This window comes from Hoplias malabaricus, chromosome X2 (genome assembly GCF_029633855.1).
Source record: "Hoplias malabaricus isolate fHopMal1 chromosome X2, fHopMal1.hap1, whole genome shotgun sequence".
Lineage (NCBI taxonomy): Eukaryota > Metazoa > Chordata > Actinopteri > Characiformes > Erythrinidae > Hoplias > Hoplias malabaricus.
Genome location: NC_089819.1, coordinates 54,175,083 through 54,238,839, shown reverse-complemented (window position 1 = coordinate 54,238,839; position 63,757 = coordinate 54,175,083). Strand labels below are relative to the sequence as shown.

General features: G+C 43.7%; 3 protein-coding genes across 3 annotated transcripts; 1 reads left to right on the top strand and 2 right to left on the bottom strand.

Annotated features, from left to right (window-relative positions):
- The first annotated feature begins 3,131 nt into the window (after positions 1–3,131).
- On the top strand, positions 3,132–17,484 carry LOC136676919 (neuropilin and tolloid-like protein 2). The gene is made up of 5 exons (XM_066654217.1): positions 3,132–3,312; positions 4,207–4,334; positions 6,134–6,362; positions 14,792–14,905; positions 16,708–17,484. Exons 1-5 carry the CDS (start codon positions 3,237–3,239, stop codon positions 17,418–17,420), a joined length of 1,260 nt encoding a protein of 419 aa, XP_066510314.1. The 5' UTR covers positions 3,132–3,236; the 3' UTR covers positions 17,421–17,484.
- Positions 17,485–24,505: 7,021 nt separating this feature from the next.
- LOC136677266 (uncharacterized) lies at positions 24,506–34,286 on the bottom strand. Its single transcript, XM_066654755.1, has 4 exons — positions 34,213–34,286; positions 29,985–30,176; positions 29,502–29,788; positions 24,506–26,647 (listed from the first exon to the last, which is right to left on the bottom strand). Exons 1-4 carry the CDS (start codon positions 34,220–34,222, stop codon positions 26,534–26,536), a joined length of 603 nt encoding a protein of 200 aa, XP_066510852.1. The 5' UTR covers positions 34,223–34,286; the 3' UTR covers positions 24,506–26,533.
- A 6,741-nt stretch (positions 34,287–41,027) lies between these two features.
- LOC136677299 (uncharacterized) lies at positions 41,028–45,910 on the bottom strand. The gene is made up of 5 exons (XM_066654803.1): positions 45,778–45,910; positions 44,851–45,030; positions 44,541–44,761; positions 43,135–43,185; positions 41,028–41,729 (listed from the first exon to the last, which is right to left on the bottom strand). Exons 1-5 carry the CDS (start codon positions 45,788–45,790, stop codon positions 41,538–41,540), a joined length of 657 nt encoding a protein of 218 aa, XP_066510900.1. The 5' UTR covers positions 45,791–45,910; the 3' UTR covers positions 41,028–41,537.
- Positions 45,911–63,757: the final 17,847 nt, after the last annotated feature.

Genomic DNA, 63,757 nt, shown 5'->3' with positions numbered 1-63,757 from the left:
ACGAACACTCTATCAGATTCTCTCTCTCTTTCTCTCTCTCTCTATCTTTCTGTCTCCTTTTCTCTCTCTCTGTCTCTCTCATTCTCTCTGTCTCTCTCTCTCTCTCTCTCTCTCTCTCTCTTTCTCTCTCTCTCTCTCTCTCTTTCTCTTTCTCTCTCTCTCTCTCTCTCTCTCTCATTCTCTTTCTCTCTCTCCCTCTTTATCTCTCTCTCTCTCTCTCACTCTCTTTCTCTCTCTCTCTGTCTCTCCCCTTCTCTCTATCTCTCTCTCTCCCTCTTTGTCTCTCTCTCTCTCTCTCTCTCTCTCTCTCTCTTCTCTCTCTCTCTCTTTCTCTCTCTCTCTATCTTTCTGTCTCCCTTTCTCTCTCTCTCTGTCTCTCTCATTCTCTCTGTCTCTCTCTCTCTCTTTCTCTCTCTCTCATTCTCTTTCTCTCTCTCCCTCTTTATCTCTCTCTCTCTCTGCTCTCTCTCTCTCTCTCTCTCTCTCTCTTTCTGTCTCCCTTTCTTTCTTTCTCTCTCCTCTCTCTCTCTCTCTCTCTCTCTTCTCTCTCTCTCTCTCTCTCTCTCTCTTTCTTTCTCTCTCTCTCTCTCTCTCTCTCTCTCTCTCTTCTCTCTCTCTCTCTCTCTCTCTCTCTCTCTCTCTCTCTCTCTCTCTCTCTCTCTCTCTCTCCCCCCACCCCCTGTGTTCTCCCCATCATTCAGTATAATGCTATCAAACACAGGCATCTGTGAGTAATGTAGTAACTGAATAGATACTTAATGTTCTCCTGCAAGCGTGTTGAGCTCCAGTGGCATTGTATTAGACGTACCGTCTCAGAAAAGCTGTGTCACTGTGGTGCTAGCCTCAGGGAACCCTGGAGCTGTGTGACTGAGACACTACCTGCTGCACCACCGTGTCGCCCCAATATTAATCATAATTATTATTACAGGACGATGATTAATCTTTCACTCTCTTCCCTTATTTCCACAGCACTCCCTCGCCAGAGAATCCAGCTGGTGTTCGACAAGAACTACTACATCGAGCCTCGTTCGAGTGCCGATTCGATCACCTGGAGATAAGAGATGGTCCCTTCGGCTTCTCGCCGCTTATTGATCGCTACTGTGGGCCCAAAAGCCCCGGCGTGGTCACCTCCACAGGACGCTTCATGTGGATCAAGTCATCACCGACGAGGAGCTTGAAGGCCTGGGGTTTCGTGTCAAATACACCTACATCGCAGGTAAACTGAGAAATCCTCTCAGCTCTCAGATGGTCTCAGGCAGTTTGAGAAAACCTGAGGAGGACTTTTTACATTTTGGACTTCTCCTGAGGTCCTAGCAACTGGTTCAAAATGTTTCAGGAAATGGAGCTCTCTGTGTGCTACCGTGTGTCCTATCCCTGTATAAAAGAAGCTCAGTGCTGCCTTTGTTGTTGGATGCTCTGCAATAGTTTCAGATTTCTGTGAAAGCTTATTATGGAGCTACAATACTGTGCAAAGTCTTAAGCACCTAAGATTGTTATTATTATTGATATTATTGTTATTATTCATTCATACATTCATTATCTCTAGCCCATATCCAGTTCAGGGTCACGGTGGGTCCGGATCCTACCCGGAATCATTGGGCACAAGGCAGGAACACACCCTGGAGGGGACGCCAGTCCTTCACTATTATTATTATTATTATTATTATTCATTATAATTAATTTTCTCAAAAAGTGTGGTGTTTGTATAAAATTATATTCAATTGCAGTAAATATGAAAAAAATTAAATGACACTAAAAGTAATATTATTTAATTCTCTAAGAAGTAGTGTCTGTGTTGTGAGTGAGTGAAGGACACAGTGTGTTTTCTGATGTTCTCCTGATCGTATGGTTTTGTTAAATCTACAGAACACTTGATAAATACGACACAATGAAGTATTTATTAAACACTAAAACTAGGGACTGGACGATAACCTCAAACAACACTGGACTGTCAGGAGGAGAGATGTGGAAAGGGTTAAACCAACACATTCTCACACAATTTCACATAACAACTGGTTAAATTGTCTTGGTTTTTATCCTAATATTAAGGGCTTTGTTGTTGTTGTGGGTGTTGTTTTGCGTAAATAAAGTCTGCTCAGATAAATAGGTTTTCTCAGGCGCCTAAAACATTTGCACAGTGCTGAACTTCAACAGGAAAGGGATGTTGAAATGTGAAGTCAGATAATACTGTGTTTATTGCTGTAAACACTGCAATAGAGTTCACACTATGAACGCAATTCACATCATATTAGAAATGCTTCACATTCAGTTCCTATTCTGTGTATTTCTGCTGGTCATGGTGAAATATAAAAGAGTAGATTAATATTAAATTAAAATGTAGAAAAGTTTTGGTTTGTAGTTTGCTGTGTTTAGCTATGCTATGCTAACTCACATATTACAAGTTACCGAGAACAGCCTACTGCTGTGTTTAGCTATGCTATGCTAACCCACATATTACAAGTTACCGAGAACAGCCTACTGCTGTGTTTAGCTATGCTATGCTAACACACATTCTACAAGTTGCAGAGAGCAGCCTACTGCTGTGTTTAGCTATGCTATGCTAACACACATATTTCAAGTTGCAGAGAGCAGCCTACTGCTTTGTTTAGCTATGTTATGCTAACGCACATTCTACAAGTTACAGAGAGCAGCCTACTGCTGTGTTTAGCTATGCTATGCTAACACACATATTACAAGTTACAGAGAGGTAATATTATTTATATAATATAAAATGTTTAAGAAATTAATGAAGAAGGCCTATTAGAGACCACCGAACAGCGCTCCATATGGTTTGAGGCGAGGAAGCGATGATTTAGTCTTTGTAATCCTCTGGTAGTTGTTAGCTACATTAGCCTTATAGCTCCAATGCTAACCCTAAGATGCAGTCTGTGGTAAGGGGAGAGTGTGTAAACACACTGTAAATCTGTGGTATTTAATGCTCTCACCTCTTTAGCTTTAAATTTAAAGCAGGGGTGTTACATTCAGGCCCTAAATTGTCTCAGCACGTCAGGCCTCAGTGCGTAACATTTTAATTAGCTGAGGAATTTGCATCAGGTGTGTTAAATCAGAGAGAACTCTGCAGCTCTAAATATAGCCGGGTTTATGCTATGCTGCAGTCACAGGCAATTTTAGCAGGTCAAATAAGACAAGCGCTAAACACAGGCTATTAGATGAAGCACGCAGATCTTCCTCAGGCAGTTTCAGGTTTTAACTGTGGTCTCTGTGAGGTGTAAGTAATGCAGTTTGTGTGTGTGATCGTTTCAGACCCGGATTTCAAGCTACACGTGGGCGGACTGCTAAACCCAATTCCAGGTACAATCCTCCATCCTTTCAGTGCAGTGTTCAATTCTATTTGAAGAGCCTTTTGTTCTGAGACTGACCACCCGCTATCTTTCCCCAACACTCTTCCACTCCTCCCTCTATCTCCCTCCAGCCTCTTACCTATCGCCTTGTATCTACGATTCGGTCAATACGTCCGTCTTATTTTCTCACTACCCTTGACGTCTGCGCCATTTCTCTTCATCTCTTCCAGTCGGCCACCTCCATTTACACTCCATTCTCTCTCTCCGCTCTTCTCCCGTTGCTGCGATTCTGTCCTTGTGCACCTTTGTCTCTTTGTGTTATGGATCTGTGGGGGTGTGTGGGTCGGTTAAACTCAACACACAGCACTCAAACGCACCAACCAACCATAATATAACATTAAAATGACCTGCATGTTTCTCTACTTCATCAGCTCCACTGATCACACAGGAGCACTTTGTAGTTTTTACAATTCGTGTAGTACATCCATTGCTCTGCAAACTTTGATAGCCCCCTTTTCCCCCCGTTCTTCAGCGCTCAGGAGCCCCACAGAGCAGGTGTGATGTGGTGGTGGATCATTCTCAGAGCTGCAGTGACACTGACGTGGTGGTGGTGTGTTAGTGTGTGTTGTGCTGGTGTAGAGTGGATCAGACACAGCAGTGCTGCTGGAGTTTTTAAACCCTGTGTCCACTCTCTGTCCACTCTGTGAGACACTCCTCCCTCGTTGGTCCACCTTGTAGATGTAGAGTCAGAGACAGTAGCTCATCTGTCGCTGCACAGTGTGTGTCGCCCGTCCTCTAGTCCTTCATCGGTGACACAGGACGCTGTCGGCTCAGAAACTGCTGTGTCTGATCCACTCGCACCAGTGTTCTGATTCATTGAAGGTGTTTGTTTGTGTGTTTTCAGACTGCCAGTTCGAGGTCGGGGGCTCGGACGGATTTGTACGCTCCAGTCAAGTGGACGAGGAGGAGAAGGTGAAGGTTGGAGAAGCTCTGGACTGTATCTGGACAATCCGAGCACCTCCCCAGTCTAAGGTGACCTTCCTCGTGTCCTGACTTGCTGTTTTGGCTCTTTTTTTGTGCTTAGACATGTCCTAAGCTGCACAAAATTTGGAGTTTATTGGCCCCTTGGGGCCGTAAGACACCCCCCCCCCCTCCTTCTGACCTCGTCTGAAGAAAATGTTGAAGGGGAGCTGAAATTAGCTGTGCAGCCGTAGCAGGTATTAGGCCAATGATGCAGAAATAGCTGAAGAGCAGCATCAGCACTAGCAGGAATAAGACTGGGGGGTGGGGGGGGGTTATGTAAGAAGGCCTGGGGATAGCATACACACACACACACACCAAGGAGATGTTCCAAAAACATGTCAGAATAATATACTCCTAGAGACAACACCACGAAGCATAGAGAAACATTTTTATGGTCCTCCACTACATTTTTTCTTTGAGAGAATCCACCACCTCCGCTCCATGTGATAAAATATGCTGCCTGTGTTCTCCCGAGGGTTCGTCCAGGCTTTTCTCCTCTCAAATCATCACTGATTATGCGTTTCTTAGAGTTCACTGCCGCCTGCGTCAGAGATGACCTCCAAGCTGCTCATGTTTCACAGGAAATAAATCACACAACCAAAGTTTCAGAGCTCGTGCTGCTTGAAATGCAAAGTGTCAAACCATACGGAGTAACAGAGTAAAGACCACACGGTGTAAGGGTAGACGTATACTTATACGTTTGCGTAGACAAGCGCCTGCGTCGTGAACGTAACAGTTCACATACTCGCCTATGTGCTACGCTTGTAACTGGAGGCTTCCACTAGAGGGCAGACCAGAGAAAGACGTGAGTAATTGCAGACCTTCTTCTTCAAAACTCTCGTCCACTGGGATGCAGCGGATCGCCTGCACTGCCCCCTACCTTTTACGCATGTACTGCAGCAGTGTTTATTTTCAGAGGACATCCAAAATGGATGCACCAAGTGGACACAGGATACACGAGGCATGATGATTTCAGATGTATGCAGAGCCATGAAAGGCTGAGATGCAGGAATCCCCTGTAGTTCAAGTTCAGAAACCTTGAATAGACATCAACTGTTGTTTTCTTTTATTTCAGTCATTGCTAACTCCCCCCTCCACCCCCTGCCCTTTGTCTAGGGAGGGTGAGAGCTGGGACAATCGTCCTCTCAGACAGTGGTTCCCAAATGTTTTGGTAAATGATACAAAACTGTCATTTTTTTATTGCGTCTTTTTTATATCTGCCTCCAAAACAACGTCATTGGAGTTGAACAGAGTTGAAGGAGAAGCTCCTGTTAGACCGACACTCACATTGACGCTCATTTTACAAAATCACTTCTCAAGGTTCTGAAGGCAGCACAGCCATGGGGGAAGGACAAATGTAACTGGCTACCAGCCAACAGCCAGAGCTGAATGTGATTGGTTAGCACACTTTGGGCGGAGACTTTCAGATATAGCGCCGTAAACTGATGCTGGTTTCCTCGGGGAGTTTTACTAAATACAAACCTAATTAAAATATGACCTTTCGTGCAGTGCATCACAAAAGCGCAGAGGAAGATAAGCTCTGTCTGTTGTATATTTTAATTGGTTATTCTCTGAAACAATTAAGTTTGTTCTGCATTGAAGGCAGCACCGAGGCCAATGGCATCTCTGGGTCTCCTGATTACGGATGACTATGGCATCACTACGTATCAAACTCACCATCTCCAGATGATAGAGCAACCTCTCTCTCTCTCTCTCTCTCTCTCTCTGATTGTGTATTATGTTGTGTTTATATTGAACAGCGTCTCGCCGCCCATTTTAAGGTGGTGTGTTTTGTTGTGTGTGTGCAGATCTACCTTCGGTTCCTGGAGTATCAGATGGAGAACTCAAACGAGTGCAAGAGGAACTTTGTTGCAGTTTACGACGGCAGCAGCGCTATCGAGAACCTGAAGGCGAAGTTCTGCAGCACCGTGGCCAACGATGTAATGCTAGAGAGCGGGGTGGGGGTGGTCCGGATGTGGGCCGACGAGAGCAGCCGTCTCAGCCGCTTCCGCATGCTCTTCACCTCCTTCGTGGATCGTGAGTTCCGCTGACTGCTTTTTATAATCAACAATCAACCGGAACTGGGACCCGTTTTGATTGAGATGAGCAAAGCCTCGGTTCTTCTCAGTGGTTCTTTTGCAGTTTGGTGTCTCAGTGTTAAGTCAGTCTCAGTTTCTCAGTGTTTCTTTTGAGTCTCGGGTCCTGTCAACGAGACTTTTGAGTCTTGGTTCTCTGTTCCTCTGGTTGTTTCTGAGTCTTGTTTCCTATCAGTGATTTTGTTTTTAGTCTTGGTTCCTCTCATTGGTTCTCCCACTTGTTCTCTTGAGACTGGGACTCAAATTTCTCTTTAAATGTTTTCGGAGGGTTTCCTCCGGGTGACTGTCTGTGAGGAGTGTGGTGTGTTCTCCCTGTGTCTGCGTGGGTTTCCTCCGGGTGACTGTCTGTGAGGAGTGTGGTGTGTTCTCTCTGTGTCTGTGTGGGTTTCCTCCGGGTGACTGTCTGTGAGGAGTGTGGTGTGTTCTCCCTGTGTCTGCGTGGGTTTCCTCCGGGTGACTTTCTGTGAGGAGTGTGATGTGTTCTCTCTGTGTCCGCGTGGGTTTCCTCCGGGTGACTGTCTGTGAGGAGTGTGGTGTGTTCTCCCTGTGTCCGTGTGGGTTTCCTCCGGGTGACTGTCTGTGAGGAGTGTGGTGTGTTCTCCCTGTGTCTGCGTGGGTTTCCTCCGGGTGACTTTCTGTGAGGAGTGTGATGTGTTCTCTCTGTGTCCGCGTGGGTTTCCTCCGGGTGACTGTCTGTGAGGAGTGTGGTGTGTTCTCTCTGTGTCCGTGTGGGTTTCCTCCGGGTGACTGTCTGTGAGGAGTGTGGTGTGTTCTCCCTGTGTCTGCGTGGGTTTCCTCCGGGTGACTTTCTGTGAGGAGTGTGATGTGTTCTCTCTGTGTCCGTGTGGGTTTCCTCCGGGTGACTGTCTGTGAGGAGTGTGGTGTGTTCTCTCTGTGTCCGCGTGGGTTTCCTCCGGGTGACTTTCTGTGAGGAGTGTGATGTGTTCTCTCTGTGTCCGCGTGGGTTTCCTCCGGGTGCTCCGGTTTCCTCCCAAAAACACACGTTGGTAGGTGGATTGGGGACTCCAGTGTCCGTAGGTGTGAGTGTGTGAGTGAATGTGTGAGTGTGTGAGTGAATGTGTGAGTGTGTGTTGCCCTGTGAAGGACTAGCGCCCCCACCAGGGTGTGTTCCTGCCTTGCGCCCAGTGATTCCGGGTAGGCTCCGGACCCACCGCGACCCTCAACTGGATAAGGGTTACAGATAATGAATGAATGAATGAATGAATAAATTGGGAAGGAGCCTGGAGAAGATGTTTAGTTATTTTTTTAAGCAGAAAATCAACATGCAAGTTTACATGCGGCTGTATGTGTGTTATTACTAGACTCCTACTGGGAATAACGTTAACCACAGGCTGCAGAAATCCCATGGAGAAATGCAGGACACTGCGGGGTAATCCGGAGCTGAACTCTGACCTGGCCCATGGTCAGTCAGCCTTAAAAAGCGCCGGGTCCAGCAGGCCGTTCTGAAACCTCATCCATATTTCATCTTTTAATGCGCTGCAGGCAGGTGGAGTGCAAATATAAAGGCATTAAATAAAGATACGCCGCTGCCTGCAGTGCTACTGCGCTGTAATTTCAGCTCTGCTTTGGACACAGAGCTCGCTGAAGGCACAGTAATAAAGCAGGGTTTTATAACGGCTCAGATGCTGTCTAACACAACTCCGAACCCGGACTCTGTACGAGGCGCTGTTGACACAAGTCAACATTCGTGTCTGAGGACTGTCGCTTATGTTTAACCAAATCTTACCTGACATTTTGTGAGCTGCGGAGGTTGTCAGCATAATTTCTGCATAATTCACAAGTTTGAAATGTCAACAAAGTCATGCAGCGTGGTTTGTTAGCAGAGGAACTCCCTCGGATTTCTGTACGGTGGTGGGGATGGTAACCCGATGTCTCCATGTCCTCGCAATAACACAACCACCGTTTATAGATTCATTAATAGAGTTTTTATGGTATGGTAATTATGCCGCTAAATCTGAAACAGTCACATCATTCAGCTCAGTCAGTGAGTCAGTAAGAGACATTAAAATTCCAAGGCTGCAAAAATAACTCGCCTATTTTACTGTAATTGCCTTAAGCCTATGCCTTAATCTAAAAATGTTCTTAAACAGTCAGTTTTGGATGATGTCTGGTTCTATTCATTATCACTGTGAGAACAACACCTTTGATATCAATTTATTCTTCTTAGGCTTCGTTTCAATAAGAAAAATCACTTGTTCAGTGCATGTTCACATTAATGTAGAGATCTGGAGTCCACCAACACACACACTGTGAAACAAGACCACCCAGTCAGTTCTCTGTGAGCTGCCCAAGTCAAGAAACACGGGATAAAACGAGTCGTTCTGATTCTAATCCGCTTCTGACGTCAAGTGACTTTAGAATTGCCCCGCCCCCTCTTCTGAGTCTGTCCAATCACAGCGCTGGACCTGATTTATGTGACAGCACGGGGTAAAAATGGAGAAAACAAGAACAGAGAAGAAAGAGAACAGGGTGAAAAACGGCTAAAAACCAGAGCTTCTGCTCCTCGCTCCTCACTGCTGTGCGCTCGGGGTCGGGGTGAACAGCGAGCGGCTCATTATCATTTAAAGGAACAGGTGCTGAAAGCGGGCGTTCTGAACAGGGGCTGTTTACACAGGGGGAGAACACTGCTGTGGGGCTCGTGGGGTTTGGACCAAAGCAGGACACAGACGCTTCATTAAGAAACAGAACTGTGTTCCACTGTGGAGATGAGAAAAAGTCGTCTCCTCCTTAAAAATTCCTGAAAGGTCCTAATTACTCAAAGCAGCAAAAAAAACAACATGAAAATGAGTGGTTTATTTCTGTTCACTTTTATTAAGCGGGGCTTGTAAAACTGATGTATACAAGCAATATTACACCGGAGTTCATGCTGTTACTTAGTAACAGCCTCGTCCCCACCGCTGAATCACAGCATCCCAGCTGTGATTATATTCAGTAACAGCGCTCTCTCTTGTGTGTACTGTTTAAATATCCACCACAGGATTAAAAAATAATGTAAAAATACACACAAAGTGCTCTGTATGAAAACACTTAACTCTTTCTAGTTATTCTTTAATCAGTGAAGGTCGGCTGTGGTTACATTTACATTCACAGCACACATGCGTTTGGCAGACCATCGTCTCCAGAGCGACTTACAACTCTAATCAGGTTACAGAGGTACGCCGAAGTCAAGGGGGTTCCACGAAATTAAATCATCTACATCCACACTCTTAAAAATCAAGGCGCTACAAAGGTTTCTTTGAAGAATGCTGTACAAAACCATGTGTTAAATGTGAAGAACCTGAAGGTTTAAAAGTCATCACTCAATCTGAAGGTTCTTTACCTGTTTTAAAGTCACTACCGATAATGGTTCTTTATGGATCCAAAGAGGTTCTTCTATGGCATCGTTCAAAGAACCTTTTATGGCACCTGCATGAGAGCATCTTACTCAGATTATACACCTGGAGGTAGATTATTCAGTTTCATGTGACCCTTTACTTAAATGTGATTGAGTAAGTTCAAAGTTTATTTTACAGTGTCGGCAGTTGCAGGTTTGAGAGTCTTGCCCAAGGACCGTTATTGGTGCACACTCTTAAAAATAAAGGTGCTACAAAAAAAATGCCACTTTGGATCCATAAAGAACTGTTTTTACTGAAATGTTTAAATGGGTAAAGATCGAGTGATGGATTTTTAAATCTTTAAAGGATAAGCACCACTTAATGGACCTCCATGAATATTCCACATTATTGTAGTTACTGACAGATATAAGTATGAATTAAAATGAAAATAGCAGCTTAATTTGCTTTAAAACTGACAATTTTATTAAACTGACGGAAAAACCCGAGCTCGCTACGGAAATTCTCGAACGCGACCGTGACGTCACTGGTGGACAACAGCTGAACAACGCCGCGGTAAAACACCGTTATGACTGACTGTTATGACAGTATCTAGCTAAATAACCAACATTATTCATGACAGTAGCCTAGCAATAAGCTAAACTCAAATGTAGAGGTACCGTTATTCTTGTAAATGTGATCGAAGTCGAACTCGAATTCATCCGACACTATAAACCTCCGTAATGCAGCTACGTAGCCGAGTATAATCTGAGACACCGAGTTTAGCGAGTCAAGCTAACGCTAACTAACACCAACTAAAACAGGCGAAGTGAGTGTCCTTACCCTGTTTACCTCCATGTTACAGAGGCTCTTGAACACCTTTCGTTGGGGTCCTTACATGCCCATATTGTTGGAAAAGCGCCAGTGAAATGAGCTACAGATAACGGAGTGAGCGGAGGGTCCTTTCCAAAGTGCCGTTTAAAGTGGACAAATTTAGTCCATTTTCTGGATATTTTGGGATCTTTGGGTCATTTGTTCACAGATGTCCCACTGTACATTGAATGATTGCAGCCAAAAACAACACAGCTTTTCCTCATTTTGCATTAAATTAAGTGCAGCTTCTAGAGTTGTTGTCCACCATCTACGTCACAGGCAAGACGCCTATTAGAGTTTCCCAACACCGTTGGGGGGGGGGACCAACGGTCTTTTAAACCTTATTCCTTCAATTAGTAAGAAATAACATGTTTTCTGACGATCAATAAACACAAGTTAGGAACTCAACCACTGTATTTATTTGTTTGACACTTTCATAGAGCTGGTGATTAGTCTTTAAAGGTTCTTCACACAAGCATTTCTTAAACAAAAATGGTTCTTTATGGAACCAAATGTGGTTTGATTATGGCATCACTCAAAGAACCTTTTGTAGCACCTGTATTTTTAAGAGTGTAGGCTGATGTTGAAGTCAGAAGGGTTAGCAACTGTGCTACACTAGGAACCTAATGGCTTCATAGGGCTTCATAGGACAAGTGTGTTATAACACATCAGCCCATGAACTGAAAAAGCAAACAGGAATTACTCAGACTTCTTCTTTGAGTTTGATTCTAATGGACATTGGCTTTTCCGTTTCTAAAGCACTGGGAACGTCTCGCCTTGATCTCCCTTCTGTACTGAAGAGTACAGTCTACCTCAGAGTTGGTGAATTGTTGACTAAGGGCACTGTAAGAGCGGATCAGAGCAGCTCTGGCGTTCAGCTTCCATTTGGAAATAAGTGTAAAGTTAATTAAAGCGAGTGGCATCCAACAGCAGTGATATGGGAGAGGCCATTACTCGGCCTCAGCTTTGATTGGAATGAGCTCGGCGCGTTCTCCAGGCTAATGGGTCACGCCTAATGGAAAAGGGGAATTATTTATCTGCCGTTGATGAATGAGAAATGCTAAATGAGGTTTTCCCTCCTGAGTTCCGCAGTCTGATTTCCCCTCCGCCTTTCTGCTTCCTGGGAGCGTGGATGGCGGGGAGGTTGCGTGTGGTGGTAGATAATTACTTTTGAGCAAACCGTAGCATTGTGCTCTTTAATATTTGTATTAAATGCTCAGGGAGTCAAAGGAGAGAGAGGAGCTCTGAGCAAAAGTATAAAACATCACCGTCACAGACACAGTGCTCTGAGACAGAACGACATACAGAGCCTCAATCACAGTCTCCATCCACCACAGAGAGACAGCTCAGTCAGACACAGCTGCTCTGTCTCTGTATCTCTCTCTCACTCTCTCTCTCTTTCTTTCTTTCTCTCTCTCTCTCTCTCTCTGTGACTTCCTTTTCCTTGTCCTTTTATCTGTGTTCTTCCTTTTCTCTTTCCAACTTTTTCCATCTCCTCTGTATTTCTTTATTTTTTCCTTTACTTCCTTTTCTTTTATCCTAATCCCCCCCTTCCTTTTTTTGTCCTCCCTCTCATCCTGTCTGTCCTCTGTATCTCTGTCCTCTCTTTCTCTCTCTCTCTCTCTCTCTCTCTCTCTGAATCTGTTGTGAGACTGAGGAACAAAAGCGTGATCTAAAGGCTGTCAGAGAGAGTGGGATTAATCTTTATTAAGAGCTGAAGCAGTGACCTGCGAGGAGAGAGAGAGAGGGAGAGAACACTGCAAGTAATCAAATGTTCATTCATTATCTGTAACCCTTATCCAGTTATAATAATAATAATAATAATAATAATAATTATAATACATTTTTATTTGAAAGCGCCTTTCAAGTGACCCAAGGACACTGTACAATAGATAATAAAAATAAAAAGGTCAATAAAAGGTAAATGCACATATAAACATAAAGTGACCATAGAGACATATACATAGTATCATCCATGTGCTAGTTTAAAAAGATGAGTTTTGAGTCTGGTTTTAAAAACATCTACAGATGAACAAGCTCGCAGTTCGTCAGGAAGAGTGTTCCACAGCTTTGGACCCGCAACACAAAATGCTCTATTTCCAATGGTGCTTAGCTTAAAATGTGGGACCTCAAGCAAATGGAGGCTTGAGGACCGAAGAGTGCGCACTGGAGAGTATGGTTGCAGTAGACTACTTAGGTAAGAAGGGGCAAGGTCATGCAAGGAGTTAAACACCAACACAAGCAGTTCAGGGTCACGGTGGGTCCAGAGCCTACCTGGAATCAGGAATACACCCTGGAGGGGGCACCAGTCCTTCACAGGGGAACACACACACACTGTAATCATATATCATTAAATAAAATTTAATTAAACATCGTCAGTAGCCTGTTTCCTCTGATTGTGATATGGTTATTAGAATATTACTTTTTTAATCTCGTTACTAGACTGACGTAAGAGCTCTGATCCAGTGTCATATTCCTCTGAAAGATGATCTGATTTGTTGGAAGCATAATGAACAAAATGAATAAAAATATGAATGAAATCACATTAAATAATAAAGATATCCATTAAAATATTACATTCTTAGAACAATCTCATAGCGAGAAATATTGGATTTACCGAGTAGATTTGAGCTGATTTCACTTATCTATAACTGAGAAGAGGAGCGAGAGAGAGAGAGAGAGGAAGGGATGGAGGGAATGAGAGAAAGAGAGAAAGAGAAAGAGATAGAGGAAAATGGAGATGAAGGGATGGATAGAGAGAGAGAGAGAATGAAGGAGGGAGAGAGAGGGATGGAGGGAATGAGAGAGAGAGAGAAAGAGATAGAGGAGAATGGAGAGGAAGGGATGGAGAGAGAGAGAGAGAGAACGAGGGAGGGAGAGGGAGGGATGGAGGGAATGAGAAAGAGAGAGAGAGAGAGAGAGAGAGAGGGATGGAGGAAGAGAAAGAGGAGAATGGAGAGGAAGGGATGGAGAGAGAGGGGGAGGGAGAGGAAGGGATGGAGGAAGAGAGAGAGGGAGAGAGGAATGGATGGAGGCAATGAAAAAGAGAAAGAGGGAAGGAGAGATGGGGATGAGGAAGCGAGGGGGATGGAGAGGATGGGGTGGAGGGAGAGAAAGAGAGAACAAGGGATGGAGGGAGAGAGAGAAAGAGAGAGAGATAGTGAGAGAAGGGGGGAAAGGGAGAGGGAGGGGAAGGGAGAGAGGGAGTGGAAGGGATGAAGGAAGAGAGAGAGAGAAAGAGAGAGAGAGAGAGAGAGGTGTGGGAGAGGCGCTCGTTTGAAGGCGAGCAGTGGATAATGAGTTTGGAAGTGAGATCCTGCCGAGAGACGAGGGGAACATTACAGCCCTCTTCATCCTGCTGTCAGAAACACTTACACACACATTCTCCCTCTGAACGTGAAGAGCATGCCTTATCTCCCTCTCCATCTCTCTCTCTCTCTCTCTCTCTCTCTCTCTCTCTCTCTCTCTCTTCTTCCCCTTTCACACCTTCACCACACAACGTACATTATACGACTAAACGTATGTGAATCCCCTCAAAAAAAGGAAGGGTGTTAGACGAGAGCTTGTCCTTCTTCCCCTGCGGTAACACTCCTGCTGCTCTGTGAAGGCCGCCCACTAGATGTTGGAGGTTTCTGTGAGGATTTGTTGGTGTCCACCCACATAAACATCAGTTAGTTCAGACGCAGACGGTGGATGATTAGTTCTGGCACTGCAGAGAATACAGTGACCCACAGCCCAGGGCTGGGGGGCTTTATACTCCCCTTGCCAGCGCTGGGCATTGGTCACGTTGGTCTTGAGCTCATGTGCAGCTGCTCTAGAGAATCTCATTTTGTTCCCTACTAACTGTGGAGGTTACACAAGCTGTGTGTGTGTGTGTGTGTTTGAAAGATAATAACATTAGGAACATTAATAAAGTGTGGAACGTGGTATAAAAGCTTACACAGAAATGCAGTGTTTACATTTGTAGTGAATTAAACGCCACAAGGACATCCAGCGGTGGTGTAGCTCTATTTATTTACATGGGAAATAAGCAGTGTCCCCTCAGAACTGAACCATTTGTCTTGTTTATATTTGATTTTCCTCTGAACGAAGCTCTATCGAGTTCATTAAGACATTAATAAGCGCAGATATAAACACCACGAATGTCTCTGTGTGTGCTTTTCAGCTCCTTGCTCTGGAAACACTTTCTTCTGCCACAGTAACATGTGCATCAACAACTCACTGGTGTGCAACGGTGTGCAGAACTGTGTCTACCCCTGGGACGAGAACCACTGCAAGGGTGAGTGTGTGTGTGTGTGTGTGTGTGCCCATCAGGAATATATCATGTGGTGTAGACCAACTCCTGCATCACAACACACATTGTGGGGACTTCTCGACTTTTTCTGTAGACCAGAGACGAGTCCACCTTAAATTGTAAGGTGGATGTACTTTAAGGTGTGTGTATGGTCTAGATATTCATCATGTTGTGGGGACTAAACTATATTTACACACTCATTGTGGGGACAATAATCATGTCATACCTTTCAATGTGAAGATGTTAAAATGGCAGTAGCAGTAGTTATGATTAAGGTTGTGGTAAACCTCCACAAAATGAGAGGAACACTTTGTAATGTCCCCTGAAAGCATGGAGACCTGTGTGTGTGTGTGTGTGTGTGTGTGTGTGTGTGTGTGTGTGTGTGTGTGTGTGTGTGTGTGTGTGTGTGTTTACTGAACTGACATTTACAGAACTTTGCCTGCAGCCATTTTGAACTGTTACATAATTTTCTCATGAGGAGAGTTTAGGTGAAATGCGCCACCTTAAAAACACAGCACTTGCTTTATTTGAGCTCATGGACAGAGAGGTTTTATTTATAACTAATGAATCTATTATCTGTAGGATAACTGAGCTGATTACTAATTGATTATTTTTTAGAAAAGGGCCGAGGTGACAATGAATTAGACACAAGTCTTCATCCACATTTATTTAAAGCAACAAAAGGTAGTATGTTTTTTTAATCATAAAATTACAGCTTAAAAATAATTGTGATGTTCCACTGAGCTGTAATAGAGAGAATTAATCTTGTGGTTTTGCTACTGCAGGCTCAGCACAGCAGAAACCGCACTATGTAACTATGTAGTGTTACTTTCAGTAATTTCCTTATTTACATGTTTTACGGGGGCGGCACGGTGGTGCATCAGGTAGTGTCTATGTCACAGCTCCAGGGTGACTGTCTGTGAGGAGTGTGGTGTGTTCTCCCTGTGTCTGCGTGGGTTTCCTCTGGGTGACTGTCTGTGAGGAGTGTGGTGTGTTCTCCCTGTGTCTGCGTGGGTTTCCTCTGGGTGACTGTCTGTGAGGAGTGTGGTGTGTTCTCCCTGTGTCTGCGTGGGTTTCCTCCAGGTGACTGTCTGTGAGGAGTGTGGTGTGTTCTCCCTGTGTCTGCGTGGGTTTCCTCTGGGTGACTGTCTGTGAGGAGTGTGGTGTGTTCTCCCTGTGTCTGCGTGGGTTTCCTCCAGGTGACTGTCTGTGAGGAGTGTGGTGTGTTCTCCCTGTGTCTGCGTGGGTTTCCTCTGGGTGACTGTCTGTGAGGAGTGTGGTGTGTTCTCCCTGTGTCTGCGTGGGTTTCCTCTGGGTGACTGTCTGTGAGGAGTGTGGTGTGTTCTCCCTGTGTCTGCGTGGGTTTCCTCCAGGTGACTGTCTGTGAGGAGTGTGGTGTGTTCTCCATGTGTCTGCGTGGGTTTCCTCCCACGCTCCAAAAACACACGTTGGTAGGTGGATTGGAGACTCAAAAATGTCCGTGTGAGTGTGTGAGTGTGTGTCACCCTGTGAAGGACTGGCGCCCCTTCCAGGGACTGTTCCCGCATTGCGCCCAGTAATTCCGGGCATACTCCGGACCCACCGCCACCCTGAACTGGATAAGGGTTACAGACAATGAATGAATTGAATGATATTGTTAAAGGAAGTAAGTAACAGGATTTACTCGATGATAAGTTTACACTACTTTAGACGGGGTTTAAAACTAATGTGACGAGTGGCGGTGCATCTCCATCTCGGTGCAGAGTATTAGTTTGACTCTTGTAAATGCCTGTGTGTGCCTCTCACAGAGAAGAAGTCTAAGGGCCTGTTCCACCAGATCACCAAAACCCACGGCACGGTGATCGGCATCTCCTCTGGGGTGGTCCTGGTCCTGCTCATCATCTCCGTGCTGGTGCAGATGAAGCAGCCACGCAAGAAGGTGGTGGCCAGGCGCCCGGCGGTCTTCAACAAAGCCGGCTTCCAGGAGGTTTTCGACCCTCCGCACTACGAGCTCTTCTCCCTGAGAGACAAGGAGCTGTCCTCTGACCTGGCCGAGCTGTCCGAGGAGCTGGAGAGCTTCCACAAGCTCCGGCGCTCCTCCACGGTGTCGCGCTGCATCCACGAGCACCACTGCGGCGCCCAGCCGGCGTCCAGCATCAAGCAGAGCCGCTCCACGCTCAGCTCCATGGAGCTGTCCTACCACAACGACTTCTCCAAGCCTCCGCCGCCCATGAAGACCTTCAACAGCAGCGGCAGCAGCGGCGCCACCGGCTCGGCCGGGTACAAGAAGAGCTGCTACGGCTACAAACAGACTCACGAGTGCGGCGAGCAGGTGATCGAGGACCGGGTGATGGAGGAGATGCCCTGTGAGATCTACGTGAGGGGCGGGGCCACGGGCAGCATCGGCAGCGGCTGCGGCAGCATCAGCATCCGTAACCACGGCAACGTCGTCGCCAGGAACAACAGCGCCACGGTCACCGTTTCCGACCAGGGCCAGCGCTCCATTTCCATGGACTTCTAAGGGAACGAGGGAGGGGATACGGAGGAGAGGGGAAACGGAAGTGGATGGAGCCCATCATAGACACTTCTTCTGAACATTATTATTAATATTACTATTATCATTGTTATTGATTTGATGTTATTTATCATGTCAAACGTGCAAATCCTGCCTTTCTGGGAGCAGTTCACAGACCTGAATGAAGGGGTAAAACAGAGGAGAGGAATCTGTATAGACACTTATTATTATTATTATTGTTATTATTATTATTGCTATTAATTTGTTCAGTGCTCCTTCATAGATTCTCAAGAGTGTGAACCCTGTCTTTCTTCCATGAGCACTTCCTGGACTCTGAAAGAACGAGGGATGAGAAACAGGAGATGAATCAGAAGTGGAAGCAACATGACCTCCATAAACTGTTATTAATTACTGGTATTAATTAGTTTTTCTTTTATTTTTATCATTTGTGCTTCTGCCTTTTGTTCGAGAGCCACAGCTGATCCACAGCGAAGGAGGAAAAGAAGGGAAGAAACAGAAAGAAGACCACACAGAGTGCTTTTATTAGTTATTTGTCCGGCAAATAAAATGATATCCTGAAGAGTGAGATCATCTTAAGTGTAACTACAAACACGGCCAAAAGTTTACGGACACAGGTTTATTCAGTTTCACTTCTGAAATAAAGAGGATTAACTGGGTGTTGATCCTTGTTTTCCCTCAGTACCAGTCTCTACTCTTCAGGAAGGGCTTTGCAATAGATGCTGGAACATTGCTGTGTGGATTTGATGGCAGCAAAACTGGGCGAATGGTTCTGGATCACAAACACCTCTCCAACTCATCCCAATGGTATCAGATGGAGCTCCATCACCAGGCAATGCAGTTCCACTGCTCCACAGCGGAGGAGCTTATACCCCTCTAGACAGCATTTAATAATGGGCAAAGTGACGTGCGCTCATGTGCAGCTGCTCCAGAGCATCCGATTCTCTTGGTCCATGGTTTTTTAAAGGATAGTGTAGAAGGCCTGTGTAATAAGGTCTCATCGTTAATATTTTAAGACAAATTCTCTGTATTTGAGATGATTTCACTCCCAGATATCATTCTTGGGCTGGGTTTGTTTCTCGTTTATTTCTCGAAACACTGCGGACAGAAGGAGGAGGATCAAGTGAAATCGGGGGAAATCCATTTTTATCTGTGTATATTATTAAAAACAGAAGACGACGTAGGCCTCATGCTGTTGCTTGGCATTAACTCATGGGTTCTGTTGCTTGTTTGTTTTTTGAATCGTTTAATTCTGTGGATAACTTGAATTCTGCTAAAACGAAGCTGATAATTATGAAATATAGTCATGCTGCTGTTCTGCACACCACCGCAAAAAAAAAGAAAAAGAAATGATATGTTGCCAAGTGAAACCTAAATTTAATTCTTGTTGCTCTATCATTTATTCCTTATTCTGAGATCCCTCGATATATTTGGTGTACAAATTAATTTTAAAGTCTGTTTGTGTGATGTACACTCAGAACAAAAAAGGGTACTACAAAGGTACACTGTTGTCACTAAAAGTACCGCTAGCGTCCAAACCCCCGACTGTAACTCGTCCAAACCACAACTCACACGTACCTTTGGACACAGTGTTGTCCCCGAGAACAGAACAAACCCATCACAGTCTTCTGTAGCTTTTTCCTGATGGAGCTCAGAACCAACGCAGCGCCCAATAAACTCTTCACTCTCCACACGGCTTCAGTCTTAGGTTATTTTTTTCTTTTTTAATAAAATGAAAATGATCATTTTTTAATATGAAGTGACAGTTACCATAAAAAGACAAAAGGGCCACTGAATGTGTAAAAAATTCAATTACAATTATATATTACAGGGCGGCACAGCTCCAGGGACCTGGGTGACTGTCTGTGAGGAGTGTGGTGTGTTCTCCCTGTGTCTGCGTGGGTTTCCTCTGGGTGACTGTATGTGAGGAGTGTGGTGTGTTCTCCCTGTGTCTGTGTGGGTTTCCTCCGGGTGACCGTCTGTGAGGAGTGTGGTGTGTTCTCCCTGTGTCTGTGTGGGTTTCCTCCAGGTGACTGTCTGTGAGGAGTGTGGTGTGTTCTCCCTGTGTCTGCGTGGGTTTCCTCTGGGTGACTGTCTGTGAGGAGTGTGGTGTGTTCTCCCTGTGTCTGCGTGGGTTTCCTCTGGGTGACTGTATGTGAGGAGTGTGGTGTGTTCTCCCTGTGTCTGTGTGGGTTTCCTCCAGGTGACCGTCTGTGAGGAGTGTGGTGTGTTCTCCCTGTGTCTGTGTGGGTTTCCTCCAGGTGACTGTCTGTGAGGAGTGTGGTGTGTTCTCTCTGTGTCTGCGTGGGTTTCCTCCGGGTGACTGTCTGTGAGGAGTGTGGTGTGTTCTCCCTGTGTCTGCGTGGGTTTCCTCTGGGTGACTGTATGTGAGGAGTGTGGTGTGTTCTCCCTGTGTCTGTGTGGGTTTCCTCCAGGTGACCGTCTGTGAGGAGTGTGGTGTGTTCTCCCTGTGTCTGTGTGGGTTTCCTCCAGGTGACTGTCTGTGAGGAGTGTGGTGTGTTCTCCCTGTGTCTGTGTGGGTTTCCTCCAGGTGACTGTCTGTGAGGAGTGTGGTGTGTTCTCCCTGTGTCTGTGTGTGTTTCCTCTGGGTGACTGTCTGTGAAGAGTGTAGTGTGTTCTCCCTGTGTCTGTGTGTGTTTCCTCCGTGTGACTGTCTGTGAGGAGTGTGGTGTGTTCTCCCTGTGTCTGTGTGTGTTTCCTCCAGGTGACTGTCTGTGAGGAGTGTGGTGTGTTCTCCCTGTGTCTGTGTGGGTTTCCTCCAGGTGACTGTCTGTGAGGAGTGTGGTGTGTTCTCCCTGTGTCTGCGTGGGTTTCCTCCGGGTGACTGTCTGTGAGGAGTGTGGTGTGTTCTCCCTGTGTCTGTGTGGGTTTCCTCCAGGTGACTGTCTGTGAGGAGTGTGGTGCGTTCTCTCTGTGTCTGCGTGGGTTTCCTCCGGGTGACTGTCTGTGAGGAGTGTGGTGTGTTCTCCCTGTGTCTGCGTGGGTTTCCTCTGGGTGACTGTATGTGAGGAGTGTGGTGTGTTCTCCCTGTGTCTGTGTGGGTTTCCTCCAGGTGACCGTCTGTGAGGAGTGTGGTGTGTTCTCCCTGTGTCTGTGTGGGTTTCCTCCAGGTGACTGTCTGTGAGGAGTGTGGTGTGTTCTCCCTGTGTCTGTGTGGGTTTCCTCCAGGTGACTGTCTGTGAGGAGTGTGGTGTGTTCTCCCTGTGTCTGTGTGTGTTTCCTCTGGGTGACTGTCTGTGAAGAGTGTAGTGTGTTCTCCCTGTGTCTGTGTGTGTTTCCTCCGTGTGACTGTCTGTGAGGAGTGTGGTGTGTTCTCCCTGTGTCTGTGTGTGTTTCCTCCAGGTGACTGTCTGTGAGGAGTGTGGTGTGTTCTCCCTGTGTCTGCGTGGGTTTCCTCCTGGTGACTGTCTGTGAGGAGTGTGGTGTGTTCTCCCTGTGTCTGCGTGGGTTTTCTCCGGTTGCTCCGGTTTTCTCCCACAGTCCAAAAACACATGTTGCAGGTGGATTGGCGACTCAGAAGTATCCGTAAGTGTGAGTGTGTGAGTGTGTGTGTTGCCCTGTTAAGGAATGGCGCCCCCTCCATGGTGTGTTCCCACATTGCCCCCAGTGATTCACATTTCCTCCGGGTGAGAGTCTGTGAGGAGTGTGGTGTGTTCTCCCTGTGTCGGCGTGGGTTTCCTCCAGGTGACTGTCTGTGAGGAGTGTGGTGTGTTCTCCCTGTGTCTACGTGGGTTTCCCCGGGTCACTGTCTGTGAGGAGTGTGGTGTGTTCTCTCTGTGTCTGTGTGGGTTTCCTTCGGGTGACTGTCTTTGAGGAGTGTGGTGGGTTCTCTCTGTGTCTGCATGGGTTTCCTCCAGGTGCTCTGGTTTCCTCCCATGTTCCAAAATCACACGTTGGTTGGTGGATTGGCGAAAAGTGTCCATAAGTGTGAGTGTGTGAGTGAATGTGTGTCACCCTGTTAAGGAATGGCACCCCCCCCCAGGGTGTGTTCCCACATTGCCCCCAGTGATTACGGGTAGGCTCCAGACCCACCACCGCCCTGAACTGGATAAGCGCTCACGGTAATGAATGAATGAATTATATGTTACACCAAATATGCTTTAAAATGTATTTGTACACCTAATAATGAATACTATAAGATTATTTAGTTTGTTCTAGATATATTTGTCTTGTTTTAAATAAATGTATTTCCCTGATTGTGTCTGAAACGTCCTAAATGCTCTTTACCGAGACAGTGCTCTGTGGGAGGAGTCTAAATCGAGTGTCTTTATAAACCTGCCGAGGGTCCTCCATTTTTTAGTTGTATCCTTCACCACCTGACAATACCCATAATCCTGTGTGGCAGCACTCTCCCAAAGAAAGTGGCAGTAGTAGCAGTGACATGGTGAGAGTAAAGCTGTTTTTACATTTGAGCTCCGGAAAATGTCCAGAGAATCAGGTACGGACAATTTCCCGAGTTGCTCTTTCACTCATGTCGTGTTCAGCTGGAGATTTTCGGTGTTAGACGTGTTCTCACAGCTGGAAATGTTTAACGCGTTTCAGGCAGCGGGCAGCGCTTGTGCAAGGCATTAGTTCTCTGAGATTCTCCTGAAGATTTCCAGCTCTATTCACACATGCATTCGCTTGGACTTTACCCGGACTGTGTGTTAGCGGGGTGACAGTCTGTGTAACGTCCAGTGTAAACGTTGTGGCCATTAGCATTCACTCATACACACCCTCTGTGTTTGGGTTCAGAGTTACTGTGCATGTGTGAACTGGGCTTAAGAGAGATTTATTTTTATAAACTATTTCTGACCAGAATCACAACCCTCTCAGTCCGTTATCTCCAAAAGATGTAGTCATTCAGGACACTGATCGTTAGCATATCGCTAGCGTTGCTGTGACGTATAGCTGCCTTTGAAGCATGTCTCCAACGTGAGTTGGTTACAGGGCCCTTCATCCAGCAGATTTTTTGAAACGAAAAACATAAATACTCGTCTAATTATTAAACATTGACCCTCAGAATGAGACGTTTTAGACGTATGACGTAGATATAAGTTGGTTTCACTGGTAAAACTTCACAATAAACCGACATTATTTAATGAGAGCAAAGAGAGTATTCACCAATGTCTCAGTTCTTCGTAAAGTAACGATAACATTATTTTAGAGGAATGAATTAATGTGACTCAGGGTGCATTAATGACAGATTATTTAAGAGAGTATTAAGTATTAAATGTAGTCCTAATACCAGCACTAACACCGAAGCAGCGTTACTTATCATTACCTCTATTCCTTCATGATCTTCTGAGACGTGACCTGACTATTCCCCAGTGCTGCTGTCATTAATGAACGAAGGCTTGTAGCGACGGTGTTGGTTTGCGGAGTATCTGCCCGTTCTGAGGAGCACATATTTGGAGTAGATTCGTCCTGTCGCCTCACTCTCGCCTTCTTGGTTTTATTATTTATCACCTGTGTGTGTTTGTTTAGTTAAAACCCCCATTAGTTCTGACCCCTGTGTTTGTACCTTTCATTTTATTAGTGTCTTGTAAACAGTGCGGCATTGGGGGAAGCCCACTGAACTCTCTCTCTCTCACACACACACACACACACACGGTGTCTGAGAGTGTAGTATTCAGAAGAACACCCAGCAGAATTATAAACGAGGCTGAGGCCTTTTGTACAGAAGTGACTCCTCGTGCAGGTGAAGAGTTCAGAGTTGAAGAGGAGTATATTTTCTAACTCATCAACGTTGTAAATCTAAACTATTCTGCGCTTCCATTCTAGCCGTGACATTAATAACTGTAAAGACATCAGTGTAAGAAATGTCCAGCTCTATGTTTTAATAAAATTACATCACGTCACGCCGGTGCAGATCCAGTGATTTATTCTTGTGTGCAGCAAATATCCATCTCCATGAACACACCGAGTGAAATGAGTTTGAAGGTGCACTGTATGAGATTTCATACATTTATATGCCATCAAACGACGTCAGTTAAAGCGTCATGTGCAGAGAAACAACCCAAACTCTGCTCTATTTTGTTGTTCTCTAGGCCTTGTTTTCACCCTCGGGACGACAGATAGCGCCGCCCTCTGGACACTTGAGCCCTCCCCATGAGAAAGAGGGCGAAGTTGAAGGGGAGGGAGTCACAGAATTACTGTTATATTTGGCTCTGAGACGCTAGTGCGACATCTGCTGGCAAAATCTTGGATAGTGCACCTTTAACCCATAAGTGTCACAAACCGTTTATAAGGTCTGGAAGGTTCCCTGCACCCTTTTATTTTTCACTTTAAATCATGACATCCCTAAGTGACATTTACTGAACAGGATGCAGTAGTGGATTTATATCCAGTGAATGTGTGTGAGGACATAGAGACCACAGAAATACTCATTTTAAAAGCTTATTTTGTTTCTTAAATGATGTGTTCCGAACTATTCAACCATTCAAATGCCTTAGAAATCTGTCCTGTGGTACGCACAAAACACTCTGTTCTCCCTGTGTCTGCGTGGGTTTCCTCCGGGTGACTGTCTGTGAGGAGTGTGGTGTGTTCTCCCTGTGTCTGCGTGGGTTTCCTCCGGGTGACTGTCTGTGAGGAGTGTGGTGTGTTCTCTCTGTGTCTGCGTGGGTTTCCTCCGGGTGACTGTCTGTGAGGAGTTGGTGTGTTCTCTCTGTGTCTGTGTGGGTTTCCTCCGGGTGACTGTCTGTGAGGAGTGTGGTGTGTTCTCCCTGTGTCTGCGTGGGTTTCCTCCGGGTGAATGTGTGAATGCCTCCAGGGCGTGTCCCTGCCTTGCGCCCAGTGATTGCAGGTAGGCTCCGGACCCACCACCGCCTGAACTGAATAAGTCTTACAGACAATGAATGAATAAATGATGTTTATGAGCCTTGGCTCTAATGGGTTATATCTGAATATAAATTAATGGAACAGGATTATAACATTAAAACCCAGTGTAAACTGCAGCTTGTGCTTTCTCATTATCCGATGATGAAAAGGGAGATACAAGCTTTGTTTCCGAAGCCTGTGATTAACAAGTCTAGGTTTGGAAAGTAATACAGAAGTAAAGAATGCCAGCAGAGGTAGCAAACACACTTTAATGCAGTTCAAATAGAAACACAGCTTACACATGATGCGTATTTACATGTCCATAGTAAAAGCTTATTCATCTGACCATAAGAATGAGGGAAGTGCTTTTTAACATAAAGCTTTGTGATTCTAGATCTGCAGCAAATTGCACAATAAAGGAATTATCATCATCATCTTCATCATCATCAGAGAAGAACGAGGGGCATTCAATTATCTCTGGGTAAAGGTATGAAGTAAAACACTCAAGTTTCCTCAACACACTTGTGTTACTCAGAACTGTTTCGTTGTCATGGCGACGGAAACAAAAGTAATGATGGAAACTCACTGTTGTTTCCTTTACATCCCTCAGAAAGTGTCAATTCATAGAGCCATTACCAAATTACCTGCAGGATTATTAAATTATGACTGAATCAATACCCAGAGCGTATTAAACGCCCCTCGTTTCACATATTACACTTTAATTAAATCACTGCTTCTTTCAGAACAGCAGCAGGCGCAGCTACATTCCTTCATGGGGCTATCTGGAGTAGTAATGTACAGTGTGTATTAATAAACACGGTAAGCTTTGATAGTAATCTCTTCAACATCTTCATACACTTTTCATTGCTCTGATACTGCGAAAACACAAGTCTACATGAGTCACCCAGTGTTCAGATTCCCATTAAACTCCCCACAGTGACTCGAGAGACGTGTATCAGAGCAGTGTTCTTAGCATTGAGGGCCTTTACTGAACTCCTAAAGAGCTTCACTTCATCAAATGAAGTCATCCTTCATCAGTTCACAGTTTCAGTTTCTGATTTTTACTGTTTCCCAAGGAACTTTTCTTTATTCGGCTCTGTTTCTGTTTCTGCACACGCTCAGAGGCGGAAAACTCAGAGTAAGGGTGAACATGCTCTGAAGAACCGAAATACTGACCTCAGGGTTTAATTTTATAGAGTTTTAATTTCTCGAAGTCTGTTAACTTTAATTTGATCGAAGAGATGAAATAATGGCGTCTACACGAACATTAGAGTAATCAGAGACATCTGTGTGCAGGTCAATATACACAATATATAAAATATACTCTCTCTCTCTCTCTCTCTGTCTCTCTCTCTGTCTCTCTCTGTCTCTCTCTCTGTCTCTCTCTGTCTCTCTCTCTCTCTCTCTCTCTCTCTCTCTGAAGTGTCATGTTGAATTAGACGGAGCAGAGTGTAGGGCTTTGAGTGTCTTGAAAAGACACAGGAGAGACACAGCTAAGGTCCTGAGGTTCCATTCATCCATTCGTCTGAGTTCACTGAAGTGACTGTGTCTAACAATTTGCTGAAAACGTTCTGTGTGCCGACGTTTAAAGGGTTAATCAGGAAATACAACAACAATGATCTTAATATTTAACTGTGTATATATCTGTATATCAAGATATATTCACACAGACAGACAGACAGACAGACAGGCAGATAGACAGATTAAAAGGCAGATAGAAAGGCAGACACACAGATAGACAGACATATAGACAGACGGATAAACAGGCAGATAGACAGACAGACAGACAGACAGACAGACATATAGACAGACAGACAGACACGCTCTGACCTTCAATGACCTCTTCATTGTTCACTCTCTCAGCTCCACTGACCTCACAGGAGCACTTTGTTGTTCATCAATTACAGAGTGTAGTTAGCCTGTTGCTCTGCATACTTGGCTTTAACGTTACGGCAGATCAGTGTGTTCTCTGATGAGGAGGTCCCAAAAAGTTATGCAGAGCAACAGCTGTACTAGAGAAATACAGAGTGCTCCTGAAAGTTCAGTGAAGCTGAGAAAAAGAGAAACAAAGAGGTCATTTTCGTCTGAGTGTAATATTTTAACCTTTTCATGGCGTAATGTTTTAAAGCTGAAGATTTAATTATAAAATGCCTTCAGTCAAAATAACGGTCCTAGAGTAAATGAGACGTGTAGAAAATTAAAGAAATAACAGCAAGGGAAGACGTGTTCTGAAAAACCTGATTCTAAACTGAAACTCATTACTTTATCAGATTTCTGGGGAATTAATGTGATCTCTGGGTCAGAGTTGCCGGCAGAATGATTATCAGAAGAACCACCAGCAGCAGAATAGGGACCCACACCGGCGCCCACTTGTATCTTTCACAGAAATCCTTCACCTGCAAAAAGATAAACAGCACTTTTACAACCCAGTTTTCTGCCTCATATAAAACACCCCCATATTATAAAACATTACCCAGAAACCTTTTAAAAAGCTCAGTCCACCATCGTCTCCCATGAGGACGCTGACTGAGCTGAAGGCACAGCCTGACGGGGTGGGGTCTGGCTATTGTAGCTGTGCTGGAGCCTTAGGAACTGTGTCGTCTGTGACGTGTTTCTACAGTACACACTTTAAAATGGTTCTACAAGGGTTCTTTATTAAATAAAACGGTTCTATATAGAACCCTGGACACGTGAAGAACATTTACATGATTAAAGGGTTCTTCATATTAATGGAGAATGTTCTTTAGATGGTTCTTTAGTTCTATACAGCACCAAATACAGTTAATCTATTTTTACAAACTGGCAGATAGACAGACTGATAGACTGACAGACAGATGGATACATAGACAGGCAGAAAGACAGATAGACAGACAGACAGATAGACAGACAGACAGATAGACAGACAGATAGATAGGCAGACAGACAGACCGACAGATAGACAGACAGATACATAGACAGACAGACAGACAGACAGATAGATACATAGACAGACAGATAAACAGATAGACAGACAGATAGATAGATAGACAGACAGATAGAAACATAGACAGACAGATAAACAGATAGACAGACAGATAGACAGACAGACAGATAGAAACATAGACAGACAGATAAACAGGCAGTCAGACAGACAGACAGAGAGACAGATAGAAACATAGATAGACAGACAGACAGATAAACAGACAGATAGGCAGACAGACAGACCGACAGATAGACAGACAGATACATAGATAGATAGAGATAGATAGATAGATAGATAGATAGATAGATAGATAGATAGATAGATAGATAGATAGATAGATAGATAGACAGACAGAGATAGATACATAGACAGACAGATAAACAGATAGACAGACAGATAGATAGACAGACAGAGATAGAAACATAGACAGACAGACAGACAGATAGACAGACAGATAGATAGACAGACAGAGATAGAAACATAGACAGACAGATAAACAGATAGACAGACAGATAGATAGACAGACAGAGATAGAAACATAGACAGACAGACAGACAGACAGATAGACAGACAGACAGATAGAAACATAGACAGACAGATAAACAGGCAGTCAGACAGACAGACAGAGAGACAGATAGAAACATAGACAGACAGATAGAAACATAGATAGACAGACAGACAGATAAACAGATAGATAGACAGACAGACAGATAAAAACATAGAGAGACAGACAGATAGAAACATAGACAGACAGACAGACAGATAGAAACATAGACAGACAGACAGATAGAAACATAGACAGACAGACAGACAGACAGACGGACAGACAGATAGAAACAAAGACAGACAGACAGATAAACAGGCAGTCAGACAGATAGACAGAGAGACAGATAGAAACATAGATAGACAGACAGACAGATAAACAGATAGATAGACAGACAGATAGATACATAAACAGACAGATAGGCAGACAGACAGACAGACCGACAGATAGACAGACAGACAGACAGACAGACAGACAGACAGATAGATAGATAGATAGATAGATAGATAGATAGACAGAGAAAGAAACATAGACAGACAGACAGATAGACAGACAGACAGATATAAACATAGACAGACAGATAAACAGGCAGTCAGACAGACAGACAGAGAGACAGACAGAAACATAGACAGACAGATAGAAACATAGATAGACAGACAGACAGATAAACAGATAGATAGACAGACAGACAGATAGAAACATAGACAGACAGACAGATAGAAACATAGAGAGACAGACAGATAGAAACATAGACAGACAGACAGACAGATAGAAACATAGACAGACAGACAGACAGATAGAAATATAGACAGACAGACAGATAGAAACATAGACAGACAGACAGACAGATAGAAACATAGACAGACAGACAGACAGACAGACAGATAGAAATATAGACAGACAGACAGACAGATAGAAACATAAACAGACAGACAGATAGACAGACAGATAGAAACATAGAGAGACAGACATATAGAAACAGACAGACAGACAGACAGAGACAGACAGATAGAAATATAGACAGACAGACAGACAGATAGAAACATAAACAGACAGACAGATAGAAACATAGAGAGACAGACATATAGAAACAGACAGACAGACAGACAGATTAACAACAGGGGAACCGTTTTTGGTGCCGCATAGAACCTTTTTTCTAAAAGGTGTTTATAGAACCATCTACAGCACATTAATCAGTCTGAAGAACCCTTTAGTAATGCACAGGATTCTTCATGTGTTCAGGGTTCCATACGGAACCATTTACTTTAATAAAGAACCCTTGTAGAACCACCATTTTTCAGGGTATTTCTTTAACCTTGAGGAGGCACAGTGGTGGATGTAAATCAGGTTGGTACCAGCAGGTGGCGCTGGGTGTGCAGATGTGTAACAGATGGTAACAAACAAAAAAGGTTTAAGGCTCATAACAGGGAAGATCACATAAATAGACCTTTTCTTCTTTTGTTTTTGTTTATTTTTCCTATAAATTCACAGTTATGGATTATTTATTAATTATGGGATTATTAAATTATGGGATTTATTAAAGCACATGTTTATCCAGTGTGTTTCCATTGCTGACTATTCTGCTGTCCATGTGAATGTGTATTTGTAAATATACATATGTCCTTCTGCCTGTCAGAACAGAAGTAGACAGAAGGACGTTTCGCTTTTCCGTGACTGAATGTCCACTGTGTGCTTGATAATAAAACTGAACTAAATGACTGTGCCTTGCTCTCTCTAGACCCACCTTTAAATTCCTATTGGGATACTCCGGATTGGACTCAATAATAACAGGATTTTCTCTGTAACTGGGAAGATCTGGGAATTCCTCCTGTGCTCCCACGCGTTCTTTTACTTTCTGCAGAGCCTCAGAGTTGCGAATACATTTCAGCATTCCTTGGTCTTCATGGTGCAGACAGTCCACAGTGAACACATTACTGTTGTGTACAGAGCGACTGCTGTCCGGAGCAACAAAGTCTGGGTCAAACGTGTGGTGGAGCACCACTAAAACAACAGGCCTGGCCCGTGGGAGCTCTGGGAGTCAGAGAACGAAGAAAAACACATTACAGATAAACCACAAATAAATCTATGACGTTAAACCCAGAAAATATACAAACTGCATTAAATCTGCACAAATGTATCACATTAAACATTGTTCACTGGGGAAAAAAGTGGCCATGCACAAGGTGGGTGCAGGTAATGAAGTGGCTGTCAGTGCACGTGTGTTTACCAGGGATCTTGTGAAGAGCAGCTTCGATGTCTGTTCCAGCTCGAGACACGATGGGGACAAAGCAGATGATGTAGTCGCAATCATCCACAAACTTCACTACACGGAGATTGGTCGAACGCAAGAGATCTTTCATGAACTCTTTGTGGGAACCCAAGGTATTCCCACTGACCATGACGTAGACGTTGATTGTATCTGGAATGAAGAATGAACATTCAAAGACATGAGCCAACAACAAATGCAGTGAAAGTACTGGAGATATCAGATAAAGAAGAAGACCCACACTAGCAGTAAACAAAGGTGCAGCAGCTGTCCTTCAAAAAAAGCCCAAGTAACAGAAAGGCCATCGCCTCCGGTTTATAGCTACTTTTGTCTCCAGATTCTGGTTTGTTAATTAAGATGTTATTAACCAGGGTGGCACGGTGGCACAGCAGGTAGGTGTCGAACACAGCTGTGGTGTGTTCTCCCTGTGTCTGCGTGGGTTTCCTCCGGGTGACCGTCTGTGAGGAGTGTGGTTTGTTCTCCGTGTGTCTGCGTGGGTTTCCTCCGGGTGACTGTCTGTGAGGAGTGTGGTTTGTTCTCCGTGTGTCTGCGTGGGTTTCCTCCGGGTGACTGTCTGTGAGGAGTGTGGTGTGTTCTCCCTGTGTCTGCGTGGGTTTCCTCCGGGTGACCGTCTGTGAGGAGTGTGGTTTGTTCTCCGTGTGTCTGCGTGGGTTTCCTCTGGGTGACTGTCTGTGAGGAGTGTGGTTTGTTCTCCGTGTGTCTGCGTGGGTTTCCTCCGGGTGACTGTCTGTGAGGAGTGTGGTGTGTTCTCCCTGGGTCTGCGTGGCTTTCCTCCGGGTGACCGTCTGTGAGGAGTGTGGTGTGTTCTCTCTGTGTCTGCGTGGGTTTCCTCCGGGTGACCGTCTGTGAGGAGTGTGGTGTGTTCTCTCCGTGTGTCTGCGTGGGTTTCCTCCGGGTGACTGTCTGTGAGGAGTGTGGTGTGTTCTCTCTGTGTCTGCGTGGGTTTCCTCCGGGTGACCGTCTGTGAGGAGTGTGGTGTGTTCTCTCCGTGTGTCTGCGTGGGTTTCCTCCGGGTGACTGTCTGTGAGGAGTGTGGTGTGTTCTCCCTGGGTCTGCGTGGGTTTCCTCCGGGTGACCGTCTGTGAGGAGTGTGGTGTGTTCTCTCTGTGTCTGCGTGGGTTTCCTCCGGGTGACTGTCTGTGAGGAGTGTGGTTTGTTCTCCCTGTGTCTGCGTGGGTTTCCTCCAGGTGACTGTCTGTGAGGAGTGTGGTGTGTTCTCTCTGTGTCTGCGTGGGTTTCCTCCAGGTGACCGTCTGTGAGGAGTGTGGTGTGTTCTCTCTGTGCCTGTGTGGGTTTCCTCCGGGTGACTGTCTGTGAGGAGTGTGGTTTGTTCTCCCTGTGTCTGCGTGGGTTTCCTCCAGGTGACTGTCTGTGAGGAGTGTGGTGTGTTCTCTCTGTGTCTGCGTGGGTTTCCTCCAGGTGACCGTCTGTGAGGAGTGTGGTGTGTTCTCTCTGTGCCTGTGTGGGTTTCCTCCGGGTGACTGTCTGTGAGGAGTGTGGTTTGTTCTCCCTGGGTCTGCGTGGGTTTCCTCCGGGTGACTGTCTGTGAGGAGTGTGGTTTGTTCTCCCTGTGTCTGCATGGATTTCCTCTGGGTGATTGTCTGTGAGGAGTGTGGTGTGTTCTCCCTGTGTCTGTGTGGGTTTCCTCCGGGTGACTGTCTGTGAGGAGTGTGGTGTGTTCTCTCTGTGTCTGTGTGGGTTTCCTCCGGGTGACTGTCTGTGAGGAGTGTGGTGTGTTCTCCCTGTGTCTGTGTGGGTTTCCTCCAGGTGACTGTCTGTGAGGAGTGTGGTGTGTTCTCTCTGTGTCTGTGTGGGTTTCCTCCGGGTGACTGTCTGTGAGGAGTGTGGTGTGTTCTCCCTGTGTCTGTGTGGGTTTCCTCCGGGTGACTGTCTGTGAGGAGTGTGGTGTGTTCTCCCTGTGTCTGTGTGGGTTTCCTCCGAGTGACTGTCTGTGAGGAGTGTGGTGTGTTCTCTCTGTGTCTGCGTGGGTTTCCTCCAGGTGACCGTCTGTGAGGAGTGTGGTGTGTTCTCTCTGTGCCTGTGTGGGTTTCCTCCGGGTGACTGTCTGTGAGGAGTGTGGTTTGTTCTCCCTGTGTCTGCATGGGTTTCCTCTGGGTGATTGTCTGTGAGGAGTGTGGTGTGTTCTCCCTGTGTCTGTGTGGGTTTCCTCTGGGTGACTGTCTGTGAGGAGTGTGGTGTGTTCTCTCTGTGTCTGTGTGGGTTTCCTCCGGGTGACTGTCTGTGAGGAGTGTGGTGTGTTCTCCCTGTGTCTGTGTGGGTTTCCTCCGGGTGACTGTCTGTGAGGAGTGTGGTGTGTTCTCTCTGTGTCTGTGTGGGTTTCCTCCGGGTGACTGTCTGTGAGGAGTGTGGTGTGTTCTCCCTGTGTCTGTGTGGGTTTCCTCCGAGTGACTGTCTGTGAGGAGTGTGGTGTGTTCTCTCTGTGTCTGTGTGGGTTTCCTCCAGGTGACTGTCTGTGAGGAGTGTGGTGTGTTCTCTCTGTGTCTGTGTGGGTTTCCTCCGGGTGCTCCAGTTTCCTACCACAGTCCAAAAACACACGTTGGTAGGTGGATTGGCGACTCAAAAAGTGTCCATAGGTGTGAGTGTGTGAGTGAATGTGTGTGTGTGTGTGTGTTGCCCTGTGAAGGACTGGCGCCCCCTCCAGGGTGTATTCCCGCCTTGCACCCAATGATTTCTGGACCCACTGCGACCCTGAACTGTATAAGGGCTACAGATAATGAATGAATGTTATTAACCAACTAACATGGCATCACAGAGCTGCAAATAAAACAACATGAAATAGAGCCCGAGGAACACTGGCAGCACATTCTCAGACAGATTACACACAGATGAATTATTCAGAAGGGATTCTGTACATTCGTTGTGGACCACTTCAGTGCCTTCTGAGTGCATCTAACTATGAAACACGGGGGAGGTATTTGGTAAAACAGTGCTGTAGGAGTTCAGCAGGTGAAGGGGAGATGTCTTTATAGAAGGCATTATGGATGCTAGTGTCTACATCAAAATACTGAATCACATTTCTCAAAAGAAGCATGCAGCAACGTGACAATAACCACAAGCGTTTTAACGATGAGCCTGGCCATGTATGCCACCAAACCTGAATTTACCTTTGGGGTATTTTTAAAGCAGGAATTAAAAGAGCTCAAGCCTTCCAGCGAAGCTGAAAAATATTTCTCCACAGATTTTTTGTGCTACACAGATCAGTCTGAGTCTCATGTATAAGTTTCAGCTACAGACAGCTGTTACTGAGACTGAAAGTAGGACTTTTAAAAATAGAAGTAATCTGGAACAAAAATGAAAGTGTGTCGAATGAAACCGAGTTTAAAATTAAGGGCAGAGAGAACCAGCCACATCATTATAAAAAGTGTAAAGACCTGGGTTATGTCTCTTCTGCATCTGATCTGGGGTCAGATTATAAATAAGAGAGGTCCAAAGACTGAGCCCTGTGGATCCCCTGAAGAGATTATATTTAAAAGATACAGCTCATACCTAAACAATAGCAGACAGTTGAGTAACAAAAGCTGTGACACTACGCTGCACCTTTAATTTATGTAAAAAATCCAGCAAGAAAAACAGGGAAAGAGAATAGAGACAAAAAAAGTGACATTGGGGAGAGGAAAAAAGCCAGAAGTAACATCACTGAACGTGTTTTTTGAATGGAGAGATACAAACTATTTATAGAACTGAACTTTGAGAAAAATCATTTGAAATGTATTCTGTTGAAAATGGGAGGAAAATGAATAAAAGTCTCACTGAAAAAAAGAAAAGAAAATGTAACAAAAGGTTTTTTAAGCTAAAAATCATGAACACACTGAATATCGATAAACTACATATTAAATGTTTTAATAGTTGTTATGATTCTGGAAATTAATTACATTATTGTATTAGAACTTTAAGGCATTAATGGTGTAACAAAAATATTTAGATGAATGTAATGAAGAAAAACACAATATATTTCAATGTACTGTATGCAAATGTGTGAGCTTAACCCTTTACTAGCCATTAGAATTGTATGGAAGACTCCCATTTCTGTTTCATTAACATACACCAGCTGAGATCTGATGAGTCTCAGAGAAAAATGTGTCATAAGCCAAAAGACAACTAATAGCTTGTGATTTTAATGAAATATACATATTTTAAATGAACATACCTTGAACCATTTTGCAGTGAAGCCTCAGCTGTGGCAGGACGAGTGCAGTGGTGAAGAGAGTACACAGAATAAATGGAAATCTAAGGGAGAGCAGTTTCACTTTCAGTTCTCTGTGAATTCTTCTGAGTATTTGTACAATAACAGGTAAAGCTACAGGACACACAGGGACACGCACAACAGCACAGGAAACATGCATTTAATAATACACTGTTACTAAACAGGCGGCAAAAAATGTGGATTATCTTCACCAGTTCACAAGAACAAAAGAAATAAAAGCAGGTAAAAACAGAACAGGACAAACGTGTGGAAGAAAAGTCTAGATGCATTTATGTTTTGATATTTCCAACCGCATAATACACAATATGAGCTAATACACTACTGTAGACATTCAGTTCAATATACACACACCCATCAGCCAAAACATTAAAACTACACTCACTGTCCCTTCTCTCAGCTCCACTGACGACAGAGGAGCACTCTGTAGTTCTACAATTACACACTGTAGTCCACCCATTGCATACATTTTTAGCCCCATTTCACGCTGTTCTTCAACGCTCAGGAGCAGGACGAGACTCTGTAAATAAAGAGGTACACAGTGCACCTCCATGGTGAGTGAAGCTAATAAAAGGGACAATGGGTGAAAAAACAAGCTTAGTTCAAAGCTACTGTTGGTCTGTGTGATTATTATATATTCACAAAAGATACCCACGTTGTGGAACAGTAGGAGTGCAGAGCAAATAGGAGGCGAACCATGAAAGAATTCAGAGCTGGAATTCAGACAAAGGCAGAGTCAACTTTATCATCATTCCTTCAGGTCAATTGATGTGTTGAGTGATGAATGAACCTCGCAGGACACATTTCTACAAAAAAAAAAAAAAAAACACAGCAGACAGTGGTTTCATTTACAATAAAAACAAAAGAATACAGACTAAAGACTGTACAGGGGCAGCACCTTGGTGTAACAGATGGTGTCTCTTTCACACAGCTCCACGAGTCTGAGGCTGTGAGTTTGAATCCCACCGCGAATGACTGTCTGTGAGGAGTGTGGTGTGTTCTCTCTGTGTCTGCGTGGGTTTCCTCCAGGTGACTGTCTGTGAGGAGTGTGGTGTGTTCTCCCTGTGTCCGTGTGGGTTTCCTCCGGGTGACTGTCTGCGAGGAGTGTGGTGTGTTCTCCCTGTGTCTGCGTGGGTTTCCTCCGAGTGACTGTCTGTGAGGAGTGTGGTGTGTTCTCCCTGTGTCTGCGTGGTTTTCCTCCAGGTGACTGTCTGTGAGGAGTGTGTTCTGTTCTCCCTGTGTCTGTGTGGGTTTCCTCCAGGTGAGGCGACTGTCTGTGAGGAGTGTGTTCTGTTCTCCCTGTGTCTGTGTGGGTTTCCTCCAGGTGACTGTCTGTGAGGAGTGTGCTCTGTTCTCCCTGTGTCTGCGTGGGTTTCCTCCGGGTGACCGTCTGTGAGGAGTGTGTTCTCCCTGTGTCTGTCGAGTGCTCAAGTTTCTTCCCACAGTTAAAAAAAAACACACAAAAAAAACATGCCGTTGTAAAAAAAACATCCGTAGGTGTGTGTGTGTTAGTGTGTGAGTGTGTGATGCCCTGTTATGGACTGGTACAAATCCAGAGTGTGTTCCTGCCTTGAACCCAGTGATTCCAGGTAGGCTCCAGGCCAACCGTGACTCTGAACTGGATCAAAGTGTTTACAGTAAATAAATGCACATTTCCACTTGCAGTAAGTGCAGTATTCTGCGTATGAAAACGTCTGTGTGCAATGTGTGTGATGGAAATAAGGCAGTGAGAAATAGGGCAGTTAAAAGACTGCAGTGTTGTGAAATATGACGCCTGTAAGACGAATATGTTCATGACTCTGTAAGATGTGGCCTGGATGTTCCATAGCCTTCAGACCAGGAGTTTAAATAGGAAATCAATCTATCAATGCATCAGTTTTTATTTATATAACACTCAAGGAATGTCATCACAAATCAGCTTTACAGAGATTTGGGTCCAATCCTCCTATGGGAGGGTGACAGTAGCAAAGAAAAACTCCATCAGGACAAGAGGAAAAAAAAAACATGGACTCAAAGAGTGTTCATTCTCCTCTGGTCGACGCTGGAGAAGAAATAACAAAACCTCAGTAAAATTGAATAGAACTAAGCAATAATGTGAAGATAACACATAAGTTGTGGAAATGGGAGAATGCATGTGAGACACACAGCCCAGTAAACATTTAACCATTGTGAAATATAACGTAATGACTGCCATCTAATCAACGTTTTCTTAAGGTTAAAAATGAAAGCTGAAAAACGTCCAAACACACATTAAAATGACGACTATCGGATGGATTTTGGACATCCACTGACGTTATTAATTTGTCACAACTTAACTGACTTATTAAGATGGACTTTGGACGTCTGTTAACGTTTAAAATATGTCCTTGATGGACTGACTATTTTTAGACCTATATTGAACATCCAGGGACGTTCCTTGTTTACTGGGAGTACTGTGGGCGGGGAGTCAACTGTTGGGAAAAAACATTAGGCTACACAGTCAGATCCATACCCATGCTGGATGCTGTGTAAGAGTCAAGGGCTGGATCTGGAACGGGAGTAAGCTGGATCAGGGCAGAGCAGCTGGATCAGGGCACGTTGGTGCTCTCCACTGGTGTCCCTCAAGGCTCTGTGCTGAGTCCTCTTCTCTTTTCAATGTATACCTGTTCTATTGGTGATGTCAGATGGTGGAACAAACTTCCACTGGCTTCCAAAAGCGGACTTTCTCATGGTCTTCAAACACCGGCTGAAGACCTGTCTCTTTGTGACCCACTTCACCGTAACAGACTGTTTTTGCAGTTATACTGCGCTTAACTCCTTTCTCTCTAGGTTTGAGCACTGACTATTTTTTCTTTCTAGTTATCAGCACTGACCCTTGTTCTGCCAGCGTCTGAGCGCAGAGGGCGTTTGGACTCTAACCTTTTTGTACTAGCAGGGACACACACTCTCTCTGAACACCAAGCACTGTGTGAATCACTCTAGATAAGAGGGTCTGCTAAATGCTGTAAAAGTAAATGCTGATGCATAGGAGTAAAACAAAATGAAGAAAAACAGAGGAGGGAAAAAGAAAAGAACAGTTCACAGGTTCTGATCTGATCTGTCCTGATTCTGTAGGCTTGTGTAGATGCCACTGATAGCGAGAATACTTCACTACTCGTTTTTCAAGAAGCTTGAACCAGAACCTGTCCGACAACACAAGTTCATCTGCACTGAAGCTGAACCCGTTTTTCTGCAGGAAAACATTTCAAGCATTTAACTTTGTACAGAGCTGAAGGTGTGGTGGCTTTATGTGCTAAATGACATGGAACCAAGTGAAATGTTAACTCACAGCTGAAATTCTTCTACTAATGCAGCAATGATCCCTCTTCGCATGATAAAGCAGGCATTATATGTTGATACCTATTGGCCAGAATAAATCAGCATTCTGTATTAAACCTATATTTAACATTGTTGTCGTTATGAGGAGGGACATGATCATTGCAGCATACAGCGCTTCATTCAGGGGCTACAAAATTATAGGTTTCTTTCAACGTGCAGTGTAGGTGACCCACAACTCTCCTCAGGTCACTGAGGACACTGAGGACACTGAGAAGTGTGTGATTTCTCTGTGTCTGTGTGGGTTTTCTCCAAGTGCTCGTATTTCCTCCATGTTCGTAGGTGGAATGACTGTGTGAAACTGTGAGTGACTGGATGAGAACTTGTGTCTCACAGATGTTGCACTGTTTCAGAAACAAATTCATAAATTCTGTTTTTGGTGGTTAAAATACCAAATACCCTTTCATTTTTGATAATGTTCTCCAAGGTGGATATTTTTGAATACGCCATTGTCTCTTGTGGACGAAAATGAACGGATATTTATTGGAAATGCTGAGATCACACAGCGAGCCCTTGGTCTGAAATGCAAATACCCCCTCACCCCCTCTATAGTCAAGTACATAACTCATTAATCTACCGTGAATATACAGATAGCACTAGATTTCAGATTCCCACATATGAATACATATAAATGATACTGTATTAGAAATATATAATACAGTGTTAAGATCTAGATTCAGTCGTCCCATGACTGTTTAGTGCAGTACAGAGGGAGTATGGAGTGATTTGGGATAAACACCTATGTTTCATGAGTTGTGGGGTTTTGGCGCCGCTCTTTGAGAGGTACTACGGTCCCCTACTGGACTGGCGTGGTAATGCAAACGTTTTCGTATTCATCTGGACGGGGATAATTTTAAAGACGGAGAGAGGAAAATCTCAGTTTTAAAAACATTAATGGACCTGTGTGGACGGGGTCTTAATTGGGTTATTCTTTAATGCCCCTTTTGCTCATATCCGAAGTTAACAACATTAATAAAAACAAGTGTACACTATTAAAAAGCTTGACCAATATTCTCATTTACATCTATATAATGGCTATTAGCTGAGGTAGTAAAACAAAGAGAAACAAATGACAAAACGCTGACAAAAACAGACCAGCTATCATACCATGACCATAATAGCTAACCAACAACAGACTAGTATTAAAACCAAGCTGGTTAACGTTGGAGCGGCACGGTGGCACAGCAGGTAGGTGTCGCAGTCACACAGCTCCAGGGGCCTGGAGGTTGTGGGTTCGATTCCCGCTCCGTGTGACTGTCTGTGAGGAGTGTGGTGTGTTCTCTCTGTGTCTGTGTGGGTGTCTGTGAGGAGTGTGGTGTGTTCTCCCTGTGTCTGCGTGGGTTTCCTCCGGGTGACTGTCTGTGAGGAGTGTGGTGTGTTCTCTCTGTGTATGCGTGGGTTTCTTCCGGGTGACTGTCTGTGAGGAGTGTGATGTGTTCTCTCTGTGTCTGCGTGGGTTTCTGTGTGGAGTGTGGTGTGTTCTCCCTGTGTCTGCGTGGGTTTCCTGCGGGTGCTCCAGTTTCCTCCCACAGTCCAAAAACACACGTTGGTAGGTGGATTGGCGACTCAAAAGTGTCCGTATGTATGTATGTGTGTGTGTGTCTGTGTTGCCCTGTGAAGGACTGGCGCCCCCTCCAGGGTGTATTCCCACCTTGCGCCCAATGATTCCAGGTAGGATCTGGACCCACCGCGACCCTGAACTGGATAAGAGTTACAGATAATGAATGAATGGTTAATGTTGTTTATTCCTATAATGTACAGCAAATGAATGTCAAAAATCACTTAAGTGCTTTTTCCTAAAACAAAGTATTGAACAGTCTACCTTCGAGCACCTGTAAAGAAACACATCCTGCTGTGGATTTAAAGGGCAGTTGAGTTAAGCCATTGATCCTTTTTCGTATGTTTATTATTTCACCATTCCACCTTAAATGGAGCAGCTTCAAAGGGTGACCAGAGGCTGCTGTTAGCATAAAAATCTCTTCTCCCTCTAAAAGTGTGCAGCAGTTCTGAGTAAATAAAGGTAGAATATGCCATGCATTGAAGTCGCCTATTTAAAGTGGTTTATGAAACATTAACAAAATGCAGACACTTAAAAGAAGTTCCTCCAAAACCAGAATCAAATAGATAATGAGAAACTTAGATATTAAGGAGATGTTATTTTTCTTTACTGCAGAAAAACTCAAAATCTCTGATGAGGGAATCACAAACAAGCAGAAAGTTTCTATCAGTTTCTTTATTTTTAATGCCACAGACTATACACAGACACTGGAACTGTACATTGCAGTAGGTACTTGCTGGTGTTTTCTCATGTCTGACTCATGTAAACATTTCTCTGTGACCGTCACTAAGATATTGAAAGTGAAAATAAACCACACTCCACTCCAGGGAATATCCTCAGCATCCACACGAAAACAGCCATGAATAGCAGCCTTCGGAAGAGAAGCCAGGGAGGGTGAATATCCTTTCAGGGTGTGAACAAGTAAACACCAAGACAATAGAGGCCGGGAAAAACGCCCAGACACAATCAGAGGGAAAATCAGAGAATGGAGCTCCAGCAGCTCCCTCTTCTATCTGTGACAATATTGGCCAGACTGAGGGAACAGTGCAGGATACATTTTAATATTGGTGCAAACTGAATACCCAGATATTACAGCACATAGGCTGAGTGAAGCACTGTGTGGGTTTAAAGCAATCCCAGTCTTGGACCAGTAGATGGCGCAGTATCTTTAATCATACCAAATCTACAAATGACGCTTTTCCACTGCATAAAATTTAGACAACTCTACTCGACTCGGCACAGTTCTTTTGCTTTCCATTGGCCAAATCTGGTCCTGGTCCCTGGAACCGGGTAGGTTGTTAGTCCCAGCTCACTCCGGGTTCCAGCCGTGCCGAGTAGGTACTAAATGGTGAGGTGTAAACCCTGCAGAGCTCTGATTGGCCAGAGATATGTCAATCACCAGGAAATGCAGAGCTGATTCAAATCCTGCAAAACCGCAGCGTGTAAAATCTCTAGCAGCTTTTACATTTATTTTTATTGGACTCACGACGATTTCAGACACTATCTTATGCAGGTTTTTATCCCAAATCTCTGTGGATTGTGGGTATCCATTCTCCAATAGTGTACATGGGATGTACACTACTTTTTTGCAGTGCATTGTGGGAATGTTTGAGTGCATTGAAAATTGTTGAAAAATGTTTTTTCAGACACTACTAAAAATGGCAGATCCCCTGAACAGGGCGCTGACACAGACTTTAAAAACAAATCTGGACACCTATAAATGCATTTAGACTTTATAAAATTTCATAAAATTGTTTAACATTATCTTACACTTAATGGTAAATAAGGCTGATTTATTCTAATATTCAGCTTCAGTGAATATAGCCACAGTAATGAATCACAGCTTCATTTTATTTCTGCAAATGCTTTTAATTGTTACAGAAGACATTGATGTAATGCTGCGTATACAACACTGAGCTCGAACGCAGATTCAACAACAGATTCCTCCACATTTACAATGGTCTTCATCACAAAGGCTGATTACAGATGTTTATATCATATATATGTAATGTATCAGCATGCGTTATATTCTTTACAACACTTTTAGGTTAGACGGAAAACTTTATTGTTGGTCATTGTTCGTTTGGATGCTCTACATAAGCCTTTCATGACACTGGCATCAACATAGAATATCTATAAAAGCTTATTACTGCTTACTGGGATTAGCATTTACATCTGTTTACATAGGATTATGATTTTTGTCATTATGATGTTTATGTCATCATCTGTTGGGGTCATGTATCCTCATGAAGAATAGCCTACACACTAAAGTGTTTTTAAAGTTTTCAGAAGAAGATGAAGTACCAGCCACTGCTCTCATTTTAAAATGTTAATAGGTCTGTAGGTCTCATTTCCTGGGTCATGTAAATAATTTATAAGCAACTATCACAAAGGTGTTTACAGCGAAAATAAGCAGGGGAGTCTCTTTTCCGTAGCCAGTTTTCAGCAGAACAACAACAACCAATAGGAGCAGTATCAAGAGAAGGAACCAAACGAAGGGAAAATACATGTAATTCATTATCATACTCAGCAGAGCCAACATCCAGAGAATCTGTAGAAGGACAGAAATAGTTAAAAACTTTTTTAAAGAGGTAAAAAACGTTTCTATTCTGCTGAAAAGAAAAAACAGTTTTACAAGAAAATACAGCTGTTTGTTCGTCATGTTCTGAAATGACACTGAAATGATACTGACACCCAGGGACCTGTATGTATTCACCTGTAGCTAGTGGCTGCTAACACTGCCTCTGATATCAACCAACGGAGGCCATTTTATAGCTAAAGATGCTAATATATATACATAGTATAAAATGTATTTATACTATGTATACATGTCATACACAACTGCACTTTATGTAAATAATGTTATTGCACTTCTGGTTAGATGCTAACTACATTTCATTGGCCTTGTACTTGTATTCTGCACAATGACAATAAAGTTGAATCTAATCTAATCTAATCTAATAGCTATGGAGCTTATTTCAGTCATGTTTTGCTTTGTGTCTTCTGAGTTTCCTTGTCTGCCATGTGCTAGTCTCCTCTCTTTTCTCCACCTTAGCCCGGCCCTCTCATCATTCCCACCTGTGTCTCTTTGGTAATCCTGCCCCCGTGTTCCCAGGTGTTCCTTGTCTCTGATTGTGTGTGTGTATTCAGTACTCCTTTGTCTGGTCTTTTGTGTAGCTGTGTCTGAATGTTCACGGCTGTTCCCGTTTTTGTTTCTGTTCAGTTTTGTTCTAGTTTCTGTGATCTTCCCGTGTCTATTTTCAGACTGTGCTTTTAGTTTTGTTATTTGTCTTATTAAAGCCCTTCCTTGTGTGTACGCCTGCTTCCTCTTCCTCTTCCTTCCCTCAACTGTGACTGTGAAACTGTGTTTCAGTGCTGCTGCCTCTGCAGCCTTTTCACTAGCCTATTGTTTTCACTAATCTCCCGTTTCCATCGAGTGACTGCTAATAACAACAGTGACTGTACTTGTGAGGCTTGTTTTATTTCTGAGTATCAGTGCTGCTTCTGGTTTGGCTGCTTTTACTCATCATTGCTAACTGTGTGGTTTTGTGGTCCCTATGAGCTTGTGTTATTGTTTGATGGTTTGTTTGTTTTTTGTTTGTCTTTTTTGTACTTCCTATATTGTAACGCCCACTCAATGAGACCCACTCTATGGAGCATAAACTACTTCAGCCTGGGAGTACAAATGTGCAAATCTCATGTGAGCTGCTGAAATATATTTAATAATATTATGTTCATAAATATGCTACTTAATGTAAAACAATGCAGTATTTTATTGCTAGTATATTTTGGCCAAGTTTTATTTAGTTTTATATTTTTTGGCTCAGTTTATTTAAAACTTTCAATGCAATGAAAAGGGCTGTGTGTGTTTTCAGATTATGTTCAAAAAATAAAACAAACCAAAATGGAGTTAAGAGGTTTTGATCTGACAGCGAACATATGGTAGGAATACTCACATTCTCCCAGTTGAAGCCGAAGGGTTGTGTATTGCCTCTCCTCCACTGATCCTAAAATTAAAGGCAAGGGAAAAGGGAGTGAAATTTAAAATCAGATGAGCCCAGTGCTGGAGACAAAACAGAGAGAGGCCCCTTTAATTCTGCCCAAGAACAGCTTTACCATGTCTCTGTGAGTCATTTAAATAATATCTGTGCAACTGGAGCCTTTTCTGTTCTGTTTTCTATCACTGTATAAAAGGAGCATGAGGCCTTTGATCTTATTGGATGCACTGTCTTTTGTTTTCAGAGCAGGGTTTCGATTAATAGGAGCTGATTATTCGCTGGATTTAAGACACTGTTGATCATGGAGTGTGTTCTCTCTGTGTCTGCGTAGGTTTCCTCCGGGTGACTGTCTGTGAGGAGTGTGGTGTGTTCTCCCTGTGTCAGTGTGGGTTTCCTCCGGGTGACTGTCTGTGAGGAGTGTGGTGTGTTCTCCCTGTGTCAGTGTGGGTTTCCTCCGGGTGACTGTCTGTGAGGAGTGTGGTGTGTTCTCCCTGTGTCTGCGTGGGTTTCCTCTGGGTGACTGTCTGTGAGGAGTGTGGTGTGTTCTCCCTGTGTCAGTGTGGGTTTCCTCCGGGTGACTGTCTGTGAGGAGTGTGGTGTGTTCTCCCTGTGTCAGTGTGGGTTTCCTCCGGGTGACTGTCTGTGAGGAGTGTGGTGTGTTCTCTCTGTGTCTGCGTGGGTTTCCTCCCGGTGACTGTCTCTGCCAGCTCACACACTTGAGCTGGCGGCGCGTGCGTCAACACATGTGCAGCGGCTATTCCGGAACCAAGCGGGCTTTTATTTGTTTAAAAAACGTTTTTTTCATTTTAGCAACTTGGTCCTGGAGGGACCTGCTTATTTCGTTTCACTGTGTACTGTAAACACTGTATAATGCTGAAATGACAATAAACTTCTTGAACTTGAGGAGTGTGGTGTGTTCTCCCTGTGTCTGCGTGGGTTTCCTCCGGGTGACTGTCTGTGAGGAGTGTGGTGTGTTCTCCCTGTGTCTGCGTGGGTTTCCTCCGGGTGCTCTGGTTTCCTCCCACGCTCCAAAAACACACGTTGGTAGGTTGGTAGGCGACTCAAAAGAGTCCATATGTGTGAGTGTGTGTGTGTTGCCCTGTGAAGGACTGGCGCCCCCTCCAGGGTGTATTCCCGCCTTGCACCCAATTATTCCGGGTAGGCTCTGGACCCACCACGACCCTGAACTGGATAAGCAGTTAGAGATGATCATGGTGTGCCTTGTTACTGATGTTACAGATATAATGCTCTAAGTTACATTATATGAAATTCAAACCCAAGCTAAGGACTGAACTCCTCACAACACTATGCCGTACACAAACCTGCAGGACTGGAATGACTCAGCACTTTGAGCCTTTACTTACCGATTCCATGTCCACAGTGGTTGTACTTCGTTCTGATAGACGCTGAGTTACAGTTCTCAGAGCCTCGTCGTTGCGCTGGCATCTCAGCAGACCTCGGTCTTCATGGTGCAGACAGTCCACAGTGTCTACATTGCTCCTCTTTACACTGAGTTTGCTGTCTGGGACTACGAAATATGGATCAAATGTGTGGTGGAGCACCACTAGAAAAACAGGGCAGTTCGCTAGGACAGAGAAAGAGAGAGAAAACCTGTTTTAGATTTGTCTAATTTAGATTTCAGCAGTTTTATAACACATTATGTCCCGTATTTACCAGGAATCTTCTGAAGAGCAGCTTCAATGTCTGTTCCAGCGCGAGACACGATGGGGACAAAAGCTAAGATGAAATGACAGTCATCCACAGACCCCACCTCATGGATTTTGGACAAAAGCTTTAGTCGTTCCATAAAAGTCCTGTGAGAATTCAAAGTGTTTCCCAAGGCCATGACGTACACTAAACATCAGAAGGAAAAAATATTAATTAGCATTATTTAGCACCATAGCATTGCTCCCTCTTTGTCGTTCCTACGGCTGTTGTCCACTGACTGTATTTATGCATTTTGTAGTTCTATAATTCCAGACAGTAGTCTATCTGTTGCTCCACCCTTTTTCTTTCATTGTCAGGACCCCCACAGGACCACCCCAGAGCAGGTATTTTTTGAGTAGTGAATAATTTTGGTTGGTGGACTATTCTCAGTGAGGTTTTAAAAAAACTCCAGTCGCACTGCTGTGTCTGATCCACTCGTACAAGCACGACACACACAGACACATCGCTGAGAATGATCCACCACCACATCACAACTGCTCTGTGGGGGTCTCTCCATTGATGTAAAAGTTGAACAGGGTCAACCAAGTATGCAGAGCAACAGATTTACTATGTTAACTGTAATTGTAGAACAACAAAGTGCTCCTGCACGGTCAGCACAAGTGCACAGGGGCAGTGGGTGTAGAAGCATGGGGGTGGTAGTGATGTTATTGATGATATAAAAGCAGGTACCTTATAGTCACATAATGTGTTTACATCAGTGCATCAAGACTTTTATTAAACCACGATAAACCGGAAGTAGCTGCTTAGCAACAGAACAGTTACCTACTACTTTGCTAACATTATTTCAATGCCTTCAATAACAGCGTCTGTGTCTAATGTCTGACATTATCAGTTATACACAAGCTTAGCATTTATTTTTTAAAAACTCCTTACCTTTATGAGCCATTTTAAACAGAAATGTAACGCGCAGTGAGTAAAACAGAGTGGTTCGGCTGGAGGTAACGCCTCAGAGAGTTAGAAACTGAAAGAGAGCGGGAGAGGATAGTAATCTTGAAGCTGCCGCACACTTTCACTTTCATTAACTCCGCCCCCTCCCTCTCCCTCTCCCTCTCCCTCTCTCTCTCTCTCTCTCTCTCTCTCTCTCTGAAATACAGCGTTTCAAAGAAATCATGCGGGTGGGTCTGGGGCGAGGGACACACGAAAATAACCTGCAGTGTGGAACTCAGCTAAAATGTAGTAAACTAACGAACACAGAAAAGTACAGCTCCTGTGAAAGGAATTTGCAAATAAAAAATTGTGCAAAAATTTATCAGTCATCAGTTGAAACAAAGCAAACTAAATAATTTTGTAATTGATTAGCTATATATATATATATATGTGTGTGTGTGTGTGTGTGTGTGTGTGTGTGTGTGTGTGTGTGTGAGTGTGTAAATTTGAAATTTTGGTAACAGCTGCATTTGTCCCCAAAATGTTTTTTTTATTTTACCACGGATAGATTTTTTTCCCAAAAACTTTTATTTTGAAAGTGCGCCACTGCGGTTAACCGTTTTGGAAGGCGGTCAACACGTTTTCAGTAAACACTAAACATGCAGCAGCAAGTTAACGTTAGTCTCTGGCCGTGTCCCAAACCGCACACTGCTGCACTGAATAGTGTGAAAAAATAATAATACACCACCCTCAGCAGTGTCTCTGTAGTGTAGTGTGTAAAGGCCCACAGTGTGTTGTTTGAGACACAGCCTCTTTCTCTCAATGTTACTGAACGTCAATGTTAATGCTGTTCCACATCATTGTAAATGCAGTGTTTTACTGTCTTATCTACACAGCAATCAGCTCATAGCTAATATTCTGGGTGTGGGGTGGGTTTTGACTCAGTAAATATGTCGTGTAAACTTATGTACAGACCGTCTTTTTCTTCTTAATATTATTCTTTGTAGCCTCTACCTACTGAGCCCATTGTTTTTTTTTTAAAGTAAATTGTGGCTGCTTTGTAAAGATTTAATTTATTGATTTATTTGTTTAAGAGATATTCCCCAGCTCCGAATTTGTTCAGTGCTGTTTAATATTTTTGGACATTCAGGTGTATTATGTGACGTCCTGATTGTTAAACAAAGCAGTTACTCAGTACTTGAGTAGTTTTATCACTTAGTACTTTTTATTTTAGGCGACGAGTCTGACCCTCACTGGCAGTCATAGGGTCTCACTTCTTCAAGAGGCTCCCATCAACAGTTTTTAACAACTGTGTAAAACCCGAGGCCAAATCACAAACAGGATGTTTATTATCTTAGCACTGAGCCCAAAGTGAGACGTCACTGAGACATCCACTCAAACTCCAGAGGAGACACACACGAGACATTCCTGGACACTTTCACTCGGGAGAAACATCAGAGCAGCAGAAGTCGCCAACATCTCTCCATTTGATTCAAGTTGTGTCTCGGAAGAAATAAAGAGACAATAAGGAGACACTGCAGAGACATTAGAAATGTGAGTTTCTTTAGTGTTAACACCACAAATTATGCACAGACACAAATCACCACTTGCTGACCCTTCTTTAAAGCTACATTTCTCTGACTACAAACACTTCTTTACGTAAAATAATACTGTATTAAATTATGTAATAGCTTTTACATAATCACACGTTATATGTTTTACTACACATTTCTGTTAGAGGAAACGCTTTACTGTAAGTCACTGTTTATAAGACTACAGGACGTCTACGTAAACTAGGGTCACTAGATCTGAGATGGTGAAAAAGAGGACACGTCTCGGTGGGCGGGGAGGGGGGGGTTGTATTCTTAGCTGAACCTATGGGTGCTTTTAGGTTCTTTACACCTTTATTTGCTACACATGGGAAAACATGGGAATTTCCTTTTTAATTCATCCGAGAGCTTACATTTCCGTTTCGGCATAGCTGCTCCAGATGAGGGTGGGTACATGAGCTTTGCCTGAGAACAAGGACTACTGACGTGCAGACTGACCAATTAAATGTTTACAGAGAAGGTTATCGACCAATCACGGTAGCTCTACAGTCAGACTGTCCAATCAGAAGATTTTAGGCTACTTCACCACGCCCCCTTCTCACTCTAGCGAACCAATCGGAGTAGGGGAGGGCGGGACTAGTTTGTAGTTCTCGAAATTTTATGTAAGCTCTAGAAAAACAAAATCCCGGACGTTAGTGAAATTCCGCCCGGATACTTTTTAAATCTAAAAAAGAGGACATGTCCGGGTAAAAGAGGACATCTGGTCACCCTAGATAAACTTTTCATGTCAATTCACATTATAATGCTGTAACATCACTGAAGGCTCATTCCAACAGGTGTCAGTTAGACTTCAGGGTGATTACTGGAAGAAACATTTATAACCGTTAATGTAACATTACATCGTGATCTTGTTGGTTTGTGTCATGTTTGTTCATGAACACCGACCTGAACACAGTAAATTCACCAGTGTTAAATCAACACTATTAGTGTTCACTTAATATGTTAATCTGTTTTTACAGTATTTTCACCTTTTAAGATGAATATGGGATTATGATGTTTACGCCATCATCTGTTGTGGTCATGTATCCTCATGAACAATGGCCTATACACTAATATTTTCAGAAGAAGAAGTACCAGCCACTGCTCTCATTTTTAAATGTAAATTATTTTTACATTAAGTCTAATGTACATTAGGTCTAATTAAAATTAGGTCTGTCGCTCTCATTTTCCTGGTTGTTGTAGAAACTGAAATAAATTATCACAAAGATGTTTACAATGGTTATAACGTGGGCAGTCCACCTTCCGTAGTCAGTTTTCTTCAGAACAATAACTAAGGTGAGTTGAATCAAGAGAAGGAAGCAGGTGGAGAGAAAGTACTGGTAAATCAGGATCATACTCAGCACAGTTAACATCCAGAAAATTAGGCCTGTCAGCGTCTGCAGAAGGAGAGGGATAGTTAAAACATTTGTACAGAGGCAAAAAACCTCTTCTGCTCTACTGAAAAAAAATATATATTATTTTAAAGGTCTGTAGGCCTTGTTTTCCTGTATCATGAAGAAGTAAAGCATCAAAAAGATATTTACAGTGAGAATTACCTGGGAAGTCCTATTTTCAAAGCCAATTTCCTTCAGTACAACAACCAAGGTGAGATGAATCAAGAGAAGGAACCAGGTGGAGAGAAAATTCTGGTAAATCAAAATCGTACACAGCACAGCCAATGTCCAGAAAATTAGGTCTTTCTTTATCTGTGGAAGAACATGTATAGTTAAAAAATTGTACAGAGGCAAAAACAACCTTTTCTATTCTGCTGAAACAAAACTTATCAGGATAAAACAAATTGAATAATTTGCTTTTTCATGTTATGAAATGTTATACTGACAGCTGGGGACCTGGATGTATTCACCCGTAGCTAGTGGCCGCTAACACTGCTGCTGATATCAACCAACGGAGGCCATTTTCCAGCTAACAATGCTAATGGCTGTGTCTACACCGGTTCACGGCTGTTCCCTTTTGTTTCTGTTCATGTTCAGTTTTGTTCTAGTTTCTGTGATCTGCCCGTGTCTATTTTCAGATTGTGCTTTTTGTTTTTTGTTTTGCTAGTACGGACCATGCCCGTAGAGGCTGAAACGGGGAGGTGAACTCAGAAGTTTTTTGGGGAAGAGTTCAGGGCGGCTTATGAATGCGTATGAAGCCAGACCCCCAAAAATTTACAGGAATTCTGGTCATTAAGTGCTGCAGAATGGATAGGTTCAGGTACTCTGGTCAAGGGTTTGAATGGTGTCCTGATTGTGTGTAGGTGAATGAAGGGGTTAGTGAGTTTTTGAATGAACTACCTTTAATAAACTGGTGCATGACTGAGTGTCATGTGAGACGGTAGAGAAATAGTAAGTTGAATGTCCTTTATTGATTATGATAATGGAAATTCTAGCGTGATTGGTAATTCGAGTATTCAAATGCTGCAGCGGTAAAGGGGGGATGATTGTGAAATGTGATAGAGTCAGAGTTGGTCATAAGATCATCGCGTCGGCAGAAATCAAATTGATCAACTAATAATAGAATTTTAAAGTATCACCAGCTAAATGTCATTAAGCTACGGTGTAACAATAATAGTAAAAACATAAAAACATTTATCTGGGGCCACCATGATAGTGCATCAGGCTGGATGCACTGGACAGAGTGTTGCTAAGTCCAATTTCTACTTCAGTGTAATTGATGGGGATTGGGTAATAGTGAGGGGTCTGAGGCTGGCAACAATAGGTGGAAAGTGGATTAGTAGCAGCCTTGAAGTCAAGTACTACAGAGGGGCAGCGTTAATAAAGCGAGATGTGCTTCATTGGCAGGTGGGCCCTGGTGGTGCCTTTCCAATGGCATAGAGGGAATTGAGAACGGAATGGTGATCTAGAGGGATGACTGATGAGGCCAGTTAAGAAGCCCAAAAAGGTCAGCACTGCAGGAAAGGTGAGATAGAGAGAAGGCAGTTTGTCACACGGGAGAAAACTCTGAAAGAGAAAAATCCAAAAGGTGCTGAGGAGCTCAAGCAAGGAGGCAAGGTAGAAAGTTGACTACAAGATAATGAAGATGCCTAGAGGGTGATGAAAAAACAGGTGCCAGAGGTGGCGTCAAGTGCCTGAGTGCTGGTCCAAGGTAACCTGGGGAGAGAGCATAAGCTGGAACTTAGGGGCTCAGAGTGGCATGATGGCGAAGAGGAGAGGTCAAGTTGAAAGCCCGCAGCTGCTGGAACAATTAGTACGAACAGTACAACAAGAGGCAGTGTGAGGTGCAGTCGCTAGGAGAAGCTTAGCTGCAAGCAGAAGCAGAAGGTAAGATCCAGCAGGAGAGAGTGCAAGCCGTACAGTGGACGCAGGACGCTGTTTGTTTGTGAGGGGAAGGCATAGGGATGAGCGTCCACAGCAGTTTCTGAGGAGAGAGTGCAAGCTGAGAAGTTGGAGGTGGGAATCGGCCTGTAAAGGAAGAGGCGGGGTGTGGGACAGCTGCAAAGGAGAGGATTAGGACATGGCCCATAACAGAACCCGGGAAGACGTTGAGCTGGAAATCAGCGACTCTGAGTAGTTCAGCAGCAAGAAGTGGGGGATGAAGGTCCACCGAAGTACCTGAAAACAGAGCAGGAGCTAGAAGCTGTAGAGTGTGAGCAGCAAGGCAGCACAGAGGAGGGTCCAGTACGATAGTCCACAGCAGCATCTGAAAAGAGAGTATAAACTGGAAGCCGGAGGGTGGGTGAAGAACATCAGCAGAGGAGTCAGGATGAGGGTCTGCAGCAGCACCTAAATAGAAAAATGAGAATTGTAATGTTAGAGGCAGGGTATGGCGCGGCCGCAAATTGAAGAGGTTGGGATGAGTGTCCATGAAGTATGCAAGCTGCTGATGTAGAGGCTGGGAGAATGAGACGATCGGATGGGAGCGAATCTAGGGTGAGGAAACTGTGCAGCAAGCAGACTGCATAGAATGCCAAGAACGCCAGGCAGGAGGCAGGCCCGAAACAGCAACCTGTAGAGGGGGTGCGAGCTGGAAAGTATGAGGCATAGAGCAGCAGCAGGGGTAGAGGGTGCAAAGAAAGTGAATCAGCAATGAGGAAGCCATGCAGTGAGAAGAACGCATCGAGTGCCCAGAATGCTGGATGGGAGGCAGGTCACTGGGGCACCTATAGAGGGATGTGGGCTAGAAGGTCTGAGGCATACAGGTGCGGCTGCAATGGGGGAAGAAGTGGGAAAATGAAGGGAGGGGTGGGATGATGCGTAGAGTAGACCTACGAAGAGTAGACCGCGTCGAGTGGTCAGAGCACTGGACAGGAGACAGGCCCGCCGCAGCACCTATAGAGGGGTGCAAGCTAGAAGGTCTGAGGCATGCAGCTGCGGCTGCAACGGGGGAAGAGGTGGGATGATGAAGGGAGGGGTGGGATGATGCATAGAGACAGATGTAGAGGAAGAGAAAGGGAGGGGTGGGATGATGTGTAGAGACAGAAGTGGAGGAAGAAAAAGGGGAGGGGAGGGATGATAAAGGGAGGGGTGGGATGATGCGTAGAGACAGATGTAGAAGGGGACGTGTGGGGTGATAAAGGGAGGGGTGGGATGATGCATAGAGACAGATGTAGAGGAAGAAAAAGGGGAGGGGTGGGATGATGCATAGAGACAGATGTAGAGGAAGAAAAAGGGGGAGGGTGGGATGATGCGTAGAGACAGATGTAGAGGAAGAGAAAGGGAGGGGTGGGTACGTCTTGTGTGTACGTCTGCTTCCTCTTCCTCTTCCTTCCCTCAACTGTGACTGTGAAATTGTGTTTCAGTGCTGCTGCCTCTGCAGCCACCTGCTTTTGTTTTCACTAATCTCTCGTTTCCATCGAGTGACTGCTAATAATGCTGGTATAGACCGTGACTGCACTTGTGAGGCCAGTTTTATTTCTGAGTATCAGTGCTGCTTCTGGTTTGGCTGCTTTTACTCATCATTGCTAACTGTGTGGTTTTGTGGTCTCTATGAGCTTGTGTTATTGTTTGATGGTTTGTTTGTTTTTTGTTTGTCTTTTTTGTACTTCCTATATTGTAACGCCCACTCAATGAGACCCACTCTATGGAGCATAAACTACTTCAGCCTGGGAGTACAAATGTGCAAATCTCATGTGAGCTGCAGAAATATATTTAATAATATTATGTTCATAAATATGCTACTTAATGTAAGACAATGCAGTATTTTATTGCTAGTATATTTTGGCCAATGTCTATTTCTCAGTTTATTTAAAAATTTCATGCAATGAAAAGGACTATGTGTGTTTTCAGATTATGTTCAAAAAATAAAACAAACCAAAATGGAGATAAGAGGTTTTGATCTGACAGCGAACATATGGTAGGAATACTCACAATCTCCCAGTTGAAGCCGAAGGGTTGTGTATTGCCTCTCCTCCACTGATCCTAAAATTAAAGGCAAGGGAAAAGGGAGTGAAATTTAAAATCAGATGAGCCCAGTGCTGGAGACAAAATAGAGAGAGGCCCCTTTAATTCTGCCCCAGAAGAGCTTTACCATGTCTCTGTGAGACTTAAAGTCATTTAAATAATATCTGTGCAACTGGAGCCTTTTCTGTTGTTTTCTATCACTGTATAAAAGAAGCATGAGGCCTTTGATCTTATTGGATGCACTGTGTTTTGTTTTCAGAGCAGGGTTTAGATTATTAGGAGCTGATTATTGGCTGGAATTAAGACACTATTGATCATGGTGTGTCTTGTTAATGACATTTGTAATGTTACAGATGTGAAGGTAAAGCTCTAACTTGCATTATATGAAATTCAAACACAAGTTAAGGACTGAACTCCTCACAACACTATGCCGTACACAAACATGCAGGATTTTAATGACTCAGGACTTTGACCCTTTGCTTACCCTCTGTCCAATGGGCACAATGTTTGTATTTCTTTCTGATAGATACTGAGTTACAGCTCTCAGAGCCTCGTCGTTGCGCTAGCATCTCAGCAGGCCTCTGTCTTCATGGTGCAGACAGTCCACAGTGAATACATCCCTCCTGTTTACACTGAGTCTGCTGTCTGGGACTACGAAATATGGATCAAATGTGTGGTGGAGCACCACTAGAACAACAGGCCCGGTTCGCTGGGACAGAGAAAGAAAGAGAAAACCTGTTTTAGATTTGTCTAATTTAGATTTCAGCAATTTTATAACACATTATGTCCCATATTTACCAGGAATCTTCGGAAGAGCAGCTTCAATGTCTGCATGAGACACGATGGGGACAAAAGCGAAGATGGAATCACAGTTATTCACAGACTCCACCTCACGGGTTTTGGACAAAAGCTTTAGTCGTTCCATAAAAAATGTTTCCCAAGGCCATGACATGCACTAAACATCAGAAGGAAAAAATATTAATTAGCATTATTTACCTGCTGTGAGGAAGAGAAAGGGAGGGGTCAGCAAGTGGTGTGTCTGATCCACTCTTACAAGCACGACACACACAGACACATCGCTGAGAATGATCCACCACCAGTGGCGATTGCTCTAAGACTGCAAGGGAAGCTCAGCTTCCCCTAAAATGTCAAAAAATAAGTGATCAAATATATACTGTTGTGTGTACGTGTCATTGAATAAATATCCACTACAACGCGATTAACCTTTGTTCAGAATCAGCTTCTTATCACTGGTAAAGACGCAGCTTTCCTCTCAATCATTCCCGCAGCTTCACAGTGCTTTAAACAGTGAGGACGCTGAGCGTCCACAGAGTTCAATAGCGAAGCAGCGAAGTGCAGTGAAACGAGACGGGTCATTGGATAAATGCTGGGATTTGTCCCGCCCATCGGACGCTCAGCGTCTCTGGGGGTCTATGGGGCAGTGGGCTGGCCTCGGCTGGCCCGGACGCTCAGCTTCTGCATGATGATTGGATGATCTGTCTGAGGCTGAATCCCTTTTTGATTGACAGCGAAATTAGCGAATCAGCGATCCTTTGGTGTAAAGATCCGTGGGAGCATTACATTTTCATTCTGTTCTGAGTTGAACCAGACTTTCTTAAACCTCTTGGCTTGGCTCTTCATAAAGAGCTTTCGGCTCCTAAATGGCTCTTTGTTTTACCACTTATTTCCACTGGTACAGAACAATATTACCTACATTTTACATGAGTATATGGACAGAATATTATTGTTCAATATTAAAAATAATAAATAGTGTTGCAATGGCCAATGTTTTTATGGCTGTCTTGTAATAACTCATTGATTGCACTCACACATTCAATTGTATAAATAACTGGATTTTTATTTAAACACCTTAATAAAAAATTACTTGTAAACTCCGAAGTATAGCCAATGGAACCCAAAAGGTAGGTATTACAAAATAGCTTATTAATTTAAATAATCATCCATTTGTGGGTAATAAAATAAACAAATACTCTGCAAAGTGCAAAACAGCAGCATTCAACGGTAGAGATTAAAACAACCACAACTGTCAACAAACATTTAACTGATTTAACATTTTCTTCAACTATTTTTTGGAAGGCAGACTGGCATTCAGGAAAACCAAGTGTCTCAGCTTGGAGGGTTGGAGGGTTGGAGCTTGCTTGTTGTTCTCTGATTGGTTGAATGACAAGCCTTAGAAAAAAATGGCTCGGTCTTAGACGGGAACCGGTTCTCATCGTTCACTTACAAGAGCCGGCTCTTTGAACCGGTTCGTTCGCGACCGACACGTCACTATTAGAAGCTGAAAGAAAGAGCGGGAAAGGAAAATAATCTCGAAGCTGCTGCACACTTTCATTTTCACTCCCCTCCGCCCCCTCCCTCTCCCTCTCCCTCTCTAAAATACAGCATTTCAAAGAAATCATGCGGGTCGGTCTGCGGCGAGGGACACACGAAAATAACCTGCAGTGTGGAACTCAGCTAAAATGTAGTAAACTAACGAACACAGAAAAGTACAGCTCCTGTGAAAGGAATTGGCATAAATTTAGTGCAAACATTTATCAGTCATCAGTTGAAACAAAGGTAAATAATTAAAAACTAAATAATTTTGTAATTGATTAGCTGTATCTGTAGTGTATGTGTGTGTGTGTGTGTGTACATTTGGTAACAGCTGCATCTGTCCCCAAATGTTTTATTTTTTATTTTATTTTTTATTTTTTCCCATGGATAGAAATTTTTTTTTTTCCCAAAAACTTTAATTTTGAAAGTGCGCCACTGCGGTTAACCGTTTTGGAAGGCGGTCAACACGTTTTCAGTAAACACTAAACATGCAGCAACAAGTTAATGTTACTCTCTGGCCGTGTCCCAAACCGCACACTGCTGCACTGAATAGTGTGAAAAAATAATAACCCAGTAAACAAGGAACGTTCAAAATAGGTCTAAAAGTAGTCTGTCCATCAAGGACATATTTTAAACGTCAATGGACGTCCAAAATCCATCTTAATAAGTTAGTTAAGTGGTGACCAATCGATAACGTCAGTGGACGTCTAAAATACGTTTAATAATCGTCTTTTCAATGTCTGTCTTTGGACATCTTTTCAACTTTCATTTTCAACCTTAAGAGAGCGTTGATTAGGCGGCAGTCATTACGTTATTTCAACGTTGAATCAACGGCTAATTGTTTACTGGGAATACACCACCCTTAGCAGTGTCTCTGTAGTGTAGTGTGTAAAGTTCCATAGTGTCTTGTTTGGGACACAGCCTCACTCTCTAACGTTAATGTTAATGCTGTTCCACATCATTGTAAATGCAGTGTGTTAATGCCTTATCTACAAAGCAATCAGCTCATAGCTAATATTCTGGGTGTGGGGTGGGTTTTGACTCAGTAAATATGTCGTGTAAACTTATGTACAGACCGTCTTTTTCTTCTTAATATTATTCTTTGTAGCCTCTACCTACTGAGCCCATTGTTTTTTTTTTTTAAGTAAATTGTGGCTGCTTTGTAAAGATTTAATTTATTGTTTTATTTGTTTAAGAGATATTCTCCGGCTCCAAATTTGTTCAGTGCTGTTTAATATTTTTGGACATTCAGGTGTATTATGTGACGTCCTGATTGTTAAACAAAGCAGTTACTCAGTACTTGAGTAGTTTTTTCACTTAGTACTTTTTACTTTTAGGCGACGAGTCTGACCCTCACTGGCAGTCATAGGGTCTCACTTCTTCAAGAGACTCCCATCAACAATTTTTAACAACTGTGTAAAATCCAAGGCCCAATCACAAACAGGACGTTTATTATCTCAGTACTGAGCCCAGAGTGAGACGTCACTGAGACATCCACTCAAACACCAGAGGAGACACACACGAGACATTCCTGGACACTTTCACTTGGGAGAAATATCAGAGCAGCAGAAGTCGCCATCACATCTCCATTTGATTTAAGTTGTGTCTCAGAAGAAATAAAGAGACAATAAGGAGACACTGCAGAGACATTAGAAATGTGAGTTTCTTTATTGTTAACACCACAAATGCACAGACACAAATCACCACTTGCTGACACTTTTTTAAAGCTACATTTATCTGACTACAAACACTTCATTACGTAAAATAATACTGCAAACCTTTACATAATCACACATTATATGTTTTACTACACATATTTGTTAGAGGAAATGCTTTACCGTAAGCCATTGTTTATAAGACTACAGGACTTCTACGTAAACTAGGATGACTAGATCTGAGATGGTGAAAAACAGGACACGTCTCGGTGGGCGGGGAGGGGTGGGGGGGTTGTATTCTTAGCTGAACCTATGTGTGCTTTTAAGTTCTTTACACCTTTATTTGCTACACATGGGAAAACATGGGAATTTCTTTTTTCATTCATTCAGGAACTTACATTTGCGTTTCGGCATAGCTGCTCGAGATGAGGGTTGAGCTTTGCCTGACGTTAACAAGGACTACTGACGTGCAGACTGACCAATTAAATGTTTACAGAGAAGGTTATCGACCAATAACGGTAGCTCTACAGTCAGACCGTCCAATCAGAAGATTTTAGGCTACTTCACCACTCCCCCTTCTTACTCAAGCGAACCAATCGGAGTAGGGGAGGGTGGGACTAGTTTGTGAACGAAACTTCTTGAAGTCCTATGTAAGCTCTAGAAAAACAAAATCCGGAAAGTTTGTGAAATTCCGCCCGGACATTTTTTTAAGTCTAAAAAAGTGGACATGTCCGGGTAAAAGAGGACGTCTGGTCACCCTACATGAACCTTTCATGTCAATTCACATTATAATGCTGTAAAATCCCTGAAGGCTCATTCCAACAGGTGTCAGTTAGACTTCAGGGTGATTACTGGAAGAAACATTTATAACCGTTAATGTAGAATTACGTTGTGATCTTGTTGGTGTCATGTTTGTTCATGAGCACCGACCTGAACACAGTAAATTCACAAAAGTGTTCAATTATTACACCGACAGTGCTAATTTAACACTAATAGTGTTGATCTGTTTTTACAGTCTTTTAACCTTTTAAAGCACTGCTATCAGTTGCTCTCATATCAACTGTGTTTGAAGGTGTGAACGCCTCTGTGTTTTTGTCCTTTGGGCTAATGAGGGAGAAAAGCAACACTGAGAAATTTACAATGAAAATAAACAGAGTTGTCCACTTTCCGTAGCCAGTTCTCTCCAGAACAACAGCCAAGAGGAGCTGCAGCCAGGGAACGAACCAAGTGAAGTGAAAATACTCCAGAGAAGTGAGGCTGTATACCAGGATCATAGTCAGCAACGCAAATGCCCAGCCAATTATGTCCAGCCATCTCTGGCTCTGCAGGAGGACAAGAACAGTACAGATCATTTGTACAGAACTAAAAACATTTACTCTGCTGCTGGACGAACAAGACTCAGATTTACAGGAAAAGGTAAAATATAATCAGTGACTTTCTTCGTCTTGTTCTGAAATAGATGTTATACTGATGCCTAGTGGTCTGGATGTGTCAGAGATTCTGGTCTAAACCCGGGGACCCACTCTAAACTGAAGAAATGCCACTTTTTTTACTTTGCTTTTTTTTTAAATCAAAAACTATCAGATTCAATTTCTGGATAGAGATGATTTCATTTTTAATGCAACATTTTGATGTAAAGAAAGAAGATTAGTAAATTCAAAGTGGTGTTTTTTCAGTGCAACAAACTCCTGGCCCCATTGGTCTGTTTATTTTAAAAATTTCATTCAATGTAAAGAAAATAAATTGTAGATATGAAGTTTGTGACAGTCATTCTACGTTAGTGAAACTCACCAAATACGGCATCAGGAAAGGTGAGGGCCTGGGATTGCCTGGCCGTGGACCAGAGGATGGTGTTCTCGGTCTCCCCCACGGATCCTAAAATTAAAGGCAAGGGAAAAGGGAGTGAAGTTTAAAATCAGATGAGCCCAGTGCTGGAGAGGCCCCTTTAATTCTGCCCCAGAAGAGCTTTACCATGTCTCTGTGAGACTTAAAGTCATTTAAAAAATATCTGTGCAACTGGAGCCTTTTCTGTTCTGTTTTCTATCACTGTTTAAAAGAAGCATGAGGCCTTTGATCTTTTTGGACGCATTGTTTTGTTTTTAGAGCACGGTGTAGATTATTAGGAGCTGATTATTGGCTGGATTTAAGGCACTATTGATCATGGTGTGTCTTGTTACTGATGTTACAGATGTAGAGGTAATGCTCTAACCTGCATTATATGAAATTCCAAAACAAGCTAAGGCTGAAGTCTTCAAAACACTATGCCTATGCACCCCAATCGGCAGCCTGCAGCCAAACACATTCACATTGGGTTCATTCCTTCAATCAATATCTGTAACTCTTATCCAGTTCAGGGTTGCGGTGGGTCCAGAGCCTATCTGGAATCATTGGGCGCAAGGCGGGAATACACCCTGGAGGGGGCGCCAGTCCTTCACAGGGCAACACACACACCGGAGGAAACCGGAGCACCCGGAGGAAACTCACGCAGACACGGGGAGAACACACCACACTCCTCACAGACAGTCACCCGGAGCAGGAATCAAACCCACAACCTCCAGGTCCCTGGAGCTGTGTGACTGTGACACCTACATGCTGCGCCACCGTGCCGCCCCACATTGGGTTTGTGTGCATGTGAAATTCCTCATTATTTTTTGTTGTGAAACTGCTGAGACAAAGTGCAGCGCTGATTACAGGCCTCACACTCAGCCACAGCCATTTCACCAGACTAGTGTTGTGTCTCAATGTGTTCTACGGTAGTATCCGAGCAGTAACTTTGTACTCGCGAGTCAAAGTTTGTACAACTACAGTGTGTATGTCAGTTCAACATTGAGGTACTTTCTAGTGAGTAATTGGGGAACCCCGCCGTACACAAACATGCAGAATTTTAATGACTCAGTAATTAGAGCCTTTGCTTACACTCTGTCCAGGGTTCAGAATGGGTGGACTTCGTTCTGCTAGATACTGAGTTACAGCTCTCAGAGCCTCGTCGTTGCGCTGGCAGGTCAGCAGACCTCTGTCTTCATGGTGCAGACAGTCCACAGTGACTACAACCCTCCTCTTTACACTGGGTCTGCTGTCTGGGACTACAGAGTATTGATCATATGTGTGGTGGAGCACCACTAGGACCACAGGCCGGTTCGCTAGGACAGAGAAAGAGAGAAATAAATTATCTGCAGAACCATCAGAATCATCTAATGTAGATTTCAGCACTTTTTATATCATGTATAATGTCCCCTATTTACCAGGAATCTTCTGAAGAGCAGCTTCAATGTCTGTTCCAGCGCGAGACACGATGGGGACAAAAGCGAAGATGGAATCACAGTCATCCACATACTCCACTTCACAGATACTGGACGAAAACATGAGGCGTTCCATAAAAGTCCTGTGAGAATTCAAAGTGTTTCCCAAGGTCATGATGTGCACTAAACATCAGAAGGAAAAAATGGGGAAATGGAAGATAAACAAATGAAGAAGAATTATTATTAGAAATTGTTGAATTATTCACTTATTATATTTATAACTACCATAGCTACACATAAGTTCATAAATACATAGTAATACATCTTACATTCAGATACAATGTCTGTGCAACAAAATGAAATATACATATTTTAATAAAGCTTTTTTAAAGGAATCTTTCGGGGTTAATTAATAAACCAATGACTAACCAATCTGGTACAGACAGAGATACACATATATCAATAGCAGTGATTTCTAATATTTATAAACATTATTACAATGCCTTCAGTAACAGTGTCTGTCTCTAATGACTCCCCCATTATCAGTTATACACAAGCTTATAATTTTATTTTAAAAGAACGTACCTTTATGAGCCATTTTAAACAGAAGAGTGAAACCACAGACGATGCCGTTGATGCTGTTGGAGTTAAAGCCTCAGAGACAGAAAGTGAGCAGCAGCACATATTTTACTTTCACTAACTCACTCCACCCAAAGGTCCTCTCTGAACCTCAGCATTTCAAGGAAATCAGGTGGTGGAGGAATATACTGGGGCTAGGTCACAGTAAAGTCATTCTGTGATGATGTTACACTGTGTAAGTGATCAGTGAACAAGACAAACACATACAATCACAGCTAAAGTATTATAATGAATAAACTTACAGAAAAGAACAACATGTAGTGAATGGGCAAAAAGAAAAGGAAATGTGATGCGAATGTTTTTACTTTACTATAAAACTGTCTGCGAGGAGTGTGGTGTGTTCTCTCTGTGTCTGCGTGGGTTTCCTCTGGGTGACTGTCTGTGAGGAGTGTGGTGTGTTCTCTCTGTGTCTGCGTGGGTTTCCTCCGGGTGACTGTCTGTGAGGAGTGTGGTGTGTTCTCCCTGTGTCTGCGTGGGTTTCCTCCGGGTGACTGTCTGTGAGGAGTGTGGTGTGTTCTCCCAGTGTCTGCATGGGTTTCCTCCGGGTGACTGTCTGTGAGGAGTTTGGTGTGTTCTCCCTGTGTCTGTGTGGGATTCCTCTGGGTGACTGTCTGTGAGGTGTGTGGTGTGTTCTCCCTGTGTCTGCATGGGTTTCCTCTGGGTTCTCTGGTTTCCTCCCACGCTCCAAAACTCCCATGCTCCACGTTGGTAGGTGGATTGAGGTGTGAGTGTGTGTCGCCCTGCAAAGGACTGCCGCTCCCAACTTGCACCCAAAGATTCCAGGTAGGCTTCCAGATAGTGGAACAAACTTCCACTGATTTCCAGCAGCGGTCTTCAAACTCAGAAACTTGCACACCAAAACAGACTTACTGCACTTATACCTCTGCCTTTAGAGAAGTGAGCTTGAGGCTGGAAGGTCACCAGTTCAATCCCCTCAATCAAACCACACCTCATTCCACCTGTTTTTAATCATTGGATCTAATCAGTAGATCTTGACTTTCAGTAGTGTGGGGCTTTTGCGTGGTTGGAAAGAAAACCTGCACCCACACGCCTCCGTGGATCTAGTTTGACACCCCTGGACTAGATGCTGTTTATTGAATTATATAGTGCTATGTTTACGCCCCCTCCAGGGTTTATTCCCATCTTGTGCCCAATGATTCCAGGGAGGCCCTGGACCCACCGCGAACCTGAACTGGATAAGGGTTACAGATAATGAATGAATGTTTTGTTCTTTCTAGTTATCAGCACAGGCCTTTATTCTGGCAGCGTCTGAGCTCAAGTGGAGTTTGGACTCTAACCGGTTTGTACTAGAGATGATATTCTGTCTGAACACCAAGCACTTGTGTAAATCGCTCTGGATAAATGCATCTGCTAAAGGCTGTAAATGTAAAATGAAAGTGTAATGAATGCTGCCTAGCCTCTGTTTATGTTTCTGACCCACCCTTGATCCTGATGAGGATGCAGTATTTACAGAACGTCTTTCCCTTGCTGTGCTCCTGAGAGGGTCTTTGTTTTTCCTTTAGAACCAGATCTCTAAGTCATTCCATTTTACTTCAGTGTTTATCTGACTAGCCATTAGCAGGGAACAATGGATGAATAACAGCAGGAATGTGATTGTTATCACGGATGTTGTGCCTCCACTGAAGCACAAAACAACGACAAGAACACATTGCCTTCTCTGCTTCAGTGTTAAACAGTGACTGCAGTAATAGTGACTGTTGTAGGTGTGATGTGGATGGTAGAAAACAACGCTCCACTTTAGACAGCTTCTGTCTGTAAATAAACACATATTTTTGGATATTTAGAGACTTTGTGTTTACTTCAGTCACAAAGTATTACTCTAATTTTGTTAATATTGTTTTTGCTGTGAATTTTTGGGACAAGCGTCTGATTTTAGTGTGAAACAAACTTTTACTTTCTTCAAAACACTTTTCCTTCAGAGTCAGTGCTCAGTATCAGAAGTGAAACTGAAATGAAAGGGTAATGTACCAGTGGGAGTTTGCGGCTCTGAAGACTGGGTGGGGCTGTTCTGTGCTGCTCGCTGTTGCAGCTTTGTCTCTGGCTCAAAGGTACTGCACAGGTACATTACTAACCATTAAAGATACAGCGTGTGACTGTACCTTTAAACGTACAGCAGTGGGGTTAAAGTCCAGTTGTGTTCATTACATTCTCTTCTTGTAGTGGAATAAGTATGCCCCACGTTGCTGTGGCCTAAGCACTACATTGCGGAGTCAATAATAATTTATTGTTATTTGATTAATAATTAATTATTTAATTCATTTTGCTAAGCTCCATGTTTGGGAGTCATTACATAATATGTAGTGTCTTTAACTGTCCAATTTTAGCTTAGACATGTAGGTCATCATGTTAGACGAATTTACATATTATACAGCAGAATTAACTAGAATTAATTATTATTAATGAATTATGCTCATTGACCCGCCGTAGGTTCTTGGCTCCAAAATTGAATCTGAACTAGAAGTAATATTCTGTACAAGAAAAGTTGCACACACAAATAACCAAGGATTGGTTTCATCACACAACTGGTTTATTAATAATAATATCAAATAATGAATATTGATTATACATTCATATAATGAAATGGCTTACAGCAATACATGAGGGAACAGGGAGATTAGTATATGAGGGAATTTCTCTGTGATAATTACCCTAAATTCTAGAAAGCCTATTGTTGATCCCAGCAAGCATTCAGCACCAACCTTGAGCAATGAAAGAAATGAGAGACATGAGACCATGTGACCTTACGTATCCCTGGAGATGGACTGGAGATAGCTGGGAGTATGTCGCTGATGCGCGGTGCTTTCCGGCGTGACTTCCTGGAGCACTGCAGCCGCAGGCGTTCCTCTTCTATCGCTTCGCCAGGGACACGGCGACCACCCCGTTGGAGTTGGTGGCTTTCTGAAGTTCTCTGTGGGAATTTTCCGTCATCACTAATCTGCCTTGTGAGAGATACGTCCATGCAGGTCTCTCATGGGCCTTTTTCTCAGAAGGTCATTCTGAGGGAGTGTGTGGCTTTCTCCTTCGCTGATCCTGAAGCTTTTGTCACCACTTTGAGGGTCAGAGGTCTGAGGTCTCCTTCAATGCTCTGGGTGTTGCATTGAATTTTGCTGGAGTTAAACTACAGTGCTTTTAACTAAAGTTTTGTACTA

Bases quoted from the DNA above. Each gene is read 5' to 3' on its own strand.
- LOC136676919 (XM_066654217.1), top strand. From the start codon at position 3,237: ATGCAGTTTGTGTGTGTGATCGTTTCAGACCCGGATTTCAAGCTACAC. The intron at 3,313-4,206 runs GTACAATCCTCC...GTGTGTTTTCAG, and splicing joins ACTGCTAAACCCAATTCCAG to ACTGCCAGTTCGAGGTCGGG. The intron at 6,363-14,791 runs GTGAGTTCCGCT...TGTGCTTTTCAG, and splicing joins CTTCACCTCCTTCGTGGATC to CTCCTTGCTCTGGAAACACT.
- LOC136677266 (XM_066654755.1), bottom strand. The intron at 29,789-29,984 runs GTAAACACACGT...TCTGACTCCCAG, and splicing joins TGCTCTTCACAAGATCCCTG to AGCTCCCACGGGCCAGGCCT. The intron at 26,648-29,501 runs GTGGGTCTAGAG...ATCTTTTTGCAG, and splicing joins ATCCCAATAGGAATTTAAAG to GTGAAGGATTTCTGTGAAAG.
- LOC136677299 (XM_066654803.1), bottom strand. The intron at 44,762-44,850 runs GTAAATACGGGA...TCTCTGTCCTAG, and splicing joins TGCTCTTCAGAAGATTCCTG to CGAACTGCCCTGTTTTTCTA. The intron at 43,186-44,540 runs GTAAGTAAAGGC...CTTTAATTTTAG, and splicing joins CCACTGTGGACATGGAATCG to GATCAGTGGAGGAGAGGCAA.